This window comes from Phocoena phocoena, unplaced genomic scaffold, assembly GCF_963924675.1.
Source record: "Phocoena phocoena unplaced genomic scaffold, mPhoPho1.1 SCAFFOLD_102, whole genome shotgun sequence".
Taxonomy (NCBI): domain Eukaryota; kingdom Metazoa; phylum Chordata; class Mammalia; order Artiodactyla; family Phocoenidae; genus Phocoena; species Phocoena phocoena.
In genome coordinates, this window is record NW_027077524.1 from 355,455 (window position 1) to 427,543 (window position 72,089).

The 72,089-nt window shown below is 40.2% G+C and overlaps 1 protein-coding gene across 1 annotated transcript; it reads left to right on the top strand.

Annotated features, from left to right (window-relative positions):
• Positions 1 to 23,142: 23,142 nt before the first annotated feature.
• LOC136143455 (centrosomal protein of 78 kDa-like) lies at positions 23,143 to 53,376 on the top strand (the record flags this gene model as incomplete). Its single annotated transcript, XM_065901441.1, is given in 17 exon segments — positions 23,143 to 23,269; positions 23,272 to 23,328; positions 23,331 to 23,384; positions 26,741 to 26,909; positions 27,000 to 27,076; positions 28,139 to 28,242; positions 30,230 to 30,404; positions 36,521 to 36,656; positions 37,841 to 37,879; positions 39,276 to 39,414; positions 49,435 to 49,512; positions 50,735 to 50,796; positions 50,798 to 50,893; positions 51,717 to 51,888; positions 52,211 to 52,234; positions 52,236 to 52,259; positions 52,816 to 53,376. Coding segments are annotated over 17 exon segments (2,094 nt in total), but the record flags the coding sequence as incomplete, so codon positions are not given.
• Positions 53,377 to 72,089: the final 18,713 nt, after the last annotated feature.

Sequence of the window (72,089 nt, forward strand, 5' to 3'; positions counted from 1 at the left end):
GATTGCTCTAGATGATTTTCAAGTGACTTACTTGGGAGTACTCACGAAATTGGGGGTTAACAATTGCTTAAGAAAACAAAGAGAATTGATTTTAAATAAAGTAGTTACTGTGTAAACTATCTGTTCAGTTGCTCATGATAAACGGATGTTTATAATCCCCATTGGACAACCAACTACTTTTTTGCAAATGGCAATGTGAATTGCTGTTGCATAAACTATAGCAATGATCACCTATGTAATTCGTTGTCCAAACCAGAAATCTTCTAACAATACTGGTGTCCTAATAAAAATAAGCACGAAGGGAACACACAGTGGGTGTCTCCCATGTGCCTGTGTGTGCATCTATATCTCACTGAATCCTCATAACAGCCCCCAAGAGAGGGACTCTGGGTGTCCCCATGCTGCTTGTGGAGAAACAGGCACAGGAAGGTTCAATAGTCTATCTACCTAATATCACACAGAGGGTGGGAGAGCCCATTTTTTAACCACCTGCCTCCTATACCAGGTGCCAGGAGCCAGACTCAGCCTACAGCTCTCTTCTGCTCGCCTGGAGGTGAAACAATGTGTCATGATTAGTCAAATCCCGTCTTCACTCATCAAGGTAGGTTGAACACCTGCACGTCCTCCAAGTAGCATGTAGCATAAGCAATAAGATGTTTGTCCCGTGATCGTCCAGGAACTTGGAATCAGCTGTGCCTGGTTAGGCTGAGCTGGTTTAGAGTGGAGAGGACCACCGATCTTCCACCTGGGCAAGTGCCTTTTGACCTCCTGCCATCACAGGGCCGAAATCTCCAGCCTGAGAATGTGCTGAGCCCTGTAGCCTAGTTACGCCAGCTCAGAACAATGATGAGCACACCTTTTCCCAATCACCTTTCCTCATGTTCCCCATGCCTCATACTGCCCTGCTTCTTTATTCTTTATCCCACAGATACCCAAAGCCCCTTGCCTTTGGGGAGGCGGATTTGAGACCTATTGTCAGGTCACGTCCTCGCTTGGCTGCCCTGTGAATAAAGCTCCTCTTTGCTGCAAACCTCAGCATTTCAGTGTTTTGGCTTGCTGCGCCTCAGACAGAATGGTTGGGAGCAGTGGTACAGGTCCCTTGCCTGTGAGGGATGCTGGTTCCTAGTAGTCACGTTGCGGATGTTTTCTCCTCTCGGGGTGGGGGCGGGGCAGACAACCTGCTCTTCCGGAAAGGGAGAAACACAGGTGCCAAACCCTTGCCCTCAGCGTCACCGTCACCTAGGAGCTTGTTAGAAGCACAGAATCCAGGCCCCACTCAGAACTACTGAATACCAGCCTGCATTTAACAAGATCCACAAGACAGGCATACCCGTATTAAAGTTGGAGAGGCACCAAGCTGTCATCGTCTTCTCCACAGCTAATAAAAACGAAGCAAAGATTCATCCTGAGCCGACTCTGCCTCAGTCTCCTGGATATCACAGGAGCTCATTTAATCCTCCCCAGAACCTGCAAATGAAACTGAGGGTCAGAGTGGTCTAGCACCCAAAGTTCCATAAAAAAACATGACGAAGGCTCACTGGAGCCCAGACTTCCACAAAAGAAGGCCCCTGAGCACAGCACGGCACCACCGCAGCCCAAACCGTGGGCCTGGAGGGTAGGCCAGGCTCCCCACGCAGAGTTCACACCATTTGACAGATGCCCACAGCAGACCGCAAGGCAATATGAGAAGTAAGTTCTGATTGTGGAATCTCTGAATTTTGAGATTTAAAGAAAAAAATCTGTTTTCGGGGGATGGTTAAAACAGTTCTACCAAGGAGTAAAGAGAGGGCATCTCAAGGCCCCTTCTGGACTTAGAATTTAATGCCTACTTATTGAGAAATGCTCCGTGCATTTGCTCAGCCCTACGTCAAGATGAAGTTCTCTGTGCCCTAGAAGCTTAGGTTCTAAAAAGGACACAGAAATGGGTGAGACCTAAAAAATGCCAGAACAATGCAATGGCCATAATCAGACTGTCTTTGCTTTGCCTTGCTTACAAGTCACTGACTTTAAACTGAATATGGCGTCATGTCTTTATGTTTCTTGAAGCTTTTTTTTTTTTTTTTTTTTTTTAACATCTTTATTGGGGTATAATTGCTTTACAATGGTGTGTTAGTTTCTGATTTATAAGAAAGTGAATCAGCTATACATGAAGCTTTTTTTTTTTTTTACAAAAGATCATATAAAGATTTTCTTCCATGGTAAGACTTTTTATATTGTATTTCTCTTAAACTGAAGTGTGGTACATTTACCCTCCATCAGATGATTGCTTACAACTCACCTTGCTTTATTAAGGATACCGCTAGAGGCTTCAATGTCCCTACTAACAAAAATACATTTTCAGGCCCATTCAAACCAATGAAAATCCAAGATTTCAGAGCACAAGATAATGAAAATTCTCTCTATCCGCGTCTTTTACTACTTTTAACCTGTTAACAGTCCCTAAGTGTGTCAGATGAAAAGCACTGTCGTGGGAATTGACATCATTAACAGCATTCCATACAGGTAAGTCTTGATTGTTCCAATTTCTCAAAAAGTTGGACACACTTACTGCCTCTAGGACATCTCTAGGGTGTGTGGAAGAAATAAAAAAGAGGCCTGTACAATGTATTTCTCACAATATACACACAAATAGTTGGCACATACAAACAGGGAAACCTTATAAATAATGTATGGGGAGCAAAGCATTGTCGTTAACGGACCTACTCGTTTCGAAAGACAACACTGTCATCAAGTGTCCCCTCAGCAAAACTTACTGGGAATGTTTAGGGGCCACCAAACCAGAGGTCTAGATTTTTAGGCACATTCTTGCCAGAAAAGAGAGCCTAGGGCATAAACCACTCAACTTGTTGGCACGAATGCCAGGGCAACCCAAGCATGTGGGTATACAGGCCTACGTAATGCTTGGAAGTAGGAAGCTTTGGGGGACTACCCCTGGGCTGGTACTGGCCTCCCTCCCCAAAGGGACAAGGAGAGCAGAAACCTGGATGGAGTCAAGAGAGCGCAAAGAGAAAGGCAAGGCTGGGTATGGAGCAACGTGTGGATCCAGGAGCACGTGTCTCAGAACTGCCGGGGCTCTGCAGACCAGCTGCATCCCCATTCTCCTTGACCCTCATTGGTATAATGAACTCAGGGTGGGCGCATCCCGGCTGCCAAGTCACTTCCACCCATCCGTGGAGCTGACAGTTACTTGCTCACAGTGAACCAACCGCTCTGGACCGAACAGCTACTGCAGGAGGCGGTAGTGGAGAACAAGGTGACGACAACGACCAGATGCGAAGGAGGAAGAGACACTCAGCGGACCGACTGGGTGGACTGATGGTGTGGCGTTAAGTCTGCAGAGCTAAAGGGGCCAGATGTAGAAAAGGGAAGTGGAACCATGAGGATATGGTCAAGCCCCTTCGTATAGATATTTCATCCATATGTTGTATGCAAATTCCATTCAATTTGCTCTGAGTGAAAAAGAGAGAACAAAATTATCCTTTAAACCATGTCAGTGACTTTATTTACCATCTCATTTGATGAGCGCATAGCCCAGGGTCAGAGGGAAACGGGAGCTGTGAGTCTGCCATCTCTCCGGAAGTCTCAGGCCTCAGAGGCCCCTCATAGCCAAACTACCTCACCTTTTGCACTTTTCAAGCAACGTTATTCCTAAGTGCGAGTCACCCTCTTCATCAGGTTCTCCAAGAAACAGCAATCTCTCCCAATGAGAGAGGAAAAATGGGCTACTTTGGCTTTCTGAGGCACAATATGTAGTTCTCCAAAAGGGTACCTGCCTGGGGGATTTTTCAAGAAAAGTAAGCATCAGTGCTGACTTGTTTGTCTTCTCATAACGTATGACCCAGATGTGCTGAGAAATAAGAAAAGGATGAACGAATCAAGGGCAGCGGATCCAAGGAGGCAAGGGGCAACTTCCACAGCCTACGTGGAAAGCTAGAGGAAGGGAACATCCAGCTGGTGGGAGCTGAAGACAGGGGCCAGTCCTCCTTGGGCTCGGGATGCCTCCCACTCTTCCTACATCTTCACGCTCCCCTTCTCTGTTGGCCCCTCCCAGCCATGTTAAAGAGCCACAAGGAAATGCTCTCCTCCATTTTGTTGTCCTCCTATCCACCCCTCCCTTCTTTCCCTTTGCCATCAATTTCTTGACTTGCCCCCCATTTCTCCCCTCCCATCTACACTGCGATCTGGTTTCTGCCCCACTACTCCCGTGAAACTGATCTCTCCGTTGACAAGTCCAGGGGACTACTTCTCAATCCTTATCTTTGTGACCGCCAAGCCGAGTTAGATCTTAAACAACGTCTCTGCCTTGAAAATCTCTTCCCTTGGCTTCTGTGCCACCTTTCCTTTTCTTTTCATGAGACCGATCACAACCAGTGCTGCAGATTCCATCGAATTAAGGAATGCTGTTGCCTACATGTGTGAATGAGCTAAAGTGACTAAAGTACTGAAGTAGAGGACACCTAAAGTGAAACGTCTTCATGTATGTCCACGTGGCTGAGCAGCAAATTAACCTCTCATACATGTGCTAAACAAGAAGAGTTGGGTTTTATTTTATTATTTACGTTTCCCTGGACTGTGTTGAATGAGTATCATCTAAAGTTCAGGCTCCATATTGCTGAGGATTAATGCACTGGGAGAGCTGAGAGAAAACTGAACAATAGAGCTATCTTTTTCTTGACCAGTTCACCTTAGTTTCCCAAACTCTCAGTCTTTCTCTAATTCTTTCCCCTTTTTATTGTAGTAAAATGAACATAACACAAAATCCACCATTTGAATCATTTTACAATTCACTGTACTATTCAGTGGAATTTACTACTGTCACAATGTTGTGCAACTATCACCACTGCCTAGCTGCAAAACATTTTCACCAACCAAGAGGAAACCTACACCCATTTTAAGGAGTCATTCTCTATTTCCCTCTCTTACAAACCCCTGGCAACCACTAATGTATAATCTTTTCTGTGTGTATGGATGTGCCAACTGCTGGACATTTCATATAAATGGAACCATGCAATATGTAGCCTTTCATGCCTGACTTCTTTCACTTAGTTGCATCCATCATGTAGCATGTATCAGAAATCCACTCACTGTTATGGCTGAATCCTTCATACTGTTTGAATACAAAATTAAAAATACGTTGAGAGTGAAGCTCTGTTTTAATGGCACATCTATTAGGCCAACTCATTGAAAGAAGCTGAAGATGGAGATATTGTGAAATGATAATCGTTGAGAAGCCTCAGCCAATTGGATAATGAAAAGTTTGGGAAAGGTGGCAAACAATTATCTGCTTTATATTAAAAGCCTATTAAACAAGGATTCAGGAGATTGTCTTTTTCTTGCAGGTAACTTAAATGAGGCAGAAAGAAATAACTGCCCTTCAAAACACATTTTGAAGGGATTCTATTTATTCTTTTTTTTTTTTTTTTAAACATCTTTATTGGGGTATAATTGCTTTACAATGGTGTGTTAGTTTCTGCTTTACAACAAAGTGAATCAGCTATACATATACATATGTTCCCATATGTCTTCCCTCTTGCGTCTCCCTCCCTCCCACTCTCCCCATCCCACCCTTCCAGGCTGTCACAAAGCACCGAGCTAATATCCCTGTGCCTTGCGGCTGCTTCCCCCCAGCTATCTAACTTACTACGTTTGTTAGTGTGTATATGTCCATGACTCTCTCTCGCCCTGTCAAAACTCACCCTTCCCCCTCCCCATATCCTTAAGTCCGTTCTCCAGTAGGTCTGCGTCTTTATTCCTATCTTACCCCTAGGTTCTTCATGACATTTTTTTCCCTTAAATTCCATATATATGTGTTAGCATACGGTATTTGTCTTTTTCTTTCTGACTTACTTCACTCTGTATGACAGATTCTAGGTCTATCCATCTCATTACAAATAGCTCAATTTCATTTCTTTTCAAGGCTGAGTAATATTCCATTGTGTATATGTGCCACATCTTCTTTATCCATTTATCCGATGATGGGCGCTTAGGTTGTTTCCATGTCCTGGCTATTGTAAATAGAGCTGCAATGAACATTTTGGTACATGACTCTCTTTGAATTTTGGTTTTCTCAGGGTATATGCCAAGTAGTGGGATTGCTGGGTCATATGGTAATTCTATTTGTAGTTTTTTAAGGAACCTCCATACTGTTCTCCACAGTGGCTGAACCAATTCACATTCCCACCAGCAGTGCAAGAGTGTCCCCTTTTCTCCACACCCTCTCCAGCATTTATTGTTTCTTGATTTTTTGATGATGGCCATTCTGACTGGTGTGAGATGATATCTCATTGTAGTTTTGATTTGCATTTCTCTAATGGTTAATGATGTTGAGCATTCTTTCATGTGTTTGTTGGCATTCTGTATATCTTCTTTGGAGAAATGTCTATTTAGGTCTTCTGCCCATTTTTGGATGGGGTTGTTTGTTTTTTTGTTATTGAGCTGCATGAGCTGCTTGTAAATTTTGGAGATTAATCCTTTGTCAGTTGCTTCATTTGCAAATGTTTTCTCCCATTCTGAGGGTTGTCTTTTGGTCTTGGTTATGGTTTCCTTTGCTGTGCAAAAGCTTTGAAGTTTCATTAGGTCCCATTTGTTTATTTTTGTTTTTATTTCCATTACTCTAGGAGGTGAGTCAGAAAGGATCTTGCTGTGATTTATGTCATAGAGTGTTCTTCCTATGTTTTCTTCTAAGAGTTTGGTAGTTTCTGGCCTTACATTTAGGTCTTTAATCCATTTTGAGCTTATTTTTGTGTATGGTGTTAGGGAGTGATCTAATCTCATACTTTTACATGTACCTGTCCAGTTTTCCCAGCACCATTTATTGAAGAGGCTGTCCTTCCTCCACTGTACATTCCTGCCTCCTTTATCAAAGATAAGGTGTCCATATGTGCGTGGGTTTATCTCTGGGCTTTCTATCCTGTTCCACTGATCTATCTTTCTGTTTTTGTGCCAGTACCATACTGTCTTGATTACTGTTGCTTTGTAATATAGTCTGAAGTCAGGAAGCCTTATTCCTCCAGCTCCTTTTTTCGTTCTAAAGATTGCTTTGGCTATTCGGGGTCTTTTGTGTTTCCATACAAATTGCGAAATTTTTTGTTCTAGTTCTGTGAAAAATGCCAGTGGTAGTTTGATAGGGATTGCATTGAATCTGTAGATTGCTTTGGGTAGTAGAGTCATTTTCACAATGTTGATTCTTCCCATCCAAGAACATGGTATATCTCTCCATCTATTTGTATCATCTTTAATTTCTTTCATCAGTGTCTTATAATTTTCTGCATACAGGTCTTTCGTATCCTTAGGTAGGTTTATTCCTAGATATTTTATTCTTTTTGTTGCAATGGTAAATGGGAGTGTTTTCTTGATTTCACTTTCAGATTTTTCATCATTAGTATATAGGAATGCCAGAGATTTCTGTGCATTAATTTTGTATCCTGCTACTTTACCAAATTCATTGATTAGCTCTAGTAGTTTTCTGGTAGCATCTTTAAGATTCTCTATGTATAGTATCATGTCATCTGCAAACAGTGACAGCTTTACTTCTTCTTTTCCGATTTGGATTCCTTTTATTTCCTTTTCTTCTCTGATTGCTGTGGCTAAAACTTCCAAAACTATGTTGAATAAGAGTGGTGAGAGTGGGCAACCTTGTCTTGTTCCTGATCTTAGTGGAAATGCTTTCAGTTTTTCACCATTGAGGATGATGTTTGCTGTGGGCTTGTCATATATGGCTTTTATTATGTTTAGGAAAGTTCCCTCTATGCCTACTTTCTGGAGGGTTTTTATCATAAATGGGTGTTGAATTTTGTCGAAAGCTTTCTCTGCATCTATTGAGATGATCATATGGTTTTTCTCCTTCAATTTGTTAATATAGTTTATCACATTGATAGATTTGCGTATATTGAAGAATCCTTGCATTCCTGGAATAAACCCCACTTGATCATGGTGTATGATCCTTTTAATGTGCTGTTGGATTCTGTTTGCTAGTATTTTGTTGAGGATTTTTGCATCTATGTTCATCAGTGATATTGGCCTGTAGTTTTCTTTCTTTGTGACATCCTTGTCTGGTTTTGGTATCAAGGTGATGGTGGCTTCGTAGAAGGAATTTGGGAGTGTTCCTCCCTCTGCTATATTTTGGAAGAGTTTGAGAAGGATAGGTGTTAGCTCTTCTCTAAACGTTTGATAGAATTCACCTGTGAAGCCATCTGGTCCTGGGCTTTTGTTTGTTGGAAGGTTTTTAATCACAGTTTCAATTTCAGTGCTTGTGATTGGTCTGTTCATATTTTCTATTTCTTCCTGATTCAGTCTTGGCAGGTTGTGCATTTCTAAGAATTTGTCCATTTCTTCCAGATTGTCCATTTTATTGGCATAGAGTTGCTTGTAGTAATCTCTCATGATTTTTTTTATTTCTGCAGTGTCAGTTGTTACTTCTCCTTTTTCATTTCTAATTCTATTGATTTGAGTCTTCTCCCTTTTTTTCTTGATGAGTCTGGCTAGTGGTTTATCTATTTTGTTTATCTTCTCAAAGAACCAGCTTTTAGTTTTATTGATCTTTGCTATTGTTTCCTTCATTTCTTTTTCATTTATTTCTGATCTGATTTTTATGATTTCTTTCCTTCTGCTAGCTTTGGGGTTTTTTTGTTCTTCTTTCTCTAATTGCTTGAGGTGCAAGGTTAGGTTGTTTATTCGAGATGTTTCCTGCTTCTTAAGGTGGGCTTGTATTGCTATAAACTTCCCCCTTAGAACTGCTTTTGCTGCATCCCATAGGTTTTGGGTCGTTGTGTCTCCATTGTCATTTGTTTCTAGGTATTTTTTTATTTCCTCTTTGATTTCTTCAGTGATCACTTCATTATTAAGTAGTGTATTGTTTAGCCTCCATGTGTTTGTATTTTTTACAGATCTTTTCCTGTAATTGATATCTAGTCTCATGGCGTTGTGGTCGGAAAAGATACTTGATACAATTTCAGTTTTCTTAAATTTACCAAGGCTTGATTTGTGACCCAAGATATGATCTATCCTGGAGAATGTTCCATGAGCACTTGAGAAAAATGTGTATTCTGTTGTTTTTGGATGGAGTGTCCTATAAATATCAATTAAGTCCATCTTGTTTAATGTATCATTTAAAGCTTGTGTTTCCTTATTTATTTTCATTTTGGATGATCTGTCCATGGGTGAAAGTGGGGTGTTAAAGTCCCCTACTATGAATGTGTTACTGTTGATCTCCCCTTTTATGGTTGTTAGTATTTGCCTTATGTATTGAGGTGCTCCTATGTTGGGTGCATAAATATTTACAATTGTTATATCTTCTTCTTGGATCGATCCCTTGATCATTATGTAGTGTCCTTCTTTGTCCCTTTTAATAGTCCTTATTTTAAAGTCTATTTTGTCTGATATGAGAATTGCTACTCCAGCTTTCTTTTGGTTTCCATTTGCATGGAATATCTTTTTCCATCCCCTTACTTTCAGTCTGTATGTGTCTCTAGTTCTGAAGTGGGTCTCTTGTAGACAGCATATATAAGGGTCTTGTTTTTGTATCCATTCAGCCAATCTGTGTCTTTTGGTGGGAGCATTTAGTCCATTTACATTTAAGGTAATTATTGATATGTATGTTCCTATTTCCATTTTATATATTGTTTTGGGTTCGCTACTATAGGTCATTTCCTTCTCTTGTGTTTCGTGTCTAGAGAAGTTCCTTTAGCATTTGTTGTAAAGCTGGTTTGGTGGTGCTGAACTCTCTCAGCTTTTGCTTGTCTGTAAAGGTTTTAATTTCTCCATCAAATGTGAATGAGATCCTTGCTGGGTAGAGTAGTCTTGGTTTCAGGCTATTCTCCTTCATCACTTTCAGTATGTCCTGCCACTCCCTTCTGGCTTGTAGGGTTTCTGCTGAGAGATCAGCTGTTAACCTTATGGGGATTCCCTTGTGTGTTATTTGTTGTTTTTCCCTTGCTGCTTTTAATATGCTTTCTTTGTATTTAATTTTTGACAGTTTGATTAATATGTGTCTTGGCGTGTTTCTCCTTGTATTTATCCTGTATGGGACCCTCTGTGCTTCCTGGACTTGATTAACTATTTCCTTTCCCATATTAGGGAAGTTTTCAACTATAATCTCTTCAAATATTTTCTCAGTCCCTTTCTTTCTTTCTTCTTCTTCTGGAACCCCTATAATTCGAATGTTGGTGCGTTTCATGTTGTCCCAGAGGTCTCTGAGACTGTCCTCAGTTCTTTTCATTCTTTTTTCTTTATTCTGCTCTGCAGTAGTTATTTCCACTACTTTATCTTCCAGGTCACTTATCCGTTCTTCTGCCTCAGTTATTCTGCTATTGATCCTATCTAGAGTGATTTTAATTTCATTTATTGCATTGTTCATCGTTGCTTGTTTCATCTTTAGTTCTTGTAGGTCCTTGTTAACTGTTTCTTGCATTTTGTCCATTCTACTTCCAAGACTTCGGATCATCCTTACTATCATTATTCTGAATTCTTTTTCAGGTAGATTGCCTATTTCCTCTTCATTTGTTAGGTCTGGTGGGTTTTTATCTTGCTCCTTCATCTGCTGTGTGTTTTTCTGTCTTCTCATTTTGCTTATCTTACTGTGTTTGGGGTCTCCTTTTTGCAGGCTGCAGGTTCGTAGTCCCCGTTGTTTTTGATGTCTGTCTCCAGTGGCTAAGGTTGTTTCAGTGGGTTGTGTAGGCTTCCTGGTGGAGGGGACTAGTGCCTGTGTTGTGCTGGATGTGGCTGGATCTTGTCTTTCTAGTGGGCAGGTTCACGTCTGGTGGTGTGTTTTGGGGTGTCTGTGGCCTTATTATGATTTTAGGCAGCCTCTCTGCTAATGGGTGGGGTTGTGTTCCTGTTTTGCTAGTTGTTTGGCATAGGTTGTCCAGCACTGTGGCTTGCTGGTCGTTGAGTGAAGCTGGGTGCTGGTGTTAAGATGGAGGTCTCTGGGAGATTTCCGCTGTTTAATATTATGTGGAGCTGGGAGGTCTCTTGTTGACCAGTGACCTGAAGTTGGCTCTCCTACCTCAGAGGCAGAGCCCTGACTCCTGGCTGGAGCACCAAGAGCCTTTCATCCACACGGCTCAGAATAAAAGGGAGAAAAAGTAGAGAGAATTAGTAGAAGTATGAGGAAAGAAAGAAGGAAAGGAGGAAAGGAAGGAAGGAAGAAAGAAGCAAAGAAGGAAAGAAAGGAGGGAGGGAGGAAGGAAGGAAGGAGGGAAAGAAGGAAAAAAAGACAGAAAGAAAGATGATACAGTAAAAATAAAATAAAGTATAATATAGTTATTGAATTAAAAAATATTTAGAAAAAAAAAAGGGACGGCTAGAACCTTAGGACAAATGTTGGAAGCAAAGCTATACAGAGAAAATCTTACACAGAAGCATACACATACACCTTCACAAAAAGAGGTAAAGGGGGAAAAATCATAAATCCTGCTCCCTGAGACCACCTCCTCAATTTGGGGTGATTCGTTGTCTAAAGGAGGGAGGGAAGGAAGGAAAGAAAGAAAGAACGAAGGTAAAGTATAATAAAGTTATTACAATTAAACTTAATTATTAAGAAAAAGAATTTTTAAAAAAAAGTCATGGACGGATAGAGCCCTAGGACAAATGGTGGAAGCTAGAGTATACAGACTAGATGTCACACAGGAGCATACACGTACACCGTCACAAAAAGAGGAAAAGGGGAAAAAATCATAGATTTCGCTCCTAAATTCCACCTCTTCAATTTGGGATCATTCCTTGTCTATTCAGGTATTCCACAGATGCAGGGTATATCAAGTTGATTGTGGAGCTTTAATCCGCTGCTTCTGTGGCTGCTGGGAGAGATTTCCCTTTCTCTTCTTTGTTTTCACAGCTCACAGGAGCTCAGCTTTGGATTTGGCCCTGCCTCTGCGTGTAGGTCGCTGGAGGGCGTCTGTTTTTTCGCTCAGACAGGACGGGGTTAAAGGAGCCGCTGATTCGGGGCCTCCGGCTCACTCAGACCGGGGGTTGGGGGATGGGGGAAGGAGGGGCACTGCGTGCGGGGCCGGCCTGCGGCGGCAGAGGCAGCGTGACGTTGCGGCAGAGGCCGGCGTGACATTGCACCAGCCTGAGGCCCGCCGTGCGCTGTCCTGGGGAAGTTGTCCCTGGATCCCGGGAACCTGGCAGTGGCGGGCTGCACAGGCTCCGCGGAAGAGGGGTGTGGAGAGTGACCTGTGCTCGCACACAGGCCCCTTGGTGGCGGCAGCAGCAGCCTTAGCGTCTCCCGCCCGTCTCTGGGGTCTGCGGTTTTAGCCGCGGCTCGCGCCCGTCTCTGGGGTTTGCGCTTTCAGCCGCGGCTCGCGCCCGTCTCGGGGGCTCGCGCCCTCAGCCGCGGCTCGCGCCCGTCTCTGGGGTTTGCGCTTTCAGCCGCGGCTCGCGCCCGTCTCGGGGGCTCGCGCCCTCAGCCGCGGCTCGTGCCCGTCTCTGGGGTTTGCGCTTTTAGCTGCGGCTCGTGCCCGTCTCTGGAGTTCCTTTAAGCAGCGCTCTTAAACCCCTCTCCTCGCGCACCAGGAGACAAAGAGGGAAGAAAAAGTCTCTTGCCTCTTCGGCCGGTGCAGGCTTTTCCCCGAACTCCCTCCCGGCTAGTCGTGGTGCACTAACCCCTTCAGGCTATGTTCAAGCCGCCAACCCCAGTCCTCTCCCTGAGCTCCGTCCAAAACCAAAACCCGAGCCTCAGCTCGCAGCCCCGCCCACCCCGGTGGGTGCGCAGCAAGCCTCTCGGGTTGGTGAGTGCTGGTCGGCACCGATCATCTGTGCAGGAATCTCCCCGCTTTGCCCTCCGCACCCGTCGCTGTGCACTACTCCGCGGTCCCGAAACTCCCCCCTCTGCCTCCCGCAGTCTCCGCCCGCGGAGGGGCTTCCTAGTGTGTGGAAACTTTTCCTCCTTCACAGCTCCCTCCCACTGGTGCAGGTGCCGTCCTTATTCTTTTGTCTCTGTTTTTTCTTTTGCCCTACCCAGTTACGTGGGGAGTTTCTTGGCTTTTGGGAGGTCTGAGGTCTTCTGCCAGCCTTCAGTAGGAGTTCTGTAGGAGTTGTTCCACGTGTGGATGTATTTCTGGTGTATCCGTGGGGAGGAAGGCGATCTCTGCGTCTTACTCTTCCGCCATCTTCAAGGTCCCCCCAGTTATTATCCTATTTATTCTTAATAGACGAATGGGAGTACTGGAAGTTCACATGCAATATGGACTCCCTGTCCAAACACTGTTTATCGTTCTAGCCACCACTATCGAATTATATTTCTTGAGAGTAAGGCAGCTCAATTCCTGCATATTACTTTCTAAACTTCACCCATCAAATCCATTAATACAGTATAAACAAGAGTTGTTCATGTTTAAGTGCAGTTCAAATATCAGGTATAAAGAACCCCCAGTAAGAAAAAGAATCCTATATCTCTTGCCAGAATGTGGTCAGCTCTGGGGTGCTCTGCTAGCTGAAAGACACATTCATTATTAAGAGGATAGAGGCTGTTTAAGAGGGATGAGAGCCAAAAAATTTTAACTACATATATGTGTCAATAACAGTGCTAGGTTATCTCATGTTCTATATCAGTCAAGCCTCACCATTTTACATACGCGTGAAAAGCAAAGTTAAAAGTGTAGTAGTAGGGCTTCCCTGTTGGCGCAGTGGTTAAGGATCCACCTGCCAGTGCACGGGACACGCGTTTGAGCCCTGGTCCGGGAAGATCCCACATGCCACGGAGCAACTAAGGCCATGAGCCACAACTACTGAGCCTGCGTGCTAGAGCCCGTGAACCACAACTACTGAAGCCCACGCACCTAGACCCCATGCTCAACAACAACGAGAAGCCACCACAATGGGAAGCCTCCGTACTGCAACAAAGAGTAGCCCCCGCTCACCGCAACTAGAGAAAGCCCGCGCACAGCAACGAAGAGCCTAGGCAGCCAAAGATAAATAAATAAATACGTCTATTTCAAAAAAAAGTGTTTTAGTAACTTAGTAAAAGGCACGCAATCCGTAAACGTGAGCAAGGATTCAATCTCAAATCTGTCACACTGAAGTTTAAGCTAATACTTGATATTAATAAAAACAGCACTATATTAAAAGTTCAGAGGTATTTTTTATTTCATACTTTCACTAATGCTCTTTGGAGATAAATCATTTCATTTATATGGGCCTTAGTTTTCACAACTATAATAGTTGGAAGCTTGACTAGATGATCTGTATGTAGTCTTCCAATTCTAAAATTGTCCACTAATTTGGATTCCTACAATAATTGCCCTTGCAATACATGCATGCTGCCACCAAGTAGCAGTAGAGACTACTAGTTCCTTTTTGATCCCTAGTGGGGGTGCATTTTGACAGCAGACTTATCCGTCAATAGTACAACCTTTTAGTATGACTATAAGATAACAAAATAATCTGGTATTCTTTCCTGTAAAAGAGAAGCTTTACATTGTGTCTGTGAATCGTACCAGAATCACCTGTAGGTTTATAAATATAGAGGAAATCCTGAACCCATTGAATGAGAATCTTCAGAGACAGGACTTGGGCATCTGGAATTTTGGGCTCCCATCATTTGTATATCTTATTTCATTTTATTTTTGCCTATGTACAATATTTGTCACATCCTTTTGAATCTTTAAAAGTTTCTTTGTTTTAAATTTTAGAATATTCCATAATCTTCACCTACTTTTCGTAAGGTGTTATCTGTTATGTTTATTCGATCTAGTGCTTCTACTGGTTAAGAGTTCTTTCTTTCATTTCTTTTCGGTGCCCTGCCTCATGTCTTGCAGGATCTTAGTTCCCTGACCTGGGATTGGACCCCAGGGCCCCAGCAGTGAAAGCGCCATGTTCTAAACACTGGACCACCAGGGAAGTCCCAAGATTTCAGTTTTAAATGACTTTTTTCCCACTCTACTTCATTCCTGGGATCAGTTTCATGTTTGGACATTAAAGCAACCTTGCATTGCTAGAATAAAGCTACTTTGATTCTGATATATGATTGTTTTACATACCATTGATATAGTTTGTGCTTCTCTTTAAACATTTTGCATGCACGTTCAAAGGAGAAACTGGCCTGTGATTCTATTCTTGTAATATTCTTTATAGACTTCAAGATTCTATACTTTATTTTTTATTTATTTATATTTGGCTGCATTGGGTCTTCATTCCTGCATGCGAGCTCTCTTTAGTTTCGGCGAGCGGGGGTCTATTCTTTCTTGCGGTGAGTAGGCTTCTCATTGCAGCCTTCTGACCCCATGGGCTTCTGACCCCATTCGTCGGTGTTACTTCAGTTCCTTGCACCCCTTCCCTTCTGACCCTGGGCGGTGAAATCCTCTTTCTGCCGCTGGCATGCGGAAGAAAGTCAATGAGGCAAGAGTAGGCTTGGAGTATCCAAGGAGCAGAAAGGATGTCAGTGTGTGGAAAACAGAGCGAGCAAATTGGAGAGGAGAAGGAAACAGTCAGAGAGGAAACAGAGGCCCAGATTTCTAGGTCTGTGGAGACACTCTGAGGACTTTGCATTTTCTGTGAAGAAGCCACTGAAGAAATTTGACTGACATGATCTGACTTATGTTTTAACAAGATCTCTCTGGATGCCACGTTGATTAGAGACTGTAGGAGAGCAAGGACGAGCCCCAGAAGACCAACAGTTGATTCAAAGAAGTGATGACTCAAACATGGTCCCCCTCCTCAGTGAAGACGCAGAGCAGGAATTGGCAAATAATGGCCACAAATCACATCAGGGTCTCAGCCTGGATCTGTGGGACTGTGAGCTAATAATGGTTCTCACGTGCAGAAAGCTTGTTGAAGAAGAAAGAGGAGGAGAAGCTACAGAAACTGTATATGGCCCACAAAGCCTAAGATATTTAAAATCCAGAAAATGCTTTGCAACACCTGATGTAAAGCATGTGGCTAGTAGGAGGTCCTCAACAAAATTTGGAAGAGGAATACATGAGTCAGTTCCTGAAAACACTGTAAAGTGATAGGTGTCAAGAAACCTTTACCCCTTCACCCTTAACCTTCACAAATGATGCCAGTTCCATTGGGCTATTGAAAAATACATTCTGGCTTTCAAAAAAGTAACCCAGAGGGCATTTTCTCACATAGGCAAGGTCATAAACAACTGTCAAGTGAAGCTGAAACAGCAACAAATCAAATAATAACAGAAAACATTTTTACAGATGTTTAAATCTTACAAAGCATTTTCATGCTCATTATCTAATTTAATCCTCAAATCAACGTCATGAGATAGTTATTATTTCCCCATTAGAAATGACCACATATTAAATCCTTAGTGATTGCTCAAGAAAAGCTGAAACCTTGAGTATTACATCTATTAATGCCATGGTTGGGTGTTTTCCCATGGGAACATTGGATGCTAAAATCCACAGGGATTTTCAGTTCAAGATGGCAGACTAGGAAATATATTTACTTTCTGTTCCTCCTGAAACCATATCTAAATAAAACTGTAGAAATACCAAAATTAATCAACCAATAAAAGCCAAGATATTTTGGAAGACATCAACCAAAGAACGATTTCAACACATTTCGAGAAGGCAAACAATGAAATGGAGGAGCCATGAATAAAAGAATGAAGAAAAAAAGGCTGACCCTAAGTAAGGTCTGCACAAAGCCACTCAGATTTTGCTGAGCTCTGGTTACAGTAAAGGGCACAGGAAAGAAGAGGGGCTGAAAACGAGGAGGCAAACGTCCTTTAAGGAAAAACAGTTCATTTAATGAGCTCCAGGGAACACTCAGCCTGCTGCCATACTAACTCATGAAGTACAATGGATAGTTGGTAAGCAAGACAAGAAAACAGGGAAGAAACAAAAGAAACAAAAATCAAGACACTGTTTCTAACTGAACTCTTCTCAAATGAGACCGAGGAATTATGGCTCAATGCCACAGCTGTAAATCACTTCTGCTCTTGGAGAGGTTACAAAGGGCTTATAATATTTCCCTTATTTTCAGACAGAATTTAGGTCTGAGCAAAAGCTTTTGTGTCCTCCAACCCCAAAATTTATTGGGGATGGAAGCCCAGACTTGCTGGGACATACCATAAAAAGAATCTCATGAGCAGAGGGTCAAACTGATTTTCAAATATAGGAATTATGTCCTGTGTGAGTTCCAATACGTTTTAAAATATATACATATATATACATATAAATATATTTATATATACATTTTTACGGACCAATATGATTTTGGGTTCTGAAACTTCTACATGTCACATGCGTGATACATAACAGACAATGTCAGCCCCAGGAGGGAGAACACACTCCAATGAAGCAAGCCAAAGAAACAAGTTTTGATCAAGGTCAAGTGATGAGTAGACCAGGATTGTTCAATTCCTACCTGTCATGCTGAAGCTTCCAGCTCCTGAATAACAACACATGCTTCCCTTGTCCTAGACAGCCAAGAGTACGTCTCCTCTCTTGGGCATAAGAATCTCTAGGGTTACATATCTGTAGTAAGAGTGGACCCAGCTGGCATACTCACAATGACCAAATTGTGTTGATCGTACTTTATACCAATACATCGCTCCATGCTGAAGTGGCAATAAATGATATATTTGCTTTCTAGACATGAATGAGACGCCTTACTGGTTATACTCCAGGAAGGCCAGAGAAGCTGGCTTCTAATCCATACGGAACAATTCACTGCTGAATTTCTTTCACGATAGCCCATGATTTACCTAGAATATCATCTTTACATATCTGGATCCTTCAAACTAGACAAAGGGAAAATACGGGCTTAAGCCTCCATTAGAAATATGGAATGGTGCCATGTTGACAACTGGTGGTCCCTGACCAGTATCTTCTGAGATTAGAACACAGTGTGGTGTATGACCAATTCATGCGTTGAACAAAAGAAGACCTCCGACAGGGCAGTGTAGCTGTTCGTTACAAGTATGGCACTTAGGGCTAAGTACCATAAGGACTACAAGAAAAAAAGAAAAACAAGTAACACATGAAGCATATACGATAAGGAGGCACCACAGTCCAGAGCACGAGCTCTGGAATCACACAGGCTTGGATCGAATCCTGGCTAAGGCACTACCATCTCTATACCCTGAAGGACAGGCCAAGGTTTAAATGTTGTTTTACCAAATTTCAAAAAAGAAGTGAAGAAAGAACCTCTCTGCCAGGAAGGGACATCGTGGGGTGCAGCATCCAGTCGGATCAGGGCCCTGCATCTCCTGCTCAGAAACCTTGGCCACATGGCTCGTGGTGATGCTGGCAGCTGAGCAGCCCTGGAGAAGGCGATCCTGTCTCCAGGTCTCGCAGAGAAGCTGGGGAGGTCTCCGGACGAGTTGGCCCACACCCTGGTAAGCTCTGGCCGCCTCCTGCCCTCAGGTCTGAGCAGGCTCTGGCCTCTGGGCCCCGTGGTGGGGAAGGCCTGGCCGATACATACGCAGGGCTGAGGGGCCTGCAGAGCCAGTCCCCAGGCAGGGTGAGCTCTGGAGGAGGCTTCCACAGTCCCCAACAGTCTCTGCATCGTGGCCCATCTGGTGCCAAACACCTGCCACCCACGGCGAGAAGTCCCAGCCACTAGAAAGTCCAGAAGGGGCCCCGCCCTTTGCCTTTGGGCCAGGGTGAAACCACCAGCTGGGCTTGCATGTGACCCCTGCCACACCCCCTGCCCCGCCCACCCTTTCTCTGTGACACGTACAATGGATATGTCATAAAGCCAGGCTGAGCCAGTGCTATAAATTCAGAGGAGTTACAATCTAGGAAGAAGCTCTCCCACTTTCACTCTCTGCTCTCAGATTAGGCAGGCAGTACCTCTAATATGGAAGCTATGGACACCACACCTCCTTCACACTCTGTCATCTTCTATTCTGCTCCTCTTTTCCCCAGCACCCCATTTACGGCTTTGGCGGGCTTCGGTGCTTCAGCAGGAAGCAAGTCAGACCCCGAACCTATGGACACCACACATCCTTCACACGCTTCCATCTTCCATTCTGCTCCTCTTTTCCCCAGCACCCCATTTACAGCTTTGGCGGGCTTCGGTGCTTCAGTAGGAAGCACGTCAGACCCCGAACCTATGGACACCACACCTCCTTCACACGCTGTCATCTTCCATTCTGCTCCTGTTTTCCCCAACTCCAGCCTCAGAATGTCCTGAGGCCTGTAGCCTAGTTACGCCAGCTCAGAACAATGATGAGCACACCTTTTTCCAATCACCTTTCCTCATGCTCCCCATGCCTCATACTGCCCTGCTTCTTTATTCTTTATGCCACAGATACCCAACGTCCCTTGCATTTCGGGAGGCAGATTTGAGACCTTTTGTCATGTCACGTCCGCGCTTGGCTGCCCTGTGAATAAAGCTCCTCTTTGCTGCAAACCTCAGCATTTCAGTGTTTTGGCTTGCTGCGCCTCAGACAGAATGGTTGGGAGCAGTGGTACAGGTTCCTTGCCTGTGAGGGAAGCTGGTTCCTAGTAGTCACGTTGCGGATGTGTTCTCCTCTCGGGGTGGGGGTGGGGCAGACATCCTGCTCTTCAGGAAAGGGAGAAACGCAGGTGCCAAACCCTTGCCCTCAGCGTCACCGTCACCTAGGAGCTTGTTAGAATCACAGAATCCAGGCCCCACCCAGAACTACTGAATACCAGCCTTCATTTAACAAGATCCACGAGAGGCATACCCATATTAAAGTTGGAGAGGCACCAAGCTGTCATCATCCTTTGTGCAGCTAATGAAAACGCAGCTAAGATTCATCCTGAGCCGACTCTGCCTCAGTCACCTGGATATCACATGAGCTCATTTAATCCTCCCCAGAACCTGCAAATGAGACTGAGGGTCAGAGTGTTCTAGCACCCAAAGTTCCATAAAAAAACATGACGAAGGCTCACTGGAGCCCAGACTTGCAAAAAAGAAGGCCACTGAGCACAGCATGGCACCACTGCAGCCCAAACCGTGGGCCTGGATGTTAGGCCAGGCTCCCCACGCAGAGGTCACACCATCCGACAGATGCCCACAGCAGACCGCAAGGCCATATTAGTAGTAAGTTCTGATTGTGGAATCACTGAATTTTGAGATTTAAAGGAAAAAATCTGTTTTGGGGGGCTGGTTAAAACAGTTCTACCAAGGAGTAAAGAGAGGGCATCTCAAGGCCCCTTCTGGACTTACAATTTAATGACTACTTATTGGGAAACGCTCTGTGCATTTGCTCATTCCTACGTCAAGATGAAGTTCTCTGTGCCCTAGAAGCTTAGGTTCTATGAAGGCCGCAGAAGTGTGTGAGATCTAAAAAATGCCAGAACAATGCAACGGCCTTAATCAGACTGTCTTTGCTTTGCCTTGCTTACAAGTCACTGACTTTAAACTGAATATGGTATCATGTCTTTATTCTTCTTGAAGCTTTTTTTATAAAAGATCATATAAAGATTTTCTTCCATGGTAAGACTTTTATATTGTATTTTTGTTCAACTGGAGTGTGGTTCATTTACCCTCCATCAGATGATTGCTTATTACTCACCTTGCTTTATTAAAAATACCACTAGAGGCTTCTATGTCCCTACTAAGAAAAATGCATTTTCAGGCCCATTCAAACCAATGAAAATCCAAGTTTTCAGAGCACAAGATAATGAAAATTCTCTCGCTCCATGTCTTGTACTACTTTTAATCTGGTAACAGTCCCTAAGTGTGTCAGATGAAAGGTAATGTCGCGGGAATTGACATCATTAACAGCATTCCATACAGGTAAGTCTTGATTGTTCCAATTTCTCAAAAAGTTGGACAAATTTACTGCCTCTATGACATCTCTAGTGTGTGTGAAAGAAAAAAAAAGAGGCCTGTACAATGTATTTCTCAAAATATACACAGAAATAGTTTGCACATACAGACAGGGAAACATACAAACATACAAACAGGGAAACCCAATAAATAATGTATTGGGAGCAACATAATGTCAGTAACGGAACTACTCATTTCGAAAGACAACACTGTCACCAGTGTCCCCTCACCAAAACTGACTGGGAATTTTTAGGGGGCGCCAAACCAGAGTTTGAGATTTATAGGAACCTGTGATGTTTGAAAAATGGTTTTGGACGTCCTCCTCGAGGAAGGCAACAAGTGCCATCCCAAATTGCAAAAATGGCTCCAGGTTGACTCCTTGTGTCTCACTCTTTGTAGTGTAACATTCCAACTTCTCCCATCAAGAGGCAGAGTTGATTTCCCCACCCTTGAAGTTAGGTGACTTGCCACGGCCAATAGAAGGCAGCAGAAACGATGGTGTGCCAGCTCAGAGCTAGGTCCCACGATGCTTCTAGTCTCCCTCTCGGAGCCCTGCCACCCCCATGAGCACAAGCCCCAGTTACTAGCTGGGGCATAAGAGGCATGTGGCCCAGTCAGTCCCCCGGCCTGGCTACAGCCAGCCCACAGCTGACCCCACAGGGGTAGCAGCAATTCCAGCCATGATAAGCAGGGTTGTGAGGAAGAATTAAGAGCATAAGCATATGCTATAATTTATAAACCACTCTGTCAACCTATGATATTATTTTTCAAAAGCATTTTTGTTATTTTGAATCCCTGCATGGACACATTGAAAACAGCACTCCAATGATTGCTGGAGAGCAAAGGATGCAACCTGAAATTGAGAGTAAAATATATTAGTTTATCCAGATTGACATATTTGTATAAATTACTAGAACATCATCTGAAGAAAAACAGACCCAAATGAAAAAAACAGTCCAGGGTCACCTGGGGAGTGGCTGTGTTTGGGAAAGTGGTCACACCAGGGACTCTTCAACAGGAATGGTAATGTTTCACTTCACACAGTGGCTGGAGGACACACGAGTGTCTGCAATGTTATAATGTGAGCACGTTGCATGTAAAAGCCATTGCTGACCACATCTAGGGGATCTGATGCGCAGGAGCTGGTAGTGGGTGGAGGCATCCAGAAGGTGGTGGTAGAAGAGGAACGTTGTACACGTAACACCTAAGGCCTGACCAGAGGACGACCACTGTTCTAGAAACTGGACACAAATCCAACTTCTACGGCCAATCTTAGAAGACAAACTGAGGCATATTTAAAGTTTTAACATTTTATGTGAGCAAAAATAGATTCAATTCAGGCACCACAAAGCAGGAGAGGTGAGGAGCACTCCAGCCACAAGAGCTGCAGAGATGTTTATTTTAAAAGGGCAGAAGCAAAGCAAGGAAATGACTGATTTGCTACGGCTTTAATGCCTAGGTGGTGGTTTGTGACTGGGTGTCCTCAGTGGTGTTCGTCACCCTGAGGCGTTGACAGGCTTAGATTTTGGTTCGTTTAAGTAGACGGCTGCATCGCTAGAGCCACCGCAGGCTAATGGCCTCCTTGCAGGGTTAATTTACTGACAACAATCGTCTGAGTCCTTCCTCTCACTCAGTCACTTCACTTCCTACGCCTCAGTTTCTCCTCTGTAAAGTGGATATTCAGTAGTAAATTCTCGGAGTTGTCAGTACAAATAAATAAACAAAGTGATTATTAGTAACCACAATCATGTCCTGAATGCACGGAACACGTCACCGTTTGCCAACCACCGTGTCAAGTCAGCAGAAACTACAGAAATTAAGGGCTCTCTGCAGAAATTCACACACCCGCGCACCAGGTAACGGACCACAGGCAAACGTTCACTCAGCCTCTCCTGTGTCCCTCGCGAAGTGCACACTCTCTCCTGGGCGGCGCGAGCACAGACACTTAGCGGGAGTTTACTTTTAAAATGCGCTGATACCATCATGTCTCACTTTTGTTTGAATCAGTCAGCAACCGCGTTTTCGAAACCCCAAATTCTCCACATCCCCTACCTTTCGCGCCGTCCTAGTCTCGAAGCTTCCACCACTGCTCCTCAAGCCGGGTCCCCTTGGGAGGCGGGGCTGCGTGCTGGCGCACAGGGCGTGCACTGACGTCCTCGAGCCCCGCCCCCACGGGCCCGCCCGGAAGTTTTAACCGCCGCGCCGAGTCTCGCGGGGCGTTGAGGCCGGCGCCAACAGCCGGCGATGCGGGGGCGCGGGGTCGTGGCATGGAGGGAGCCGGCGTAGCTGGGGCCCGTGGCCCTGCGTCTTCCGCCTGCTACGTGGGTCCTGCCCACGCTGCGGCGCCGCAGCCGCCGGGCGGTGGGCGCCCGAGGGGCCGGGAGGCGAGCAGGGACCGCCAGGCGGCTGTGGGCATTGTGTCCGCAGCCAGCATCCCCGAGGCCACGCTCTGGTCATGATCACTCGGTGAAGCTGCGCCGCGACAGCGTGGCCCACTTCTGGCGCTGTGAGGACCTGTGTGCGCTGCAGGACTCGCTGCCTCTGCCCGCCGTTCGCGCTTCCCTACGGGAGGGCTGCTGGACTTCAACACCGACCGCCTCCGTGGGGTAGACTGGACGCCGCTCTTGAGCACCCTCTGCCCGTGATCTGTATCCAGAGTTTCTTCCAGCCACGGCTTGGCGAGACAGGTTTGTAATTCCCGCTTCCAGGGGCCCTCATGTGGGCGCTGAGAAGCGGGGTTTTAGATGGTGCAAGGTGGAGGGTGGGCACTAGAACCGGTGCCCAGTGCCTGGGTGTGCGTGCACTAGACGGGGCGTGCGGCTTAGGACCCCTGCCAGCTCGGTGACCCCGGCCGAGTGCTTTAAGGCTTCAAGGTCTCAGTGTTCTCATCTGAAGCATGGGCTTAACAGGACCCACTCTCTGTGGAGGTTACAAGGTCTCACTCTGTTAATGCTTGTAGGCTCTACAGTGTAGAACACTTAGCACAGTTTGGAGCATCGTTAATAGTTGCACAGATGTTACCTGGTGTGTTGAATGACTTTGCCTGGTACAGACCAAAGCGATTAGGAAATTGATATATCCCAGCTTCATTTCCTTCCCATTCAAACAGGGCTCAGGAAAAAGAAATTTTTTTTCAATAGTATCCTATAGTGGAAAGAGCACCAGTGTGAAGGCAGCTTAGGGTTTGAATTCCAGGCCTTATGCTCTCTGTGGCCTGGGCAGGTTTCTTTTGCGCTACAATCCCCACACTTGTAAAATGACATTAAAAACCACTCTTTCTGTGGGTTCTTAGAATTAATTAAGCAGGTTATGTATGTAAAGTATCCTGGCACTTGAATGAGTTGTCAGAACCAAGGGCTGCTGGAGATGACGCTTCTGCCCTAGGTAAGCTCCCCTTCTACTGGGTGGCAAGTAAACACAAGCACAGTAGTCAGTGTTCTGGAAGAAGTGAGTTCTGGTGCTACAGAGCATAGAATCTCTTTTTTCTTTAATTTAATTTTTATTTTATATTGGAGTATAGTTGATTTACAATATTGTTTTAGTTTCAGGTGTACAGCAAAGTGATTCAGTTATACATATATCCATTCCTTTAAAGATTCTTTTCCCATACAGTTTGTTACAGGATATGGAGTAGAGTTCCCTGTGCTATGCAATAGGTCCTTGTTGATTATCTATTTTATATATAGTCGTGTGTATATGTTAATCCCAAACTCCTAATGTATCCCTCCCTGCCATCTTTCCCCTTTGCAGAGCACAGAATCTTGGAAGGGAAAGTTCAGGGTAGGCTCCTTGGAGGAGGTGCCATCCTTTCTAAGGATATGTAGAAGCTCCTGGGGTGGCAGGAGGGAGCAGTGTGTGTCAAAGTTTGAGAAATATAAAAAAATATGGCAAAACTCAGGCACAGGACTGGAACTCAGGGTTTGGGAAAGCAATGAGAGTTGATACTGGAAACCTAGTGGGGCCCCACAGAAAGGGGCCTTGTTTGTCATGTCAGAAGTTTGGATGTTTATCCTGAAGGCTGTGGGAAACACCAAAGAACAGTGAAATGGAATTCTGGTTTAGAGGCTCCCTGGGACTTCCATGTGGAAGGCAGTTGATTGGGTGCAGCGTGAATTGTAATCAAAGGGTCCCACTTAAGTTATAAAAGGTGGGACTGGATTTTGCAGATCTGAGAGAGAATGGGTGAGGCCTGGTGACCAGTTAGAAAAGGGAGGGCAGCAAGTGTGGGTGACAGTTTACAGCTGCATCTTTTTGTGAGATACAGAGCACAGTAGAGAGGGATTGGGGGTGGCGAGAGGACCTTACTTGATCTTCAGTGCTTTAGAGGGGCCTGGTAGAGGGGCCAGGTCTGGGCCCAAGATACAGATCTGGGCTTTCTGGAAGGACAGGTGTTTGAAGGCATGGGAGAGACTTAGGTTATCCACAAGAATATCCAAAGAATTATAGGTCTGAGAGTTTTTTAAGTGGGTATATTTGAAGATGTTTATAAGCTGAGAGAAAGTAGCCAGCAGAGGAAGGGTGTGAAGATCTAGGAAAGGAAATGATTGTTCATTTGTTTTCAAAAAGCTGAATACTTATCGCGTGCCTGGCCCTTTACTAGGATCTGGGGTTCACACCATCTGTTATCTCTCCTGCAAGGACAGTTCAATTCATCCCCTGGTGAACAGAAGTCAGATTATTCTTTGCATCCCATTCAGGTGTAAGAACTGTTCTGTACCTCTGAAGGGACTTTACTTAAGCAGAGTAATAAGTTAGAAATCAAAAGAAATTAGAGCTGGAAGGGACCTTAAAGGCCACTGTACTTAATTTTGCCACATATTTTACATTGAATGTAACAAAAATTTATTGTTGAGCCCATTCTCTTCAGAGTTCCTTCACTGAACTTCCTTTATGTCTTACATCCAGTGGGGCTAGCTTGTAGATTTTGGCCTCCTCTTAAATTTGCTTCTTCATCCATATTACATTTTGCCCAGACTATGGCAGAAACTCCTGGGTGGTTTCGCAGCTCCTGGGCTCAGCTCCTCTAGGTTCATCTGCCTACTCGGGTTGAGTGATCTTGTAACATAAAAAGCTATGCTTGAAATAATGCTGCTAATGGCTTTCCCACACAGAGTTAGTGCATACTAGCCGCCCAGCGTTTGCCCTGCCTAGAGGCATGTAGTCTGAACTGTGCTGGGCCAAGCCTCATGGGGCTCTTTTTTTTTTTTTTTTTTTTTTGCGTGGTACGCGGGCCTCTCACTGTTGTGGCCTCTCCCGTTGCAGAGCATAGGCTCCGCACGCGCAGACTCAGCAGCCATGGCTCACGGACCTAGACGCTCCGTGGCATGTGGGATCTTCCCGCACCGGGGCATGAACCCGTGTCCCCTGCATCGGCAGGCGGACTCTCAACCACTGCGCCACCAGGGAAGCCCCGTCATGGGGCTCTTTGGCCCTGAGGAAGGGGAACTTTTTGGGATCACTCCCTTTATCTAATTGGTCCTTCAGCAGCGGGGCACCTTTTTCTAATCAGCAGAGGCACCCTTACTCAGCCAGTGGTAGTCCCAGGCCTCATCACCTGTGGGATAAAAGCCATGCTCGCTCCCAGGCTTGATTCTGCCAGCATCTCTATTTTCCTTTGTGTCTCTTCTCACACTTGGACCCCTGGCCTTTAGTCGTCCCCCCCTGAAGTATTTACAGTGCCCAGCAGGAGTCAGGCTTGAGTGTCTTTTCACAGATGTTCCCTCTGCAGTTAATGCACCTCCTACTCCAACTCTGCATAGCCTCATCTTTCTAGATTCTACTTCAGGGTTCTCATGAAGCTGTCACTTAGATATAACTTTTTGCCTCCATAGGCACCTCTATGCATAAAGGTTATGTTTATTTATCTCATGTGATTGAAATTTTGAGTTTATACATCTTCCTCCTTAATGAAGGCTTTAAGGGCAGGAGTCGTTTCTAATCCTTAAGCACAGAGCAGATGCTTTTTTTCTTTTTATTTAGGTGCTTTTTAATGATGATAAAATGTATGGTTTAAACCACTCATTTTACAATATTTTTGCTTTAGGTTGTGACAGAAATGAAGTTTACAGAAATCATGTTCCTGAGATAAGAAATAAAGATGTGACCTTCCAGTTGTATAAAGCTCATGAAGGCTGTGTAAGTGCATCGGGTGCGCTAAGGAACCTGGAGCTAAGTGGGCTAGTTCTGAGAGAGAGAGACTTAACTATGTTAACAAAGGTAAGCCTTCATTGTGTCCTGCCAACCTTTGATAGTTGCTTTTGGGGCAAACTAAAGCAATAAAATTTTAAACTGTTCCTCCCCATTAAAGGGATTGAATATTTGGCCACTTTGGTGCACCTGTGTCTTGCGAATTGTCCAGTTGGAGACGGAGGTTTCGAAAGTGAGTTTCAGTCTTGTTTAAGTCTCTTCCCATCGGACTGGTCTCGTGATTTCCTACACACCATGTCTGTCTACCTTTTCCTGTCTACCTTTTCTTGGTGTTGTGCATGCGTGGATTGTCTCCTGTACCTGCTCAAACCTTGGTCCATTTTCATTTGTACCATGGAAGTTTGTCGTGCTGGATACTGTCAGAATTAATCTTACTTAAGTTTGTGTTAAGCCACAAACCACACGTTTTGTATATTTCCTGTTTTTTGTGTTTGTCTATATTTTTATGGTTTCTCTTCAAGAAATATTATGGGAAGGGAAATAGCAAGATGTAAAGAGCAAAAAAGTCATCATTCTCTTTAAATTGTTAGAACATCTATCTGCAATCATAATTGTAATGCACTGTGGTATGTGTTCAAATAGGAAGCATATGTAACGTCCCGTAGGAGCAGCAAACTCAGTGGTATTGGTGAGGGTGTGTGATGGACCTAATCACAAAGCAGGTGATTCTTGATTGGGGTCCTGAAACATTAGTGTACGTTCCCTGTGTCCATTAGTGGTCTGAAGGGGTAAGGAAGCCTGCCTTTCAATTTGAGGGAACAGAGGGTTTGAGGTCCTCCCTCTTCTATTGCTCTAGTATACTGCATAGCAGCTAATAAAATACTGGGTTTATAGTTGACATTTAAATCGCTGATTGATCATCAAGATTGGCATGTATCATTGGAACTGAAAATCAGAAGAGTCTTATGCTCTTTAGGTTTTTCTTTTTTTTCCTTTGTCTCAAAAGTATGTAGTACTTTACCGAGTGGTTGGGAAGAAAGTTTGCAGTATCCAGTGTATTCAGTTTTAGTACTAAATAGAATTAAACTGTTGCTGTAAACTGGAATAACTTTGTTACTGACAAGCTTTAGAATGCATCAGTTCATCAATTACCTGTTTGGGAAGATTGTAGTTAATGATTTTAAGAATGTGGCTGTAAACCTCCAATTGACTCAAGAAAAGCAAATAAGTCAAGATTGACAAATGTATAGGCTCTTCATCTTACTGTGTGTGTGGGTTTTTTTTTTCCTTTTAGTTATTTGGCAAGGTGTAAAGAACTCTATCACTCTTAAGACAGTAAACTTCACGGGGTATAATCTGACATGGCGGGGAGCAGATTACATGGCCAAGATCTTAAAGGTGATTTTATGTTTAAACTTTCATGAAAACATATGTGATTGAAGCACATTAATACATTGACACAGATGGCAGTTAATTTTTGTCTTTTGATACCTGTGAGTGCATCTTTCGTTTTGTTGAAAGAATAAGACCAGTTTTCAGTTTGGGATTCTACCATTTAGTTAAGATAGTCCACTTAATTTTAGAAATAGGAGATTTAATATATAATAATACTTCTATGTATTTTTAGTTACTGAAAACATTGATTGTGATGCTGTGAAGAAACTATGCCATTATAGTCTTCAAGATTTAAATGAATCAAGTGTCTATTCGCTGCTGTAGTTTATAAACTAATAAACATCACTACATCGGCAACTTGTAAATACAGTTTTTAAACTAATGCCTTAACAACTTTACAGTGGTTATAATGACTGTATTTAGGCCTAAATTATTTAATAATTTGACATGAAGTCTTTTTAATAGTTTGATGGTGCAGATCAGGGATAGGTAAACTATGGCTGGTGGGCCAGATCCAGCCCGTCACCTGATTTTGTAAAGAAAGTTTTTTGGAACATAGTGGAACCCATTGTTTACATGGTAGCTATGGCTACTTTCAGCCTACGCCAGTGGGGTTGAGTAGTTGCAACAGAAACTGTATAGCCCACAAAGCTGGAAATGTTTAAATTTAGATTTTAGAAATTGAAAAATTCTTTGAGCCTATACAGGGCAAGTCCATTGACCCCTCGGGTAGAGAACAGTCAAGAACCTGGGTGCCAAAGCCAAATGGCCTAGGTTCAAATTCCCTTTCTCCCTTTTCATAGCTAGTGACCATGGACAAATCACTTAACGTCTATGCCTCATTGTGAGGTTTAAATGAACTCATTTGTATAAATAGTGCTTGGCACATACTAAGCACTGTGTAAGTGATTGCTGTTATTTCTGCTTGGAGCTTTTATAAGCCATTGTTAATAGGAAAATGACACTAATGATTTTGCTTTTAGAGTGTCAAAGGCACTTTGAGTCTTTTATGTTTTCAAGAATCTAACAAGACTTTTTTGATTTAAAGTCAGTGTTCCCTGTTACCAAAATTGATTTTATGAATATAAAGAATTGAATGTCTTTAAGACAAGACTTGTGGTTAAATGTCAAACCATTATCTTCCCAAGGCACATCAAGCTGCTGTGCATAGTCCAGGCCTCTGAAGTTTGTGTCCACACCCTAGGTAGCATGTAAGATCCATTTTGTAAATATAGTTTTAAAAATAATGCCTGGGACTTCCCTGGCGGTCCAGCAGTTAAGACTCTGCGCTCCCAATGCAGGGGGCCTGTGTTCGATCCCTGCTCAAGGAACTAGATCCCACATGCAATAAGTAAAAGATCCGGCAGGCCGCAACTAAAGACCCGGCACAGCCAAACAAAGAAACAAATAAATAAATAAATACTTTTTTTAAAAATAAATAAAATTCAATAATGTCTTAGGAGTTAGGAAAAGAAAATATTAGAACCTATTTAGCTTTGTATCATTTAAAAAATATCTGTGTAGTTTATAATGTACCTAAATTATATGTATAGAACTTTGTGTATATAATTTGTTAAAAAATAAGATGCATATTAAAAAGTTTTCTTATGGGTTGCCCAGTCAGGTGTTTGGAGACCATTGGAGGACAGAATGATGAAATTTAGAGCCTCAGCAATGATAGAATTTAGAATCAATTCCCTGACGTAGAAGATAAGGAAAATAATTCTTAGACTGTAATTGAGTTATCCAACTTTACATAACTGTTCAAAAACAGGTCATCCAGTGGCTGGAATCTAATCACTGACCGACTAGAATGTGGGTCACTGGACTCGTAAAGCAGAACTGACTGTTTAATTTCTCAGCTTGATTCTCCTGGCATATATGCGTGATATGTGTGTGTGTAAATCTCTGACATAATAAGCCATACTCAGTAGGCACATCCTGTTTCCTTATTGAAACATCTTAATTTCGTCCCATTAAATCTTTGAAGTATCAGACTATCAGAAGGCATGAAGAAACCTGGGCTGAGAGTCTTCGTTACAGGAGACCTGATCTTGACTGTATGCCTGGTTTGAGGTGCATCGCTCTGAACTGCAACAGGCTCATTCGTGACCTGGGTGCAAGTGCTTTTGCAGAATCTCTTAGTGAGGATTTATGGCTTGGAGGTAAATTCTCAAATTGAAAATACTGAATTTTTAATATAATATATGCTTAGCTTTTGGCATGATACTGTTGTGATAGGACTTTTTTTAAGGCCTCATTTTTCTGATAGCTTTTATGTTGCTTTTAAACTTTCTCTAAGAGTTACATATATTCTTTACAGAAAATACAGAGTAACAAGAGAACAATTACCTATAAATTTAATACCCAGACATAATCGCTGTTCATTTTGGTGTATATATTCTCAGTCTTTTTATTGTTTTCTATAAATATATTTGTACACTTAGGGATTACAAAAATAGAATTGTAGTATACTTGCTATTTCATATTCCTGCTGTTTTCACTTAATGAGGTATCATGTAGTGTTCCATCATATTGATGTCCCATAGTTTAATCAATTCTTTGCAATTAGATTGAGACAGTTTGCTTTTCCCTGTCAGAAACGTGAATACGTTGTATATACATCTCTGTGTCCATCGGGCTTACTTCTGTAGAATAAGGTACTACAAGTGGAATGACTAAGTGTGACATATTTTTAAGACTTTTCATACACATTGCCAAATTACCACCCAGAAAGGCTATGCCAATTTGTAGTCCACCCCAAGAGTGGATGTGAATGAAGCCTGCCTCTCACAAACACTGGCTGGTAGCACTTTTAAAATACCGTAAGACTACAAAAATGAGTACCTCTCCCTTTTTTATGCAAGCGGGATTACTCCAAATTTTATAACTTTTTTCAGTTAATTCAGTATGACCATCTTAGCAAGTCAGTAAATTTGCATCTTTTTTTTTGTTGTTGTTGTTGTTTTTTGCGGTACGCGGGCCTCTCACTGTTGTGGCCTCTCCCGTTGCGGAGCATAGGCTCCGGACGCGCAGGCTCAGCGGGAATGGCTCACGGGCCCAGCTGCTCCGCAGCATGTGGGATCTTCCCGGACCAGGACACGAACCCGTGTCCCCTGCATCGGCAGGCAGACTCTCAACCAGTGCGCCACCAGGGAAGCCTTACTGCATCATTTTTTTTGTGACCCTCTGTGTTCCATTATATGAATATGCCACAGTGCACATAGCTTATTGGATCTTGTATAAAAGGTATGTCCAGTTTTTCAGTTACAGATAGTACTCTGATATATATCCTTACCTATATCTCTGACTATTTCTTTTGGATCAAAAGGGTATAGACATTTTAAAGACTTCTCTTACAGAATCTTGGCTTAATCTGATAGGAGAATAACCACATTTTGTTTTATTTTGTATTCATTTGATTTACTGGTGAGGTTTACTGGCTGTTTGTATTCATTTGGCTAGTTGGTTAATTACACCAGGTGTCCATTCTTCTGTAGTGAGAGTTTGTAAGGGTTGTATCATATGCTGTTAGTTCCATATGTCTGACTTGCTATTTCTGTATGTCATGGGGTGTTGAAAGACTCCAGTTATTTTAATGTGATGGTCCACTCAACACTTAAATGACTCATGATAGTTTCCTTTCATGTAATAATTTTTAATACCTGTGCTTTTGCGATGATCCCTTTTGATTAAATGAGTAGGTTGTTCAGCCCCAGAACTACTAGAATTCATGATCATTTGTTCTGGTTTTTGTCTGACCTTTTACCATGAGAGTTCTTGACCATCATACTTTCATGATAGGTTTTTAGTGTGTATTCTCTATACACACATTGTTTGAATTTGTTAATTGTTTGTATCCTAGAAAACAGTACTTTTCTAATGTTGTACTTCCCTTATGGTTTGAGCAGATAATTTACTGATTAAAGTGATTTATACTTGTAAATTGTTCTTATCTCTACTCTGAATAGAGGTGAACCTAGATACTAAGCCTGCTTCCACCAAGAGCATTATTTGCTTCTTGTGCAACCTCTGAATTCTTGCAAGGAGTACTTTATTCATTTGTCAGTTTCACAAGTAATTTTTTTAATACCTTCTGTGTGCCAGATACGGGTTTAGGCACTACGGATAAAGCAGTGAACCAGACAGACAAAAGTCTTGCCCTCATGGAGCTTACATTCTAGTGAAGGAGTTCAGATAGAAATTAGTAAAGAGATAAGTAATATAATTTTAGAGAGTAGGAAGTGCAAAAATATGTTAATGTAAGAAGAGTGAGGGGGGGCAGGTAGGACTCCATTGGACAGGTTTGTTAGGGGCCAGCTTCACTGGAGAAGAGGCATTTGAACGGAGACCTGAATGAAGAGAGGAGCAAGCCATGGAAGATCTGGGGTAAGCACATTCCAGGACAAGGGGGCAATGAGTAGGTGGGTGGAGTATTTAAGGAAAAGCAAGAAGGCCAATCTGGGCAGAGTACTGAGTGAAGAAGAATGTGGTATGACATGAAGTCAAGGAGCTAGCCAGGGGCCTGCTCTTGTAAAGTCTTGAAGGCCAGAGTAAAGATGTGGATTATTCTAAATGAGTAGAGGGTTTCGAACTGGAAAAAGGCATGATCCAAATAGTATCTGAATAAGGTGACCTGGTATAGAGAATGGACTTGGGAGGATAAAGAAGAGAAACAGGGAGACCAGTTAGGAAGGAGACTATCACAGTGGTCCAAATAAAAGATGTTTATGGCCTAGGTTAGGTTGGAAGTTTGCAGCAAGTGAAAAGTGGTTGAATTCAGGTTGTGTTTTCAGGGTGTAGCTAACAAGACCTGCAGATAGATTAGTTGTGAGGTATGAAGGGAATAGTAACAAGGAGACAAGTCGTTGATGATTATGTGTGCAACTGGGTGGTATCACTTAGAAGAAGGGGGCTGATGGGAGGAGCAGCTTTTGAGGGAATATCAGGACTTTGATTTGTTATCTTAGATGCCCTTTAGGTATCTAAGTGTCTGGACAGTGCTCAGACTGTACTTTCTATCCAAAGGTATCCAAAGCCACTTTAGATGCAAAATGTTTAAAAGTTGACCTTTGCTGCTGCCAAAATAGTAGCCACTGGGGGCAGTCTGCAAGATGGCATCTTAGGTTTCTGAGGAAGAAATTAGAATACTCAAAGGGGTATTAAGTATATAATTACATAATGTAGATTTCATATTTAAATTTATGGGAAAAGCAATAATTAGTTGGCTTTTGGTTTTAAATGGAAATAGCCACTCATTGGGAAATAATTACTCTAACTTCAGTTCATTTTACTTTAGATCATTCTGTGATGAAAGCAATTATCAAAAAAGTTCTCCAGATGGAAGGAGTGCCAAGTCAGACATACATAACACGTTTCAGTTCGCTCGGAAGAATTTCTCTTTAATGGCTTGTTTTTCTTTCTTTCTTAAAAGAAAATTATCAAGGTACTTTCTGCCATCTTAAAACTAAGTTTTTAGTCAAATCAAATGGCTTTTCTGTTTTTGAAAATGTTGTGTGATGCTTTAATTTAGGTTCCCAGAAATGCAGATTGAAAACCTTTTAACTTTTTATTTTCTGGAACATATTATCGTTAGGCACAAATAGTCTTTTTTTTTTGGTGATAAGAATGAATAGCAGGAGCAGCATTTGTGAAACCAAATCTAATATGAAACTGACTCTTGTGAGTAAATTTGAATTTTGAAACAGCAAAACAATAAGGTTTGATATAAAGCAAAATAAATATTTTATGTTTATGATCTGCCAATTTCCCAGAAAGAGTTTTGTGGTGACTTTAGTTATATACCAGATACATTAAAATCACCAATGGACAACACATCTTTTATTCAGGTTCCCTCTGAAAGTTTTAAAAATTTGTTGACTTAATATCACTGAACGGTTCACTTTAAAACGGTTAAAATGATAAATTTTCTGTTTTGTGTAGTTTACCACAATTTTTTTTAAATGTGTTGTTTGAAGAATTTTGGGTTTTATGAAGGTATTGTATTAGCATAAAAATGAAAAATTTAAAAGACCACCTCTAATTGCGTTATCCTATCTAGCAATATTTACATTTTTATTTATTTTCTCTTCCTGCTGTCTATAAACATAATTCCACATAACTTCAATATAATTTGCCATCCTCATCTTTTCATACTAAATTTAAATTCTGTGATTCATAGTTATACTTTTTAACATTGTATTCACAGGGTTTCATTGAGTTGGTCAATTTTTTAAATTGGTGAACAATTGGAAATAACCTAAAATAAACTATTGTAAACATCTTCATAAATACAGCTTTTTTTTTTTCTACTTAAAGATGTATGTTTTTGATTCTCTGTTAATCAACTTGCTTGGACAATAGTGTACTAAATAAGTTGTTAAGAGTGTTTATGAAGTCAAAAAAAAGCTTATGATTGTCTGCCAATTGTTATTTCAAGAGAGTGATATTTTAATCAAATAGTACATACAAAGAAGTTAAGATTTGTGGTATCACACTAATTAGATATTATTAAAAATTTATATCATGTGTACAGTATTCTTAAAATAGCTAAGTTGACTTTTGCTATGATATTAGAAATGGAAATATATATATTAATAAAGCATGTATATTAGGAATTCTGTAAAATTAGTACCTGGTGGTATATAATAGGGCATCATGGAATGAGAAGAAAACAGTTAAACGTTTTTTTTTTATTTAGCATGATGAAACAAAGTGGAAATATAACTGAAATATACAAACTCATTGAGCTATTTTAAGAGTAATTTTATTTCTTGGGCTTTTTTTTTCTATTTGCCTCAGTTATTTGGAGACATAGAGGTAATCCAGTCAGTATCTGGGTATATACCTAGATCCTGGTGAGTATAGGGTGAAATAATGGTGTGAATTGTGTCACATTTATATTGTCATTTTGTATGCCTAAAAAAAGATGGGAACTTTTATTAGAAATTTTTTTTATCTCCTAACAAGAAAAGTGTAATTTAAAAAACTTTTAATACAAATGTATTTGCATTCGTTTCTGAAAGTAAAGGAAGGGTATACACATACAAACCACATGCATACAAACATTTTTTTTGACTGTAATTAAGTTAAAAAACACAATAAAATAGCACAAAATGAACTGAGCTCCTATATATTTTTAAGAGGCATGTAAATCACACAGGATCGTGTGCTGATTATCAATAAGCTACACTCTATGAAATATTTGTCCTATATTACCACATACACTACAATTTACCCTACATCCTAATGTTGCTAAACTATAGTAGAAAGCAACAGCATAGCACAGAGAGATCAGCTCGGTGCTTTGCGATGACCTAGAGGGGTGGGATAGGGAGGGTGGGAGGGAGGCTCAAGAGAGAGGGGATATGGGGACATGTGTATGCATATGGCTGATTCGCTTTGTTGTGTAACAGAAACTAACACAGAATTGTGAAGCAATTATACTCCAATAAAGATCTATTAAAATAAATAAAATAACAAAATATAGTAGCTTTGAAGGATAAATATAACCATTTTAACCTATGATGTTTGTTTTCAGTAAATTCAAATTAAATATTTAAATGTGAATTTTAATATGTGGCTTGTTGTAAGTAAAATATTAACATGTAGGTCTAGTTTTTGCAAACAAATATTTCATATAAAGATACTTGCCTCTTTACTACTGAAATATAGGATAAGTCTCCACATTTCACTCTTTTATCCAGTGGGTTTCATTTGTTTTTTTGTGTGTTTTCTGTATGAAATCAAAGGAGCAGTGAAGGTTGACGGGCTTATAGGAGAGTAACATTGATTCCCCTATCACCCAGCAACTTGCAGCCTTATAACTTTTATTGTTTTTACATAGAAAAATTCATCTTAAATTGAAATTTTGGTCTAATTCTGAAGATTCTGTTTGGCAGAAGTCATGGGTGTATCTGTGTTTCTGTGTCCTTGAGATTCAGAAATGCCAAAGGTGTTCTAAGATTCAGTAAACTTGAGTGTTTCTGCATAATACATAAAATGTATCATACTTCGGGATTATTTTAAAAATTTATTTTTGCATTTCTGCACATCTCAATACTTTTGTTTTAGTTAAAATAACTTGTTACTGTAGAGAACTTATATTTTTCAAAAATGCTGGCTTATGTAAAACCTTTGTACAAAACGATCCTCTTTTTAATGGCCTTGGCATCATTGTCAAGTCCCTGTTTGATTCCTTTCAAAGTGTACTCATGTGACAGTTGCTCTGTAGACCTTTGGTGCATCTTGATTCCTTCTTTTTATGCTTTGTCAAACATAGGCTTGGCCGCAAAGCAACCTGTAAGTAATGGAAGGAAACACTCTGCTGGTAAAGAACGTTATGGTCCTGAACCTCTACCACCTGGTGTGTTTGGTTTCTGGCCGTGGCGTACTGCAGAACGTGCAAAGAGCAACAGGTAACGTGTTTGCATTCCCTGTCTTTTTCAATCATTCAGAGTCCTTTATTTTGGAACTTCTGTTATGTGAGCGGTCTCTGGTGCTTTCTATAGAGGAAAAAAGATAACTCACACATGGCTTCTGCCTAATGAGCCCTCTAAGGAAGAAAAACAAAAAGTGATTGGGAGTTTCAAGTAGTTTCTCAAGTGTCACAACAGAGCTAACCCCGTGGGAGTCTTGAGGAGACTAAAATCATCACCAGTTGTGCATGGGAGAAAAGTTTCATTAAAGGCAGGTGTAGTTGCGTGAAGCCCTACAGCACAGAAGTAGGAATTTGGATATGTACGAATGGGCAAAAAGACATTTTAGACATGGGAAGTAGTTTAATACAGAATGGATGAAAATTATTCATTAGACCTATTCTAAAACAATTGGCTTATTAACTCAGTAAATCAGATTTAGTGAGTCAAATTAGCTTTACCTGATTCCTTATCCAGGGGATGGCTGTTCATAGTAATTTTTGTCACAGAACAGTAAATAAAATGGTTGAACTATAGCTTTAGGCTTGCTAAGTGAAATAGATTGCTCTAGATGATTTTCAAGTGACTTAGTAGTATTCACGAAATTGGGGATTAACAATTGCTTAAGAAAACAAAGAGAATTGATTTTAAATAGTACTTGAAGTAGTTACTGTGTAAAACATCTGTTCAATTGCTCATGTTAAATGGATGTTTAGAATCCCCATTGGACAACCGACTACTTTTTTTTAAATGGTAATGTGAATTGCTGTGGCATAAACTATAGTGTTGAATCCCCAGTCTTTGCACTTGAGTTTAACAACTTTGTGGTTTCCTATCTTCTTCCTGAGACACTTAATCTCAGGTCCATCCTCCTCACAGAGGGTGGTAAATTAGAGAATGATTAATATCACCATTTAAAGAAGTGAGACTGAAATCTCAAGCATCCTGAACGTAGGAACTGAAGGGGTCTCTCAGCAGTTCAGAGTTATTACTGAGCCAGTCAGCTGAATTCTGTTCAGTTTTCTCCATAGCAGAGCCCTCCAGGTCCTTGTTTTGAGCTTATTTATTTTTATACACAATTCTGTGTGGATACTGTACATAATACTAAATAGTTGTATTAACTGGGTTTAACTGGTGATGTATTTACATGAAAATCTAACTTCGTTTTGTTGATATCTTTTTAGGGGCTTTCCATTCATCAAAGCTCGTGATGTATGTAATCCGTTGCTGGTGTTTAGCTATCATATTTATGATATATAGGGCTTGAATTGGGAAAGGTGGATGGTCATTCTCCTTGCTTTTTAAACTGACAGAGCCTTACAAGAAGCATTTCCCTCTCTGAAATAAATCCATGTAAAACATGTTTGGTCACTCTCCCAATGCAACTGTGTAGTTGTGTGGATTTGGCACACAACTGGCAGCCTTGTGGTTATGCCTGTAAACAAGGAAGCCTGTTTTCCAGTCCGCAAATCAGCTGTTACCCAGTGAAACGAACTTGAGTGCCATTTCTGACCCCTCACATGGAGCTCTCATACTGAAGAATGTTCACATGTTTTCAAGAAACGTTGTTTGCGGGCTCTATGTACAAATTCCTGATCTGAAAGCCAATATAAAGCAACATCTCCCAAACCTCTGCTCTCTCACCAAGGCCACACACATTCCCTCGCTTATGGCCTCATGGCAAGCTAATACTGTCAGTATCAGATTCTCCTTCCCAGTGGTTCTGGGAGACTGCATAGTTGCTCTGTGAAAGGCACCACTGCTGACATCTTGGGTGTCAGTCCTGCCCTTGCATGCCCAGAGAGAGAGGTGTGCACCTCGTTCTCCTGTTACGGTTTTCCTGTGCTGCAGGGTTTGCTGCTTGTTGTCAAAATGATGTCCTAGTGACTTGTCTTCTGCGTGGTTATATAATCCCAGCACACTTCTTTATGATCTGTAGACTTTTATGGGGTTGTGGCCAGGTCAGGTTTTAAATGTTTGGAACTGTCCTATTAAACAACATTGCAGTGGCAGTGAATCTTGATGGGAGAATTGTATTACTGTTACCCTAGTTTTGGCTTAAGTGTGGTGAGAAGATGAACTTTTTGATGGGTTAGTTTTAGTTGTGTATGTGATTTCTTTTTTAAAATTCTAATGTCTATTATTCCCAACTTAGATATGTTGACTTTCTGATTATTCATCAGTCCCTTTACTGATGTATTTTCCTCTGAAAAACTACATTTTCTTCCAGACTGTTTGTGTCTGATGGTGAAGAATAAATTTTTCATTTGCAGTATAAAGTCGATCTGAGAAAAAATGTTTACCTTGGCTCTTCACTTGGCTTCTGTGAAAGAAACTTAATCAAATAATATGGGCAATTCCCATTACTAATCCTAACCATGTACAACAGAGGTCTGTACAGTAACATAGCAAAAATAAGTTCCTGTAATTTTACTTAGTCATTGCCTGTTTTAGACTAAGGAGCAGTGAGAGACATTTATAAATAATGATAGCTCAGATCACTTTTGTTAAATGTCCTCTAATATTTGGATCTGGCTTGTGTTATCTTTTTTTACAATCTTGTCTTCTTTCTTTGCACTTTAGTGTAACAACTCTGTGATTTCCTATCTTCTTCTTCAGACACTCAGATCCATCAGAATTTCCTGTGACTGTGACAGTAGAGAGTCCTTCCTCCTCAGAAATCGAAGAGGTCGATGATTCCTCAGAAAGTGTTCAGGAAGAGCCAGAGAAAATCCGTTTGAAACAAGAAGCACTGCAGGTACAAAGTTATCACTTTAAAGCTATAGAGAAGATTATTTTTCAAATGGAAGCCTGATTGCAACACGGCACAGCTTGTGTGAGGGTTCTATTTTCCCCTCCCATCTGCCTTGTATCCCCTTGAATGGTTCCTTAAGCTTAGACCAAGGTGAATGGTGGACATTTGAACTCTAAGAAATAAAAATCAAAACATGTTGTTAGTAATATATTTTCCTTTCCTTAGAACCTTAGTATATTAGATTTAGGCGATGTATGTAATCAGTTGCTGGTGTTTAGCTATCTTATTTATGATATAAATATGATAGCTAAACACCTATCACTAAGGTGATAGTGATCATACAATAAAGAAATTGAGTTCTGAATGAATATAGTCAGCTGATTCAGTGTTCTTGTTTTACAGGTGAGAAAATTGACAGTTCTAGTTGAACTCTGTTTTTATAAGAGGAAAATATGGCCTCATTTTAAATAAAAGTAAAAAAAAAAGTTTTGATGTTGATATTCTCCTTTCCTAAAATAAAAAATATCAAGAAGCTACATTCTATTACCAACTAAACCTGACCTCTAATGTCATTCCATACTTTTGTTTGTACGGACAGAAAAGAAAAATTGATTTTCATAAGAAATTTTTGTACCTCAAAAATAATATGTTTCTTTTTTTTTCAACTTGAATGCAGAGCTGAACATTTCTAGTAAATAAAGGAACAACATTTTGGGGGACCTTGTCTTTGTGCTACAAAGTTCATGTTTAATTTTTTAAAAGTATTTAATGTGATTTTCTTTTCATATGAAACTTGACAGGTTTCAGAACTAATTATCCCATTATTGTAGGACTATGGGAATTACTCTTTGATTTTCAAAAGAGAAAGTTAGATTTTTATTTTTTTAATTAAAATTAATGATAGTATAGAGAAATTTTAAGAAAAGAACTTAGAAAATTATGAAATGTTAGAGTAGGAGAAATCTATAGTTCGTGTAGGGTTACCCCCTTTCGTTTTATAAATGAGCACCTACAATTTGTAGCACGTAGTGGTTTATTAGTAAATGGCAGAGTACAACAAGACCCTAGAGCATCTAACCCGCCTTCCTTGTCATTTTAGATGTGATGTATTCATTTCCTTCACGAATAGACCAGGAGATTGTATTTCTAAAAGCAATGATAGACACTGGGGAAGACCAAGAAGTTTAAACACTGGACCACAGAATAGCAGATTCAGAAGGCACTGAGAACCCTTTTAGCTCTTCTCCGTTTTCACAAGACACTACAATGATGGTATCAAAGTGTTTAAGTATATAAGCCCACAAGAATCAAGAGATTTCAACATAGTTTTGAAAGACGGAAGACAAGTGGAAGAGTGTGAAACTGAAGCAGTAGAACAGAGGAAAAGCATCACCTAGAATATGCACAGTGACCACCTGCAATGGAGGAGGATTCTGACCCCACCTGCAGAAGTAGGCCCATGCTCAGATGCGCCTGTAGGAGAGAGGGTGGAGTTAGTTAAAAGTGGGACTGAAATAGGGGAGCTCATTGAAGGGTTGTGTTTGGAGGAGTGGACTCCCAGCCCTGCCCTCACACTCCTGAAATGAGATGATTTCATTTTGAAACCAGTGAAACTGGCGAGAACTAGGGCAGCTAGTGTGAGTTTTTACACCCTAGAAAATTGTGTTTGGGGGAGATCCTATTACAGTTACTCCCCGCTTTTTCCTGCATAAGAAACCAATCAATCATTGACTTCAGGGAGCTTTCTGCACTCATTCTTAAATAGAAAGTAACTGTCATTTGCCTGATAGTTGAGTAAAGCTTCCAACGTGAGAGGGGGAAAAAGAGTGAAAACGTATCCTAGTAGGACCAGGGACAATTTAGGGAACAAAATAATTTAAGAAAAAACCCTAATTAGTATCCTGAGAGAGGTTTAAAAAGAGCTAGCAACTATAAAATAAGATTAGGGTGTTAATTAAAAAGAGAATGGTCAGAAAGCGAGAGGTCTCTTGGAAATGAAAATATGGTTGCTGAAATAAATTCAGTAGGAATTTTAAAAATTTCTCAGTATATAAAAAAGAAAGACATAATGGAAAATGTGATAGAAATATGTTAGAGAGGCTGCATCTGGGAGATCCAACATGTTACTATTAGAAACTCCAGACCCAGAAAAAAAATGGAAGGAAGCTGTCAAAGGGCAACAAAATTCCCCACAGCTGAAAGTAGACATCAGGCCTCAGACTGAAAATAGTTACACAAGATGAGCAAGAATAGACTCATACCTAGGCACCCTTCATTGTGAAACTGTAAAATACTGAAAAAATAAAATAGAATAAAATACTGAGAGGATACATCCATTCCCGAGAGAAAAATACTGCCCACCTAAAAAAAGGAGTTAAGGGCTTCCCTGGTGGCGCAGTGGTTGAGAGTCCGCCTGCCGGTGCAGGGGACACGGGTTCATGCCCCGGTCGGGGAAGATCCCACATGCTGCGGAGAAGCTAGGCCTGTGAGCCATGGCCGCTGAGCCTGCACGTCCGCATCCTGTGCTCTGCAGCGGGAGAGGCCACAACAGTGAGAGGCCCGCGTACTGCAAAAAAAAGAGTTAAAATCTGACCTTATCATACTTGTCATCAGCACCATGGATCCTGGAAGGCATTAGAAAGATACCTCCAGGGCTTCCCTGGTGGCGCAGTGGTTGAGAGTCCGCCTGCCGATGCAGGGGACACGGGTTCGTGCCCCGGTACGGGAAGATCCCACGTGCCGTGGAGTGGCTGGGCCCGTGAGCCATGGCCGCTGAGCCTGCGCGTCCGGAGCCTGTGCTCCGCAACGGGCGAGGCCACAGCGGTGAGAGGCCTGTGTACCGCAAAAAAAAAAAAAAAAAAAAAAAAAAGAAAGATACCTCCGAAGTTTTTCAGGCACATAATTTTCACCCTAGGGGTTTGTATCCAGCCAAACTATCAGTCATAAGTGGAGGCTGAAGAAGATATTTTGTACACAAAGAAATTTGAAAAATTGACCTCCTTTGCTACACCTTAAGCTATTTATAGAAATAATCCAGCAAAATGAGGCAATAAACCAAGAAGGAAGGTAATAGGGGATTCGGTGCAGATTGCAGCTAGTCTAGAGTGGAGAGGCTTCTATTGATTGTGTGATTGAGAGCTTAGAAACACCTTGAGGCATATTATACTTACTTGGTATTAGGCACTGTTGGAAGGGAGGAGGGAGAGGAAGAGGAGAAGGAACTTGAACTCCAGAGGAGAAAAGGCTATATGGACATAAACATGAAGCAAACTAAACTATCATTGATTTTTAACGTACTATTGGTGAGGAAGAGAAGAATCCACTTAAACTTGACACTATAGATGTCCCCCTTTTCAGTGACACACAGGGGTAATGACCACCTATCTAATTTGTTGTCCAAACCAGAACTTGTCCAAACTCCTTACACTTCAATAGTGTAAGGAGGCGCTCTAATGCTGTAACATCAGGACAACAGGTATAAACTGGAACAGCCCAAGGCGGCTTGGGGTATGTGGTCACCCTGCACAAGGGCAGTGACACTGCCACAGTATGGAACAAGGTGTAGTCTGTACACAGAGACACAGTACATCTGCAGTGGGCAATATTAATTTAATTGCAATAATGGCAATACTGTCTTGGTTTGCAGCTTTTATCGTCAACTTGCATGTAATCACTAATAACTAAACTATACTTAGTATGTATTAGTATTAAGTTGGTATGTACTGAAATGTATTGTGTACTAGTATGTACTTAGTATATATTGGGCTCTAAGTGTTTTTGCGTATATTAACTCATTTAATCCTCTGAATAGCCTTATGAGGTTGGTGCTAATATCATTCCCACTTTTTTTTTTTTTGCAGTACACGGGCCTCTCACTGTTATGGCTTCTCCCGTTGCAGAGCACAGGCTCTGGACGCGCCGGCCCAGCGGCCATGGCTCACGGGCTCAGCCGCTCCGCGGCATGTGGGATCCTCCCAGACCGGGGCACAAACCCGTGTCCCCTGCATCGGCAGGCGGACTCCGAACCACTGTGCCACCAGGGATGGCCCATTCCCACTTTTGAGAACAGGTAACTAAGACAAGGAAGGAACTTGCCCAGGCTGTACCTGTTTTAAGGTTGGATCGAGGCTTTGAGTTTAGGCTCTCTGCCTGTTCTCTTAAACCTTACTCCTTACTGACTCTCGAATAACAGAAGACTTAACTGCACATAGAACAGAATATAAATTTCAACTTTGACAACGTAAAAGCTAGGTTTGGAAGGTAAACAGGAGGTAGAAAAAAGGGAAGATGGTATGAATGTCCTCATTTTACAAAGCATGACGTTGAGAGAGTTTATAGTTGATCAACAATGTAGGTTTTTAAGTATATCACTACAAGTCAAAGAGATCATGAACAGTGGAATAACTCATGATGACATAACTTTACAGAGCAGTGTGGACATAGGAAAGAGTGTAAAGGAACTAAACCCTTATTAGTAAGTTAGAAAGTGAACAGATAATGCCTCCAGTTTAGTGAGAAAATAGTCATGTAAGAGTATTACGTGGAAATGGAGAAGAATTCAAAATAACAATAGTTGGACCTCCCTGGTGGCGCAGTGGTTAAGAATCTGCCTGCCAAGGCAGGGGACACGGGTTCGAGCCCTGGTCCGGGAAGATCCCACATGCTGCGGAGCAGCGAAGCCCATGCGCCACAACTACGGAGCCTACGCCCTAGAGCCTGTGAACCACAACTACTGAGCCCACGTGTCACAACTACTGAAGCCCGCGTGCCTAGATCCTGTGCTCCATAACAAGAGAAGCCACAGGAATGAAGAGTAGCCCCCGCTCGCCGCAACTAGAGAAAGACTGCACGCAGCAACGAAGACCCAACACAGCCAAAAATAAATAAATAGTAATAAAAAATAAATAAAAAATAACAATATTGACGTAAACCTCATGAAAAAGGAAATCCAAACAGCCAGTAAACACAGAAAAGTGTATGACTGCATTAAGTAATAAGAGAAAAGTGAGTCAAAACCAAGGAAACTACATGCCAATCAGATTGACAAATACATAAATAAAGTCTGGTAGTATCAGGTATTGTAGACCTGAAGTACTATGAGAATCTTCTACCCTGTTTATACTGAAGTATAAATCGACACAACTACTTTGGAAAGCATTTAGCACTCTCCCATCAACTGAAGGTATATAAATAGCCTGTGAGCCAGCAGCCCTCACCCCCGCCCTGTGTAAATGCACCAGAATAACCGGTACAGCAGGATTCCTGTCCATGATTTGCATTAGCACAAACTGAAAACAAACCAAATGTCCATTAAGAGTCAAAAATTAAATAAATTTTGTGTATTCGTACAGTGGGAAAACTATCCAGCAATAAAATTGAATGAACTAGAGCTACAGGCAGCAATGTGGATGAATTTTTTAAAGCAACGTTGAGAGAAAGAAATAAGATAGAAAAGACTTCCTATACTATGATCCTCTACATAAAGTTAGATGTTGACAAAACTAAACTCTTTTGTTAGGGATGCATGCAGGTTAAAGGAAATGATTGTCAGGAAATGAGGATGGTGTTTAACCTGGAAGAGGGAAGGAGCTTGTGATGAGAAAAAGATATGGGGGGGGGGGTTGAGATGCTGACAAGTATCAATACTTTCAGATTCGAGTAGTGTTTATGTAAGTATTCTCTTTTTATTTGTCACATTGACAGTTTTGTTCTGTGCACTTCTCAGTACACATATCGTATTTTACAATTAAAAACCTGCGTAAAGAATCGGTCGCTTCTTGAGTGCTGGATGTGGGAGTGGGATGAGACCATTTCATTTTAAGCCCTTCACTACTGTTTGCATTCGCATGTTCATTCATTCAGCATTAATTGAACATATTCTATGTACCAAGCACTCTTCTAATTTTATATGTGTTTTAACTCATGTAATCCTCACAAGAGCTCTGTGATGTGGGAGCTTATCTCCATTTTATAGATGAGGAGGTTGAGGCCTAGAGTTATAGAACTTGTCCAAGGTTATATAGCTAATGGGTAGTGCCAGGCCCATTTGTCTCAGAGAATCTGAATTTTTACAATATAATCTAAAAGAGAAATTTAATTACTAATTATAAGCAAAAAAATTGCACATTAAAGAAGATGACAAGTTTTCATCTATCCAGTTAGAGAAAAACATAGTCTGTCTTTCACACACGTACATCTTGTATTGGCAGGGATTTTCCTTATTAAGCAATTATTTATTGACCGTCTACGTTGTACTAGGCACAGGTGCTGGGGATAAACACTTAATAAAATACACCCCCTATCTTCAAATAACTTGCACTCTAAGTGAGGAAGTAAGCCAACAGTTATAGTAGAGGTTATATACCAAGTGATACATCACTGATGGCAGTGTAAAATCTCAGAAATCTTTTGGAAAGAAGTTTGGAGACAGGTACCTCAGAGCCTTAAAAATGTTCATTTGCTTTGATCTCAAACTCATTTTTATGGATTTACTGTAAGAACGTTATTCTCAATATGGAAAAAAGCTTTCGTGCATAAAAACGGTTATTGTCTGATAATATTGAAAAGTTGGAAAGAATTTAAATGTGTAAAATGGTTAACCAGTAAACCCACTCAGTGGAATATTTTGTAGCCCACAAAAAAAAATCAAGGTTATGAATCCCCTGATTATATGAGAAATGATTGATTTCAATGTTAAATGGAGAAAAGTTGAACATAAAATTTGATATCCAATATGATGGAAGCTTTGTCCCAGAAAAATCACCCTAGCCGGTGTACAGAAGGGAGGAAGGAGAGCAGATGACAGGAAGGAAAATTATTCCAAAGCCTTATCATTAGTCTTACTTAAGTAATAGAATATCAAGCAATTTTACTTTCTAACTTTTTTGGTTCCATATTTCCATGTAAGGGACATGAATTATGAATACTTTGTTGGAGGAGGATACACTTTTTCACAAAAATTTAACACTTCTAACACAATTAGAAGATTGATTAAACCATCATATTAAAAGTAGAGGAATTTTGCATTTTTTTTCCTTTTTCCCCATTGAAAACTTGACTGGCTTTAGTAATGAAACATTAAAGAATTTGAAGTTCTTAGACTCTCAATTTTTTAAACATGTTCTGAATATAAAAATATATGTTCATTGAGCAAATGTTTGTAAACAATGAACAGCTTCTTGAAGGAAATAGAAGCCACCTCTGCATGTACACACACCTAATCTGCTCTTTTGTCTTAAAAAAGTATCAAAAATATTTTGCCATGTCACTAAATACTCTTCTACATCAGAGAATTTGATTAAGCTTACGCATCATCTCCCAGGAAAAACGCACAGATATATTATGAATGTAGAACTCCTGAAGCCCATTCATTAACTCTGTTTGAGACCTCTTGTCATTTTCTTAGTGGCTTCATAGCGCATTCCTTCAGACGGTGAGCTGTTTTTCTTTAAACCAGTCCCAATTTGGAGGCTCTTGGCGTTCTTCTAGGGTTTGGTTGTAAACAATCTTATGACATCATGTTGGTAGATAAATCTTGGCCCACATCTTTGATTTCCTTAGGGTAAACTCCTGATGTAGGATTATTGTTAGGTACCAAGAGTTACTCTCCAGAAAGTGATACCAGCTCCTCTCCCAATGATGGCATATAATAGAGTTCCTCATTCTTTAAGTGATTGTTCAAAGCAGTTAAAAGGTATAAATATACCGTACTGTTTTCATAAGTATAGGAATTCTGATTGTTTATCGCTGCATAAGAAACCACCCCGAAACAGTGGCCTAAAACAATGACAGTCGTTTATTTTGTTCACGAACCTGGAGGTTGAGTAGGATATTGATTCTTTTACTACACTCGTACTGACTGAAAACAATACCTATTGGACTAGCTCACAGTTCTGCAGGTCAGAAGTCCAGGCACAGCGTGACTGGGTTTCCTGCTCAGATACACACGGGAACATGTGAGTTCCCTCCTGAGAGTGTTAAAGCACGTGAAATTTAAGTGTAAGACATTGAGTCCCAAACGTTGGATGTTCACCATAGTTTGTGTGGGTCACAGAGCTGAAATCAAGATGTCAGTCTGGCTGTGTTAGCATCCAGAGGCTCTGGGAAAGAATGGCTCCAAGCTTCTTCAGCTTGTTGGCATAATTCAGATTCTGCAGTTGCAGGACAGAGGTCCCCATTTCCTTGCTGGCTGTCATTCGGGGGACAGTCTCAGCTCCTAGAGGCCTCTCACTTGCCTTCCCTGCCACAGCATTGGACTTATTCAGAGCCAGCAATGGAGAGTCTCCCTCTTGTCCCTTTTGTACTTCCATTCAGGAAGAGTTCAGGTCCTTTTCATGGGGTGCCTGAGTAGGTCACATCCACCTAGAATAATCTCCCTATCTTAAAAAAATCAACTGATTTTGAACCTTAATTCCATCTGCAAAATCCCTTCACTGCAGCACCTAGATTTAGAGTTTGATTGGATAAGTGGAAGGTTTGTGTACTTCAGTAAGTAGGAGTCTTAGGGGCTCTGTTAGAATTCTGCCTATTGCAAGCAGTGTCCCCACTTCACGGACCGAAGTGTCTTATTTCCTGAAACTCCTAAGGGAGTTTATCACTGTTCATTTTATTTCAGTGACCTTGGTGAATGGGAAGACTACCACCTCCGTGAGCAGGAATGGCACCCAGCTTCCTGAGTCCACAGTGTGGCTCTGCTACTTAGTGGTGTGACCTTGGCTGTGCTGCTCTACTTACTCTACTTCTCTGCCTCTGTTTCCCTCATCTGTAAAATAACATGGAGTTAGTGATTGTTCTTTCCTCGTACGGTTTGTTTTTTAAATAAATTTATTTTATTTATCTGTTTTTGGCTGTGCCGGGTTTGATACTGCTCTCGGACTCTCTCTACTTGTGTCGAGCGGGGGCTACTCTTCGCAGTGGTGTGCAGGCTTCTCATTGCGGTGGTTTCTCTTGTTGCGGAGCACGGGCTCTAGGCGCGCAGGCTTCAGTAGTTGTGACTGGGGGGCTCTAGAGCGTAGGTTCAGTAGTCGCGGCGCACAGGCTTAGTTGCTCCGAGGCACGTGGGATCTCTCCAGACCAGGGCTCGAACCCGTGTCCCCTGCACTGGCAGGCAGATTCTTAACCACTGCGCCATCAGGGAAGCCCCCTCTTAGGGTTTTGATGATTAGATTTAATGCCCAGGGAACTCCAGGAACAGTGCTTGACTGTAAATTGCTTTAAAAGTGATTACTTTTGGAGCTTCCCTCCCTGGTGGTGCAGTGGTTGAGAGTCCGCCTGCCTGCCGATGCAGGGGACACGGGTTCGTGCCCGATCCGGGGAAGATCTCACTTGCCGCGGAGTGGCTGGGCCCGTCAGCCATGGCCGCTGAGTCTGCGCGTCTGGAGCCTGTGCTCTGCAATGGGAGAGGCCACAACAGTGAGAGGCCCATGTACCGCAATAAAAAAAAAAATAAAGTGATTACTTTTTTAAAAAATGCTTTTGAGGGCTTCCCCGGTGGCGCAGTGGTTGAGAGTCCGCCTGCCGATACAGGAGACACGGGTTCGTGCCCCGGTCCGGGAAGATCCCACGTGCCGCGGAGCGGCTGGGCCCGTGAGCCTGCGCGTCTGGAGCCTGTGCTCTGCAACGGGAGAGGCCATGCTTTTGAATCTGCAATTATGCAATTCAGGTGTGTTAAGCGTGTTCATTAATAGGAGTTCCTACTATAAAGAGACCCACAAATAAAAACAGAACTTTTCTTTCTTGTTCTTAACTATTTATTTCTGACTTGCTATGTTATACGCATATGCCTTTTATGGTGGGCTGCCACAAATTTATGTTGGAAAAAGTGGAATTTAAATAAATCTTTACTATGCTAATTTGATAGATTTTGATAATTCATTTCACTAGCATGGGATGATATTACCAGTAGCAGACTAAAATCTGAGTTCACTTCTGGCTCTGCCCCTAAATCCTGATGAGTCCTATAGCTGGAAAGGCTTTTGGATATTATACTACGAATTAGTTATAACATTTACTCTGTTTGTTTAGGAAAAACTGGAGGAGTGCCTAAAGCAGTTAAAGGAGGAAAGAGTAATAAGACTTAAGGCTGATAAATGAGTCAATGAAGTAAACAATTTCTTATACTTTTGGGAGTGTTTTGGTTTTATTTCGATTTGATTTTAATCCATATACACATGGTTTGTAAACTTTAAAACTGTAATATGTTGCAAATTGGTTGTATCATACGGACTTTTGCATTTACTGGTATTTAGTGATCATATGATCTATATTCCAGAAAGCATGTTTTTAAAAATATGAAAATCTCGTGTGTGTGTGTGTGTGTGTGTGTGTGTGCGCGCGCGCTTTATGACATTAGCTTATGATCTGTTCATGATTCTTTGATTCAAGAAAGCACTTTTTGTGCATATACTATATATACAGTAGCATAAAAGACATGATGAGACTCTCCTGGCAATGAATTAGGAAAGTGAATCATTTAAATAAATTTAAGATATTGGAAAACTTCTAAGAATGCAATGAAAGATAAAAATATATACTATAAGAATTACATTAGGTAATGTGCATGAAAGCAGGGCATAATCTAAAAAGTTCTAAATATACTTTATCAGAGGTTGAGCATAGGGAGGAATTTTTCAAAGTGCATATCCACTGGATTGGCGGACACTCATTCAACAAATGGTGAGCACCTGCTTCTATAAGGCAAAGGGGGCATCATGAACATAACAGCCTTTCTGAGATATACTGGAGTTGAGCTTATAGGGGGTTTTAAGTGCATAGGTGATGAGCGGAAGGGGAAGAGTGCACGGGAGTGAATATTTTGAAGGAGCCAAAGAAAACATTGGTGATCGTACATTTAATAAATTGGGTTGGGTATGATTTAGGACTTTTAAACGTAAGCATTATTTTGTTCACTAAAGTTAATTCTTAACATTCAGCAGAGTTGTAATATGTTTTGTTCAGATCAGATTCTATAATTCACTTTCTAATTTAAGGGAAACTTAAAGCAGGTAATTTTCTGATGTGGAATGAGGCTCCATTATGAATTGAACCAGTTAGAAATGTGATCTTTTGTGAAAGATCATTAATAAAACGATAACTTTGGTTTATTTATATACCACCTAAGCGTTATATAGGAAACTTTGTTGGGTGCCTGGGGGTTTTGGTTATTATGTGATAATGGTCTCTGTCTTTAGTGGTGGAGGGTTAGGTTAATTACAGATTAATTACATTTTGAGTGTTTTAGTTTTGTTCCTTGAAACTAGGCAAGACTACTTTTGATGACAATGAGAAAAAAATCATGTCAGACATTTTCCGTCTTCTTTTATAGCTGGAACATGAAAATGCCCAGTTAAGAAATGTAAATTTCTCTTTGTCTGAAGCCCTTCATGTCCACAAGCATGATCCTGGATGATGAAGGTGTTTTGGGCAGCATTGAGAATTCTTTTCAGAAGTTCCGTGCTTTCTTGGATCTCCTTAAAGATGCTGGGTTAGTTCATTTCTCTTCATGGCGTTCTTCTCTTTGCGACTATAATGGTAGTTTGCTGAGGAACTGGAGCAATTTTCATCACTTATGTGGCCATATTTAGCCAAATTTAGTGTAATTACAGGTAATATAGCTGATGTTTTAAAAGGAGGAATTAAATTTTTTAAGAAATGCAAATAGGGGAGCCTGCTTTGGTAGAGTGGGGAGCCTATTATAAAAGAGTAACCTGTAGACAGAGTAATTAGTAGGTACAGTTTTTTCTAAAGACTAAATTGAAAGCAGTTTTCATTGAAAATATTCGGGAATGGATAAGAATTTTCCTATCTTCCATTTACTTTGCTTGTTTGATAAGTTTGAATTAAAGTTATTTTTGTCTTAGACATAAAAATTATTATTAATCTGCAGGGAAGATATAGGTCAGTTGTTCTCAACCGTGAGCAATTTTGCTGAAAGAGGGAAGTGGAGATTGATAGTTGATGGAGTGGTGTTTTGTCAGTGAATGAGTTGGTGTTGGGAAGGAAGGAACACACACATTCTTGGAAACTGGAGGAAAGGTGGTAAAGAAGTGTGGGATTGGAGGTGTGACTGGCAGTGGACGGGGTGCATGGTACATGCTGAAGCTGCTAGTGAGACAGTGGGATGTCTCCTAGAGGATGAATCTGGAAAGGGCTGAGAATTGGGGGGAGAGAGAGGCTTGTAATATGGAGTAGGATGTTGGCTTTTAAGATTTTAGAAGTATTTCATGATTGTAGGTCTGGGGAAATCTAAACTGCTCTTCTGTGATTATAATAACCTTTGTCTTTTCTCCTTTCCTCCTCTGGTCCAGGCTTGGGCAGCCGGCCACAATGGCTGGTATAGATCAGTCAGATTTTCATTTACTAGGTCGTCCCCAGATGAATTCTACTGTTAGTAGTCCACCTAAAGAAGAAAAGAAGGCACTTGAAGAAGAAAAATCAGAATCAAAGCAGAGTGCCCCAGGACCAACGCAAAATCTCCAAGTAAGTGGAGAGGACAGCACTTAAGGATTCTAAGAGTGATTAGCAAAAAGGAAATGACCAAGTCAGAGAGAAAATAATAATGGTCAGTCTCTAATAGTTCACATGCTCGGGAGCTAGAAGACTCTGGAGTCCTCTCCAAATCTGAGATTAGTAAATGTGGGCCCGTTTCATGATACTGTATTGTTGTACATATGAAAACTGGAAGTTCTTTAGAAAATGTATGAGTTAAAGCAAACTCTCCTTAATGAAGAAAGAAAACATTACAGAAAATATTCCAAATTTTAAATTGTATAAGTGTCTGTTCTAGTCCTATTTTATCTAGGTTTCTATTTGTATGCAGTCAGCTTAACCATGAAGGAATACTAATGGAGGTACACATACTGATATAATTTTTAAAATAAGTAATCTTGACATAGCTGATACGTAAGATATTACAGTGACTCACCTGGTCATGGGAACGGGAGGGGAAGCCTGTCAGCTTTTCCTCCAGCCTCACTTGGAGCCCCCTTCGCCCAGCTCAGCCAATCTCAGACTGGTCTTGGGAACTGACTGGTCTTGGGAACTGACAGTCTGGTCACAAACTATATTATATACTGTTTACATGTGCCTGGAGGATAGCAAAGAAATTAATTTTCTTACAGAGTAGGGTTTTATTTTTAGTGAGGGGAAGGAAATGGGTAATAACTACCCCAGTCACCAAAGTCTGAAAATGTAGCATACATAGCCTTGGATATATAACTAGGTTAAGCTGAGAATCACTTGGCAGGATATAATTAGAGAAAAACTGGCTCTGAAATCTTCTGAATAATCAATTGACTGTGTTAATAATAAGATCACAGAGTAACACTGAAGTTTTGAACTCTACTTTTTAATGGTTGGCTTTGTTCATCACTGAATTTTTGTCTTGTCTTTTGTCTTTCCCTCCAGTTTCAGAAAATTACAGGTGATGCTGGGATTCCTTTGCCTGTAGACACCTTCCATGTCCCAGTCTCTACTCAGGAGGCCTTAGAAACTTCCAAAGACAACCTGGGGGTCGCAGTCACAGAGCAGCAGCAGGAGTCTTTTGAAGATTTCATTGCTAGAACATGTTCTCCTTCAGCAGACGTCATTTCTGGAACTGGAAGTCAAAGAAAAGAAGAGGAATTACCTAGAAATACCAGGTCTTCTTCAGAGAAAATGACCAGAGCATAATACACCAAAAACTACTCTGCTAAGAAACAACCTGGGAAGGACCTGCATTCCTGCTCTGACTCACCTGTAAAGCAGAAAAGCAAAGGAATTGGGCAAAATAATTCTTTGCTTAATGAACCAATTAGAAGTGAGTCTTCGAAAAAACACATTTCTGTTAAGAAAGAGAGTACAATAGTGACTGTTTCTTCAAAGACAACTAAAAGTAAACTCAGTCTACTAGAACATTCTGAAAGTGATACTCTTGGATCTGATTGTGAATTTCCAGAAAGCATCCATATTCCATCACGCCTAACATAGGTCTAAATCTTTTAAAATTATGTTTTTGCCTTCGAATTTTAATAAATTACTTACGTTTTTATTATAGCATATGGTGTTTTAAAATACTTGACTGGAAGCCATTAGAGAAAGATCTGTCTATACCTTTTTATTATAATGAAAGTTTTGGTGTATTTTTCCTTGTGACAGTTTGCACCATTCATTCAGCTAGTGTTTACTGAGGGCTTCATATGTACAGTACTTTTCTGGGTGCTATTGCTTTCAGCAGTGAACAAAATCAAGCTTTTACTCTCCTGGAACTAACACTCTGTGGTGGGAGAAAACATAAACAACAAAACAGGGTAAGGGGTAAAAAGAGATGGGAATAATAAATGGAATAGTTTTACCATTTGGTTAACTGTCAAACTATTATAAATCGTATGGCCAGAAGCCATTGACATATTTTAATTCACAATAACCAGAGAGCATCAAACAATTTACCAAGGCACTTAACCGTGTTTATGGATTACAGCAACACTATGAGGTAGGGAACTATTACCATCCCCATTTATAGATGAGGAGTCTGAGGAGACATTATGTGAGTTGCCCAGAATTACACAGCTATAAGTAAGTGGGAAGCTGGGATGTGACCAGAACCCATGCTCTTTTTTTTTAATGTATGGACTTTATTATGTGTCATTTCTTACTGATTTATGTGATTTTTTTAAAGATTTTTTTTGATGTCGACTATTTTTAAAGTCTTTATGGAATTTGTTACAGTATTGCTTCTGTTTTATGTTTTGGTTTTTTGGTCGCAAGGCACGTGGGATCTTAGCTCCCCAACCAGGGATCGAACCCTCACCCGCTCCATTGGAAGGCGAAGTCTTAACCACCGGACCACTAGGGAAGTCCCCTTCTGTGGTGATTTTTATGGCAGTTTTTTTAAATTTTATTTTTTATTGACGTATAGTAGAATTACAGTGTTGTGTTAATTACTGCTGCACGGAAAAGTGACTCATTTATACATTTATATACATTCTTTTTCATATTCTTTTCCATTACGGTTTATCACAGGATATTGAATATAGTTCCCTGTGCTATACAATAGGACCTTTTGGGGTTTTTTAAAATACATCCACTTTTTAAAAAATAAATGTATTTTATTTTTGGCTGTGTTGGGTCTTCATTGCTACACGCAGGCTTTCTGTAGTTACGGTGAGTGGGGGCTACTCTTCTATGTGGTGTGCAGGCTTCTCATTTTGGTGGCTTCTCTTGTTGCAGAGCATGGGCTCTAGGTGCATGCAGTTCAGTAGTTGTGGCACACAGGCTTCAGTAGTTGTGACTCGCAGGCTCTAGAGCGCAGGCTCAGTAGTTGTGGCAAAATAGTCAATAATTTAATACTGAATGGAGAATTAAGGACTCTAGAGCTAACCTTTGGAGAAAAGTAAGAACAGAAAAGATAAGATTTGGAACACTCATTAGCCCTGTTTTCATATAACAGGGTTTCTTGTCATCCAACTATTCGTTATCTACATCCTAATTTTAAGGTGTCTATAGATTCCAGCCCTTATAAGTCAGCAAACTGATCATCCTGTTTCAGCAAATTACTCACTGATGGATTCATAACATAAACATAATACCGTATAATAGAAATAAAATTCAACTTTAAAGTGAAATTCTGAATTTTAAAGATATAATATCATGAAGCCATTGTAAATAATACCAGAGATCTGCTGGGTTAAACATACAAAGCCATTGATAAATGAGGATGTGTAGTTAACAATTTAAAAAAGAGATACAATAGAAGTAAAAGAAAAAACAATTGAGTATCAAATAATTAAGAGAAGGCCTTGGAAAACTGTTGAATTTTTACCAGAATTAGCCTGTTTGAGCTGCTAACATTGAACATGCAGTGAAGGACAGTTTACTGTCCCATAAACCAGTTTTGCTGAAATAATCACTCAAAACAAAATGTAATTCTTTTTTTTTAATTGTGGCACTTGTGCTTAATTAAAATTTAACCTAAATTTTACTGGCTATAAGAGAAAATATACTGGATTCGTTTATATAATAACATATTTTGACATAAATTTCAACTGAAAATTATTTTCAAATGTATTTTCAATTACTCTTCAGTCACTACAGATGATTTTAAGTATATGGATTTTTTTTTTCATGTACAAATCATCCTTGAAAAATAAGGATTCTTTTACTTGAGTAGGACTTATCTTAATCCAGAGATCAGATCTAGGTCCAATAGACAAAATTTTAAAACTTAAAATTTTCTAATAGTAAAAGGCACTTAAAAGGTTAAAACCTCCTAACAGACCAGCATTCCGACTATAGAATCAGCTGATTTATGGGTAGTGAGCATTTTGTCATCAAAATACTCATCCACAGCTGAGTGAGCCTATAGCATGGATACATGGTAGATTTCTGTACCAGAAATTGGATGAGCTTGTGTGTGGATCTCCTTCCAAATGCTAAGATTTCAAGGGCTTAACTGAGACCAGAACAGCATTTTTCCAAAGTTGCTAGAAACAAAGAGTCCTTTAAAATGTTCCACTGACAAAGGGTTGTAGAGCCAAATAAAGTTTAAAAACACTTCAGACCAAACTCTACTTAACAGTGAAATTTCACAGAGCACATTATAGCTCATTCCACATCTCAAAAGTCCTGCAGTCATGAAACATGTTTAAATTTACTGAACCCAGGATTTCTCAAGTTTATTTTACTACAAAATCCTTTTTCTTACTTTTTTTTCTTTTTTGTTGACTTCACATTCACTAATGTCCCATGGGAGCATAGGTGATATTCAAAATATTTAACAAACTTCAAGTGAAGGCGCTAAACAATCAGGAGGCTGTCTGACTAATTAGACCCTAAAACTAGTGTTCTTTGGATCACTACTTAGAGGAAAAATCTGGTTTAAAACTGAGATCTTAATTGATAATCTAATGCCATCAATCTGCAAAGCTGCCTTAATTAGTAGGGTTTTTTCTTCTTTTTTTTGGTTACAGTTGCTGGACTTAAAGTGTAGCTGATATAATGTAAATCATTTCAAAAAGGTCAAATGTATGATGTCACGTGTTCTCTAGCATCAAATCCATTTCACTAAGTCTAAAATAATCTTTCAAGAGACGCAATATTTTTTTAACCCTGGAAGGTTCGGTTCTAACCTTAAAGACACTTTTCAAAACTAAACTAAAAATTGAAAAAATAATAAGTAGAAAAGGGCAAGAGCTAAAGTAAGAGACATTTTCACTGGCCATTAAAAAACTTCTTAAATCTGATTTTTAAAAATTAATAGAAAAGACTGGCAATTAACTTATTTTCCCTGGTGACAACTGCCTGTTTGGGGTGATACAAACATTTACCTAGATAACTGTGCTTTAGGAGTAATAAGAATTATATTTTTGGTCTCTGTCCCAGTTTCTGCCACAGTTTCTAAAACCCTTGGGATTTCCTAAGTGATGAGATGATAATGGTGTCTTTTGTTATGTTAACAAGGTGATCTTTGGAAAGCACCTAAGGATGGGAGCGGGCAGCCTGTGGAGCCAACCTTGTGATTAGAGGTTGGAACTTTCAGTCCCACCCCCTTGCCCTCAGGGCAGGGAAGAGCCACTCAAGATCGAGCTCAATCGCCCATGGCCAATGAGTTATTCAGTCAGGCCTGTGTACTGAAGCCTCCATAAACCCCCAAGGACAGGGTTCAGGGAGCTTCCCAGTTGGTGAGCACATGGAGATTTGGGAAGAGTGGGCTCCATGCTTTCTCCCCATACCTCGTCCTATACATGTTTTCTATCTGGCTGTTGCTGAGTTTTATCATTTTATAATACACCGGTTAATCTAGTTAATAGAATATTTCTGTTCTATGAGTCACTTGGGCAAATTAATTAAAGCTAAGAAGGGGGTCGTTGGAACCTCTGATCTGTGGTACAAGGGTCAGAAGCACAGGTGACAACATATACTTGGTGACTGGCACCTGAAGTGTGTGTGCGCATTCCTGCTGGACTGAGCCCTTAACACTATCTACAGGTAGATAGTGCCAGAATTGAGTTGAATTATAGGACACCCAGCCGTTTGAGCACAGCTACGCTCTCTCATTGGAAATGGGGTGCTCAGGACCACTTAATGCTTTCCAGGCTCTGGCTTCTGTGAATTCATGACAACAGTAACCTCTGAAACATACACATGTACCTTTGCCACAAAAAACTTCTGATAGACACATAAGAAATTAATAAAAGTTGCTAAGAAAGGGGGTAAGGGACCTAACATTGGTTGGATGAGGGGGAAAAATATTCCAGAAGGAATTACTACTACTATCTATCTTTTGATAGTATGTGATTTTTAAATATGTGATCTCATTAGATTTTCCAAATACAAATAAACAAGATAATTATCATTTTTTTAAAAAAAGGCTTAAGAAAATGTAGTTTTATATACTTCAGGAAAAAGAAAATTGAGGGAGGATTTGATTATAGTGTTCAGTAGGCCAAGAAATGTGAAGAAAGAAAGAATTACTATAAAGGGGCCAGAAAAATGATTTAGGAGACAAGACTTTAGGAGACACTTTCTGATAAGCAGAGCAGTAACTCTTGCCCATTTCCTTTGTTTTTGGCCACGAATGGTTAAAGGCTCCTGTGAGAGGGCTACAAGGGGACTAGTGTCCACATCAAGTGGATAGCTTAGATCCTGATACCAACTACTGGAAATTATCCAGGGCCCAGGAAAGAAGTACTGGTAAGCTGCAGTTGCCAGCACAGTGCTTGGTAGATGTAAATATTTGTGGGTCTGCTAAATTAATGGTAAGACTATAATTCATAATATCTTGCACACAAACTAGATTGGTAAGTTTTCAGTGGATGACTTTATTACCATTCAGAACTCAGTTAGATGGAACAGTACTCCTCAATGATTGAGAAATCAATCTTCCTCAATCTTCATGTATCACCATCTGCAAACATTGCTCTCTCTCACAGATTACCTGCCTTCAGCTATGGATGAGACAGTGAGACGCATTTCATTCTCCTCTTCCTGGACACACAGAACAATGACCTTTTCTAACCTCCCTTGGAGCCAGGCAGAGGTCAAGTTTTTGCATTCTTGTTGAAAGGGTATGTCAGGCCTGGCTAGGAGGTATTATGCACGATTGCCCATGTTCCCTTCTGCTGTAGTTTAGGTAGTCATGCATTTAAGACAACACCTCAAGGTGGAGGGGGCATGGGTTCCTGATTCACTACTTGAAAGCAATCTGCTAAGAATGAACCACCTAATTCACACGGGTCTCTGACAAGAGAAATAAACATTTATTAAGTTAAGACACTTGGCTTTCAGGAGTCTTTGTTAGACTACCTAGCATCAATTACCTTGAGTAATTCATTGCTAAACTGGTACACTGGTAATAACCACGGACTAGTGATGAGTCTACTTAATTCCAATCCTCTCCATTTCTCATTGCTGATTTACTCTATACTCACCAGAAATTATTTTTCATAGGACTTCTTGATGACCATGTCAGTCTAGAATTATCCATAGTACCTCTATGTCTATCTCTTCCTCCAATTCAACTTCCCAGTAGGGGACTGGCATTACCCCTCTGTGTAGATACAACCATGGAGGATCAGGTCCTAACGAGATCGTATCTAGAAGGGCCCTGTTCTGCAAGGTTAATGGTTTATTTTGCTATACCTTGGATTCATATGTTGATTTAAAATAAAAAGTGACATGATTTTTGAAGGTTGAAGCTGAGTGGCTGAACCAAATTTCTATAATCAAGTTAACATATATTTCCCCCCTGACTCTGTACTAGGTCATTCCTTAAAAATTATTTTTTCTATCCTATGAATCTATACGTTTACATGAGCATTAGTTATTATTCCCAACGTCTGTGTTATGGACGGAAAATAGGATTCTTCTCGTGTCCCAACTCAAATCAAACAGTAAAGCGTTGTTTACATTATACAAGGTTTACATTGCACAGGACTGTTTATATTCTACAAGGATCCTGAGGTCATGTCTAGACCCAATGGGAAAAAATGTCATAATAGATTAGTGAGGACTGTAATGAAGATGGAAGGGGAAAGTGGTGGCATATGTGCTAGGCATTTATTTCCCCAACTGAGGCCATTTCCTTGTCATGTATCACAACGCTACTGTAGTTGCTCGTGCGCTGCAGTCCACTGCCCACCCATCCACCCATCTAACACTTTTGAGGACTTAATCTGTGCCAAGGACTCTACTCTGTGCCTGAAAGGCAAGTGAAAAGTACAACCCAGGTCTTTCCTGAAGGAGCACATAGAGGAAGACTGATCTCTGAATAGTAAGTGACACAAGATAATGGCTGAATGGGTGGTTGCTTTTATCATGTACTTGCAGGATAGAAAGCAGAGAGAAATATAGCTCCAAAGAGTTGGACAGTTATATTATCACTGATTTTCGAGTGACCACCAATTAAAGGGCATGATTAGCAGCTAGAAATGAGGACCTCATTAGATGACTACAAGAGCCAGACACTTTCAAAACGTTCCCCTAAACTCTCAGTTCCATTTTCATTTCATGAAGAGACAGCTTGGGAAGTCAGAGGTCACGCTCTTGTATGTCCACAACAGGGATGATTTAAGGCACTGGTAAGCTCCTGCTGAGCTGCCACCTAAGGTCATACGACTGTGAATCATGGCGGGATATAATGACTTGGGCAACATTCTTTCCTGCAAATACGTACAAGATGGATGATGAATAGTATTGAAGTATAATATATGGCGCCGATCATGAGTTTAAATTCCCTCAGAAATGGAGGAGAAACAATTAGCAAAGGGCATTCTTGACTTCGTTGAGCAGCAATGCCTCTCTGACTCCCGAGACACTCATTTTCAGCAGTCAGGCCACAAGATGTGTCTTCCTTCAATTTCTGCAAAATCTAGTTCTAGCTAGATTTTGGGAACTAATGGGAACATGATCTTAATGGATGTCTCATGTTTCTCATGCAGTGTGGCTGTGGAATTTTATGGGATGGAGTCAACAAAAAAGGTCCTTTTTTACAGCATTCTTTATATCTGTTCAATCTTGTCACTACCATAGTGTCCTACTAAAAGGACCTTTCAGGGACTGTGTGAGGCCTGGTACAGTGTGTTTTTATAGTCAGAGTGGGTCAGCGGATGGAGAATCACATGAGAGAAAACAAGAGGATGAGGTGCTATTCCTGGCTCCAGCTTCACCTCAGAGAATGACCTTGGCAGGAGCACTTAACCTCACTTTGAATCTTTGAACCTCAGTTTTCTCATCTGTGAAATGAGGAAAGAACATCTGCCCCTTTGCTCCCTCTCAGGATCGTTGGAGGACTAAACAGATCAGGGCTATAACCTGAAGTACGGTGAACCCATGAGGAAAAAAGTTAGACATCACTTAACTATATAATATTCTTTTTAATCATTACTAATTTCCAAAGGTGAAGAAAACCTTGTTTAAAAAAATATGTAAGCTGATTGTTTTTCTGGAAACAAAATAAAAGCTCAACTAGCAACCCTGCATTATAAAAGAGAACCTGAAATGCACATTCCAAATCTACTTCGAGACAGAAAGACCCCCAAATTCCTTCCAGTTTCCTAAGATATTTCCACTATAATTTTTTTTCGTTATTGCCTTCTTCATAAAATGTTAGTTATATTTTGGGGTTTTGCTATTGCATAGTTTAGCATATATAAGGAAATCGTCTTTCCAATTCACTAATAAAAAAGGGAGTACAGGAGAGAAGGAAGAGGGAAGAAGGAAGGAATAAATAGAGAACAAACCCACGTGGCTAGAAGAAACTGACCTGAGAAGACAAAACAATTCATAATTTAAAATACTATATAATACAAATGAAGTTAAAGATGTGTTTGCCCAGAAGAGGACTGACTTGAAGTAAACTGATACGATTTTCTGGATAACACCCTGTATTTCCCTGCTTTAGTGAAACAGTCACTCATAGAAGAGCTCTATCTACAGGGAAATTATGAAAGAAATAATCTTCATTTCTCCATGATTCTTTAAAACCAAATTGGACTTTATTCCTTCTTATTTCTCTCTCAAACTCCACTCTTTGACATAGAAAATAGCATTCTGGAACGACTTAGAGATCAGTCGATATTTCATGATTTTAAGGTTCTTCATTATGAACAATGTGAATTTGGACCCAATAATCCTAATCCTAGCTTTATCTTTAGTTCTATAGTTCTATTAGGCCATGTTGTTAGAGTACCGTTTACACTTATTGCCAATAGTCTCTGGATTGGAGGTCAAACTGTTACTTACCTTCTTCAGCATACCCTTCAATGATTAAATGCCCCCAAGGACTTTTAAGAATCATTTTCATCTTGTAAATATTTTTAAATTGACATCTTAACTTTATAGTTGCTTCCCCTGTGAGGGAAAGAGACTAGGGTGATGGATGGTTTTTGCTTCTTACTTTGTATTTTTTCAAGTACTTATTACTTTTTAAATTAAAATCAAGGAAGCAGCACAAGAATGCTAGTAAGGTGTAAGTGAGATGTAATGCTTGGTGTGCATAAGGGTTCAATAGTCCACTGTGAGAGTGCAGCCTTTTGAACAACCTCAGTGATAAGTGGGAACCACTTGTCCAAGACTATTTTATTTAAGATGCAATACTCATTTCTATCCCCTTCAATACATTTTAAGTACCCCAAGCTAGAATAATGGGGCTAGAGGTGCAAGGAGAATATTATACCAAACAGGGGCAATATAAAAAAACATTACAATCAAATTTTCCTTATTAAAAATATAAGTCAAAAACCTAAATACACTATTATTCCACGGAGTTTTAAGGTATATTAAAAACATTGTGATAGGATGTTTCAAAAATTATGGTACAATCCCCTTCTGACACCCTCATTCCTGAATCACCACTTCAGCAGGACTGCGCTTTGGCATACTCAACCCACATAATGAGACAATAGCAAAAGAGCTTGATGGCTCAGTTGCTGAGGACTAGCCCACTAGGTTCTGAAGACAAGTGGACCAGGTGCTCCCACTGTCCATGCCAACCACCAAACCTGTGAGTGAGGCTGTCTCAGACCAGCTCTCACTCAGCTGATCCATCAGTTGACTAAAACTGCATGAAGGAGCCCAGATAAAACCAAAAGTAAACACTACCCAGATGAATCCAGTCCCAAATTGCCAAGTAATTACTATTTTAAGCCACTAAGTTTTTTGTTGTTTTGTTTTTTATATCTTTATTGGAGTATAATTTCTTTACAATGGTGTGTTAGTTTCTGCTTTATAACAAAGTGAATCAGTTATACATATACATATGTTCCCATATCTCTTCCCTCTTGTGTCTCCCTCCCTCCCACCCTCCCTATCCCACCCCTCTAGGTGGTCACAAAGCACCAAGCTGATCTCCCTAAGCCACTAAGTTGTGAGGTGGTTTGTAATACAGCAAAAGCTAATCTATACTCTAATACGATTTGGTCAAGTGGGTTTATCCTTGAGAATGCAAGGTTGGTTCAGTATCAGCCAATCAATTCATGTGATTCACTGTATTAGTTAAAAAAAAAGGAGAAAATCATATCATTCTTTTTAGATAGAGGAGATAAAAAGCATCCCATGAGGTTCAAAATCTATTGGGTAGGGTAAATTTTATAAAACTAGATCCAAATAATAACTATCTTTCCCTGATAAAGGCTATACACCAAAAATACATGGCACATGTATACACTAACAAAAATCATTATACTACTAATTTTTTTAAAAACTTAGCATTTCCTTTAAGGAGAGAATTGAGATAAAGATTTCTAACATTACTGGTCTATTGGAACTGACCTTTTTGGAGCTGTGTATTGAGAGAAATAGAAAGAGAGAGAAGGTTTAGAAGAATATAGATAAAAATGTCATATTTATAGATTGTTTTGATTATGTATTTCATTGGAAACAAAGGAAAATCAATAAGCTATTAAATCTAAGAAAAGAGCTCAACCAACATAGGGGCTGGAAAAAAAATAATACACCACAATCAATCGTGTTCCTCCATAGCATCAATATCTAGATACAATACAAGGCGAATTTACCATAGTAACAAAACCTATAGAGAGTATGGGGCTTCACCTAATAAATTATGCAGAAAATCTTCATAATGAAAACTTTATTAGAGGACACATGAGTAAAAGAAATATATATCACAGGTATGGATGAGATGACTTGCTATAAAAATATAAATGTCCTTATATTAATCTATAAAATTAAATGCAACTGTAATAAAAGGCCAAGCTTTTTTTTTGAAGGACAGCATAAAAAAGTGATTCTAAAACGTATCTGGGGGACTTCCCTGGTGGCGCAGTGGTTGAGAATCCATCTGCCAATGGAGGGAACATGGGTTCAATCCCTGGTCCAGGAAGATCCCACATGCCACGGAGCAACTAAGCTGGTGCACCACAACTGCTGAGCCTGCACTCTAGAGTCCACGAACCACAACTACTGAAGCCCACGAGCCTGGAGCCTGTGCTCCGCAACAAGGGAAGCCACTGCAATGAGAAGCCTGTGCACCACAACAAAGAGTAGCCTCCTGCCCCACCCCTCGCTGCAACTAGACAAAGCTCACACGCAGCAATGAAGACCTAATGCAGCCAAAAGAAAAAAAAAGAGCAGATTGCTCTATCTCCTATACAAAATTAAAATAAAATAAAATGTATCTGGAAGAATAAAGTTCTCCATACAGCTAAGGTAGTTTTGAAAAATAAGCTCAAAATGGAGAATGTGCCCTATACATTAAGATATATTGGGAAGTCATGATAGATAAGAACTGTGTGATGCCCTTGGAAGAAACGGCAAACAAGAAAACAAATCAAACAGGTGGCCTAGAAATAGAGCTATATACAGGTAGGAAGTTGGCACATGAAAGAGATGGAATCATAGTCCAATGGAGGAAGCTGAATTACAGCTTTTGGGGAAACAGTCTCATTTTAAAAAGAGATATGAGACTGGATCTTAACCTAGTGATATCACTTATGTTGTACCCAGTCCTATATAGCTCACCTAATCTTCACAAAAAAATCCACAAGGCATAAACTATTATCCTCATTTTACAGGTGGAAAAACTGAGGTATGAGAGATAAAATGACTAGCCTAAGAAGTACATGGTGGAGCTGGAACTCAAACCCCACAGAAATCATTCTATTAACCATTATGCTATATAATTCCACCTAATGTACAAAACTAAAATACAATAGTTTTAATATCTAAATGTGAAAAATAAAATCTAGAGAGAATAAAAGAAATTGCAAGGTAATATATTTGTGATTTCAGGGTAAGAGATGAAATAGATCTTTGAAAAATAAAGAAGCATGCATTGTATGAAGCAAAAGTGATGAATTTAACTATATTAAAATTATAAATTTATTAATATAAAAATCTGATTTATAAAAATGGGCAGAAGAGCTGAATAGACATTTTTCCAAAGAAAACATACAGATGACCAACAGGCACATGAAAAGATGCTCAATGTCACTAGCCATCAGGGAAATGCAAATCAAAACCACAATGAGAGATCACCTCACACATGTCAGAATGGCTATCATAAAAAAGAACAAAACTAACAAGCCTTGGCGAGGATGTGGAGAAAAGGGAACCCTGGTACACTGTTGGTGGGAATGTTAACTGACGTAGCCACTAGACGGGTGGGATAGGGAGGGTGGGAGGGAGACCCAAGAGGAAGAAGATATGGGGGCATATGTATATGTATAGCTGACTCATTTTGTTATAAAGCAGAAACTAACACACCATTGTAAAGCAACTATACTCCAATAAAGATGTTAATAAAAACAAAAACAAAACAGAACAACCATATAATCCAGTAATTCCACTCCTGGGTATATATCTGAAGAAAACAGAAACACTGATTTGAAAAGATGCATGCACCCACATCCAGTGTTTATAACAGCATTGTTTACAATAGCCAAGATATGGAAGCAACCTAAGTGTCCATCAACAGATGAATGGATAAAGAATACGTGCCATATATACACAATGGAACACTGCTCAGCCGTAAAAAATGATTAAATTGTGCCATTTGCAACAACATAGATGGACCTGGAGGGTATTATGCTTAGTGAAATAAGTCAGACAAAGACAAATACTGTAATGATATCACTTATAAGTAGAATCTAAAAAATAAGACGAATGAATACAACAAAACAAACAGATTCACAGATAAAGAAAACAATCTAGTGGTTACCAGTGGGGAGAGGGAAGCGAGAGGGGCAAGATACAGACTGGGAATTAGGAAGTGCAGACAACTATGTATAAAATAAATGAGATACAAGGATATATTGTAGGGCATGGGGAATATAACCAATATTTTATAATAACTTTCAATGGAGCATAATCTATAAAAATATTGAAACACCATGTTGTACACCTGAAATTAACATAATATTGTAAATCAATTAGACTTTAATAAAAAATTAGAATTTTATGTACAATAAAGGATACCAAAGTCAGACTGAAAAACAGTTGATGGGTAGAAGACATATACATTATCTAAAACCCAATAAAGGACTCAAAATCTGAATACAAAAACTTCTACATCTCGAAAGACACAGAATACTCAGTAGAAAAATGAGCGAAGGTCATGATAGGCAATTCATAGAATGGAAAACATGAAGAGCAAGAAAGTATATGAAGACCTAACTTTTCTAGAATCAGAGCAATGCAGAATTAAAACACCTTACTTCATATGAATCCACACATGCCATATTTCCAGAAGTTAAAATGCAAATTATGCTGTGGAGCAACTACGCCTGCGCACCACAACTACTGAGCCTGCGCTCTAGAGCCTGTGCTCCGCAACGAGAAGCCACTGCAATGAGAAGCCTGCGCACCGCAACGAAGAGGAGACCCCTCTCGCTGCAACTAGAGAGAGCCTGAGTGTAGCAACGAAGACCCAATGCAGCCAAAAATAAATAAATTGATTACTTTTTAAAAATGCAGATTAACAGCATGTGGTGACAAAGGATATGGCAAGAGAGAAATTCCAAGTATTGCTGGTGAGGGGAAAATGGTACAGCTATTCTGGGGAGGAATCTGTGAAATAAGGCATATATATGACTTCTACCTCAGCCATTCCACGGCTGCACTGTTACTCTGCACTGTTACTCAAGGGGACAGGTGGAAAGAGTGTATTAATGCTTTATGGTGGACATAAAGTGTTGAAAATAGCCTAAGTATGTATCATCAGGGTAATGGATAAGCAAAACATGGTATTAACATATGGTGGAATATTAGACAGTGGCCAGAAGCAATAATTTCTATGAAGCAACATAGACAAGTTTTAAAACAATAATTTTGTGTAGAAAAAATAAAAGAATAGGATGTGATTTTTAGTCGATACTAGTTTTGCAAAAATTAGAAAATACAAGACAATTCGGTATTTCAAATATATACATATGTTTAAAATAACTATGAAAGGTAAGTTGGGAAATTACATATTAAATGGCCCAAATGGTGCTATATAGGGGGAAATAAAGGAAATAAATCTGGCGGAGGAACGTCAGGGCCAAAACCAATCTTAAAAGTATTAGAAAATAGAGTGACCATACACACTGATGATAGAGTGACATGAACTGAGGCATATGGTCCCTTTTGAGTAAATGCCTTAAATACAAACTAAAAAAATAATGTCATAAGATTTACAAGCACTATAAAAATATTTAGCATTATTGCAGTAGATAGTAGAAATATATAACCTTTCAACTTAAATAAAAACAAGACTGATGAAATATCATCTTTGTTCCCGTGTCATCCATGCTAAGGAAGAAATAATAAATCAGCTTTTAAGATAGAATTTTTTACAATGAGAGATAAAAAAAAAACAAAGAAAAAGAAACCCTAACTGTTTATCCCATGAAGGGAGAAAAAAACAATTTGAAAAGTCAGAGTAGAACTCTCTGAGGACAATATTTAACATCAATTTTTGTAAAACAGAATTTTAAGAAGCTGGTTTTGAATTGTTTATAGAGTTTCCAATTAGCATGCTGAGGAAATACAGGGTCCATCTTAATCCAGAAGCAAATAAAAAGTTCTGACTCTTAAAATTCTAGGCTCTAGAGTAGGTGCGTGCTGGTGTGCTGGTGTGTATGTATGTGTGTGTGCACATTTGCTGTGTGTTTTCAATAAACTCAAGAGTACATAACGATGTATGTTATTACATTGTAACAATTCTTGAGCAAGTCTAACTGAAGGTCAGTAGCAAACAAGTAGATGCCGCTCAGGTGGCCCCCCAAACTCTCAGGTAATGCGCAGATCTGGCTTGGCAATCATGTTCTGCATTTGCATTTTTATGTTCTTGTTAGCATTGAAAGACTAACTTGAATATTCTGCAACTGATGAAATGGACAACAGAGCAGTAACCTAGAGTTTACAAGTATTTGGGGCAGTAAAACTTTGGTTCTAGATTTAACTTGGATTTTAGTCCTAATTTAACTTGGATTTTCTACAACGCATTTTTTTTTCTATAAACTGGAGGTATATACCACCATAATCCTAAAAAACCTGTGACTTTGGGCTTCAGGGGTCTAAGCCTTCTCTCTAAGTGACTGAAAGGTACAACTGGATATTAGACCCGTCTAAAAATTGTCCTTTTCTGTCCTCACATACAAGGGTTCAGCTTGATTTTTGGATAGCTGTCATCAAAAAAAAAAAAAAATGTGCAAAGAGCTAATGCCTTTTGCTACAAGACAAAACAATTTCTCCTGGACATGCAGTAATAGGAGGCAATGCCATGTGTTGGAAGCATGCACATATTTTATGACAGATATTAATCTGGAGGTTAACAGCTAGGTGCTCTGGTTGAAGTAGTTTATTTCAAACATACATATAATGTTAACCCACTTTGTAACAAAGCCTTCAATATTTCATATGCAAATTCTTTTTTCTTTCTAGTTTAAGCCCAAGGAAATCCCTATAAATCTTGTCTCCAAAGAGAAAATATAAAGAATTCATAAGATTAAAGAGTTCTTATCAATTGTATAAAAAACTAGAAATGTACTAACTAGACAAAAATGTAGACGTCTAAGAGAACGTCCAACAAATAGAAAAGTAGAGGTCTGCACTGAGATTGCAATCCTTAGAAAAATACATTATTTCTAAATGAAGAAGTAAAAGGAGATAGTATAAATTGAAGCCAGAAGAAAAATTTAAAACCTACAAAAATACGAGTCAATACAAAGTTAAAAACCCATTAATTTTACTATATACCCAAAGGCTTCACAAAAGATCTCATGAATATCACAAATTAAAATAAAACAAAAGCCAGAAATCCTGTTTTCCCCAAATTGTACTACTACCTGCTTATTGCTTCAGTGGTAAGAAGAAAAATTACCTTCAAATAGTTAAATTGTATACCTACTTGTATTTTAACTCTTAGGTGGATTTGTTATATAATATATATGATCTTTAAAGAAAACTTGTTGATTGTTTATTTTGGCATCTGTTAGGAAATTCCTATTTAATTAGATAAATCTCCTTAGCTAACTCTTAAATAAAAATAGATGCAAATACAGTATGTTTCATATCATTCATTTTAGACCTCTAAGAGTTGGAAAAGCTCAACCTGGAGAAGAAACTAGTTTTATTGAGGGAAGAAACTACTTTCCAGTTTAGAAGAGGAGGGATTATCCCATTTCTGTAGAGGAAGCAATCAAAGATACAAAAAGAATGATCCCTGCCTACTGCTAAGGCCAGAACTACTGTGAATATTGTACCAGATCTTGTAAAAACAGCCACTGTGCTGGCACTCACAGGCCTGGGTCATGGTGCGTTCAACAATAAAACTTTGTTCCAAAGGATGGAACTCCTTTGGGCCAAAAAGCTTTCACCTGCATTATTCCATTAACCTCACTGTTTTGTTATGGGAAATGTGTTTATTTTTTGAAATGATATTGAAATATATCCTTAAAAGAACACTTTAGGTCTCAACAAGATTCTCTTCTCTTTCAGCCAACACATTACCTTTTAGAAATCAACAGTCTACTTCTTTCTTTAAATCATCACATTTCAAAGCTGTAGCAGCTAATAAATGTTAATATGATTTTTTCCAAAACTGCAATCTCCCTAAATTTCTATGCTGTCTTCTTTATCCTGTCTTTTCAAGGTAAAGGTATCTTTCCAGTTTTCTTAGCATTATCAGGATTATGGATTTTGTTCATTGTTAAAGTTCGTTATTTATGGACATAAGTTAATGTAAATGCAACAATATCTCGTATTATTCACAAGCTGGCTGACTTAAATCACTCGCTCTTAAAACAACTTTACTGCTCTCCAATCTGTTCAAATGCACGGAAATATAAATGCAGGATGATGTGGCTTTTCTGCAATGCTTTCTTTTCAGGCTGCAGTCTACATGACAGCGTTATATCTTATCCTTGCTGCTGTTGTTGTTCAATCTATAAAATCTCTTGAAGACCCCCAAAACAGCTTGTAATTTAAACTTTTACTTTTGGTGACTCACTGTTTTCAAATTGCCATCTCTGACCATATCCCCCTTCCAGGGGAATTTATGCAGACTCTTAACCCATAATTGCTTTACTCTTTACCTCTATTTCTGGGTTCTTAAATTAACTGTTATATCAGTGTGCTTCATTACTCAAATTATTTTTTCTTAGGAACTTTTCCTGGAAGTAAGTTCATGCTATTTTTGACAAGCAAACATTTGACTTCTGAAAGAATTCTTATGGAAATGGGTTTATATCCCAAATGCACCACCAAAAATCTTTGTGACCTTGCATAAACATCTCTTACCATTTCAGGTGCTATCTTTACTTGACTCCAAAGTGAACTGATTAAAACTATGAGCATCTAGCTGTTATGCACTTTTGTCTCAGTTTGGTCAGTGAAACTCTCAAAAATCCATCAGATTTTCATTATTCTTATCATTAGCCTGTTTGTGTAAAGTAAGTTACCATTTATGGAGCCAGTGTTCTCCTTTATTCCGGCATCCAGTCATTGTAAATATTTCTCATGGACACATTCTTAGAAGGCCTATGAATAACCTGGCCTCTTACTGATTCTCCCTTTTCGAGTCTTACTAGCCAGACTTCCCCAATAACTTTCAGAGAGAGTTTTCCCCCCTTCCGGGTCTTCTTTTTGACTTCTATACGCCATAGAACTTTCAAAAGTCATCACACCAATACTAATATTACCACATACCCTCCAAAAAGCTCCAAGCTGTTTATGCCTATTCATTAAGTTAATACTTTATCAAAACTTGTCCAATTAAGTAGTTTTAGCACAGATATTTTACACATTTTAGCATAGACATGCTCTGTTTAAGGCTGACAGATCCATTAGAAATTAACTTTCTGGTACATTTTCCCTCTGACATTTTCCTCACAACTGGGTTTCCTCATAACCAAGCCATCAGTTATCTCTTGCCTATAGAAAGGCAGATAAGAGAAAAGAAAGCTAAGTGAGAAAAGATATGTAAATTGACTAGCACAATATTGGACACATAATAAGTATTCAATAAATGATAGCAAGTATTCTTACCCTTATCCTCACATTAGTTTATATGTATTAAAAACTGATTACTGGACTCAACTCTTACTTCCATTGCTCATTAGATCCTCACAGAAACCTTGGAGGAAGCGAGGTTTTATCCCCATTTTACAGGTTGGGAGACTGCAGCCTAGAGGGCTTAAGTACCTTAACTGAAGTCATATAGTCAAGAAATAAGCCTATATTTGTCACAATCACTTGCCCATGCTTTGACGTGACACCACCACCCATCATTTACCCAGCTTCACCAAGGTACTACTAAATTTTTTACTCTTATTCTCTTCTCTTTGCTTCATACTGCCATTGTCACCAGCCCACTCAAATTCACTTTTAATTTTCCAATGTTAATGAAGGGAGTAGAAGGTGGAAATTGAGGTTAAAGGAGGAAACTTTAATGTTATTCAAGGATGACTTCATCTTAACTTTCAGCCTTCGTCTACCCATTCTCTGCTCCAGTCACACGCAGAGTATTTGCTATCTCTTCCATAAGTCTTGACTTTTCTTGTCTTTATGCCACTTTTCTTTTCTCCATTTGCAATGAATCTCCCTTTCCCTTGGTTCTTCACCATTTCTTACTCCATACTCTCCATTAAAATTCAAATCTACCTTTAAAGCCCAACTCATATACCAGTTCTGTTCTCGTCTCCTGGATCTGCCAAGTCAGAACTAACCACTTGCTCCTCCGTGCTCCTGCAATGGCAATGATGTTAGAAGGGCGAGTGATTTTACAGCTCGCTCCCCACCTGTGGGAAATATGTCCTATTTGCCCTTCCACATCCTTTCTCCACCCAACTCTATATGGATGGCTTGCATGGCCTTAGTAAGTGTCCTTGCTCTGGCTTCTGTTTGGCTCACCAATGAAGAGTACCAATAGAAGATTGTAGGGAATGAAGGAGGGGGAGTGAAGTTAGGGTATTTATTCTTGCCAAATTGCTGGGAGTTGGCCGCATCCCCCAACTAACGTATAGCGCTTCTCTGTGGGGCGTCACAGCATCTTTGCGGAGGACTCTCTCTCCAGCAAGGCTTCCTTTCTCTTTCATCTCCTATAAAGTAGCCACACTTTTACTGAACCCAGGGCACTACACTATCTCTTGATTCTCTACATTGGGCTCAATTTATCCCTATTGATGTACCCCTGATTTCCTGCTGAGACCCTGTCTGATGAACTTCGTAATATGCTCTTCTAAGCTGTTAATTTTACAAACCACGTT